Here is a 70,534-nt window from a genome sequence, read left to right as displayed (position 1 = left end):
CTTCCATTATTTTGGACGCTAGTACACAATCGAGCTGGATTTTCGACATGCCCAACACAATTGAGTTTTTTTATGGGTAAGAAATGGACAACAATTGAATCACACTGAATTCTCTCGTGTTTCCGGTAGCCGTGCGATTTTTGAGGCCCAACTTTAATTCTTCCATTCGCCAAAAGAAACAATTATTTTCATGTAAAGTATCGTATGTTAACGGACAATCAATTGTTCTCCATTTAGCTCCTAACATGAGTTTCGCCAAGAAGTCAGCCTACCACACAGTTGGCTAGGGGATTAGATGTAGAGAGCTTTTGACATTTACAAAGATCAAGAGAGCTCCCAACCCACGAGAAAAAGTAATATAGTTAGACTCCTGCTTACAAAAGCAAAATGAGAAATGAACCGAGGGAAGGCCTGATTATCCAGCATTTCTTTCAGTTATAGGGAGTAGCTTCACTGTTTCAGCACGCTGCATGCAAGTGTTGTGTTGCAGGCTCGATGCTGAGCTATGCATATGATTTGTGTGGTGGTTCGGTAGTCCTGTAATATGGCCGGCACTCGTGACGGATGGATTGCAAACGTGACCGGGATCGACACAATTTGAGATGCGTGCATTTTGTTCCCCGTGTACGTTCACATTGAGATATTTCTCCCTTTGTTCAGCTAGCCGGCCGGACTACTGCTGATGATCGAGAACGACGAGCACCGTGCGCATGTATGTCGAATGCAGCATGTCTGTTGGCCAATGGGCCATTGGCGTGACGGGAGTTTTGCTTATCAATCTAGTCAGTGTTACGTCCTCAAAAAAAAATCTAGTTAGTGTTACCTCCGTTCCCAAATATAACCCTTTTTTGAAAGCTAGTTTAGCTTTTTCTTAAAAGCTTATATTTTAAAACGGAGGTAGTAGACTCTTATCAAGAAAGAATCTAGTTGGAAAGGAGTACTTCCGTAATTTTTTATGCCGGAAAAGATCGATGGTTTTTAAAATTGTTAAACGATGTAAAGTTTAACCTAATATTATTGTCGTTGTTAATATTTTCTAAAAGTTTCGCTAAAGTTTACTTAGCTTGACTTAAAACTTATTGGTCGTATGTAAGTATATAGATGGATATGATAATTTCCGCGCCGAAATCGATCATGAATCCATTTTAAGGCATATATCTGATTTTAAAGAATCAATCGGATAAGAATATATGATTTCAAAGTGGTGTTCCAGATACTGTATAGGATATGGTATAACAAATAGCATTTTGTACGCTAGAAATGTTCATCCCATATGGTTCAAAAAGATTGTATATAATTGTCTAAAAAAATGATACGCAAAAAATCCTCTGGAAAATATATAATGACATTTCTATATTGTGTGTAGTACAGTTTCCTTGTGCTACCGAATGCATCTCCTCCTGTCTTCATATTTTGGTGCTTTATTCCATTTAAATTGTATGATACTTTCCCCATTCGGAAATAAGTACATGGATTTTTCTAAGTTTGTATGTATCTACACATAAAAATGCGTCTAAAAGCTTTTAAGGAATGAATATTAAATCAGACAACTAGCATTGCCGATTTTAACATAAAAAAAATCAGACTTGGGCTTACTCCCTTTGTTCATAATTTCTTTTGTTCTGAAATTTGTTAAAGTAAAAAAAAGGTTTTGACTAAATACATAGGAAAATAATATCAACATCTGTAATAAAAATACATAAACATGAAAACATATTTAATAATTGCTCTTAAATTAAGATTAATTCCATATTATAGATGCTGATGTTTTAGGCACATAAATATTTTCTCGAACTTACAAAGCCTGTTTTAGAGGAGGTGGCAATTTGGCTCATAGGAGCAAATGCTCTCATTATATAAAATAATTAAAAAACAATTTTAAAAATGTTAAAAAATTCTGATATAAATTTGTTGGTGTACATCTTGACATTCTATGTTAGTGTACAAATTTTCGTGGAGAAACAACATTTTATATGGCGTGTACAAAAAAGACAAAAAATATCCTGTACGTAGTCGTGTTATAGCATAAAAACTTGTCTTTTTTACAGGAGCCACAATTATTTTTAGTTTTTTTTAAAAACTTGTATACCAATATAAAATGTCTAGATGTACATGTAAAAATTTAGTTTAAATTTTTTTAACACTTTGAAATGTGGATTCACATAATGGGAGCATATGCTCCTATGAGCTAACACTAGTAGAAACAAGGGCTTTGGTTTTTTGCCCCAAATGGCTTTTGCACCGGATTTGGCACGAACCGGTGCTAAAAGGGGTCATTAGCACCGGTTCGTGGTGCGCAGCCGGCCGAGAGACCTTTTGCACCGGTTTGTGTTACGAACCGGTGCAAAAGAGCCATCTTTTGCACCGGTTCGTAACACAAACCGGTGCAAAAGCTTCGTCGCCAGGCATGTGTCAGCCGAGGACCCTTTAGCACCGGTTCGTGTTACGAACCGGTGCAAAAGATAGACCATTTGCACCGGTTCGTAACACGAACCGGTGCTAAAGGTCCGCAGCCCTATTTCAGCTCAGCTACCCGGCCAAACAGCCCACTCCACTTCATTTTTGCTAGGAGAAGGTGTGTGTGTTGAGTGCTACCTTGCATTTCTTTGGCATGCAAACAAGGTGCTCGATGAAATGTCTGAGAGAATGATTTCGCTTGATTTTACACAAAATAAAAATGAGATGAGGTGCCGGAGCGACACTTAAGCTTTCTCCTCTTTCTTTCCCTCCTCGATCAAGGTTTAAGCAACAACTTAACCCTTTCATTTGTACGGTGCTAATTTCCACTATTTATAAATATTATGATGTTTTGTAATTGTTTATTGATAAACTTAATTAATTATTTGATGTAGATGAACCGGCGGCAATGGATGTACGTTGACCGACGTCTACCCGAGTTCAGATCGGGCCTGGAAGAATTTATCCGTGTGGCTCAGGAAAACCCACAGGCGGATGGTTTTATGTGTTGTCCATGTGTTGATTGCCATAACTTGAAGCAATACCCTGAATGGCAAGTCATTCACTCACACCTGCTTTGGAAAGGTTTCATGCCCAGCTATAATTGTTGGACCAAGCATGGAGAAAGAGGGGTTATGATGGAAGACGACGAAGAAGAAGAAGAAGAGGATGATGATATGTACCCTAACTACGGTGATACCGCAACAGGGCATGATGAAGATGAAGATGCAGGAGGAGGTGATCAAGATGAAGAGGCATCAGATGAGCCCGTTGATGATGATCTTCGTCGGGCCATCGCCGATGCACACAGAGATGCAGAAACAGAAAACGAGAAGCGAAAGTTAAAGGGCATGTTAGATGATCACAAAAAGAAGTTATACCCAAATTGCGAAGATGGCAACACAAAGCTCGGTGCCACCACAGGAGTTGCCGCAATGGAAGGCAGAGGCTGGTATATGTGACAAGCCATTTGAGAAGTTACTGAAAATAATGAAGAGGAGGTTTCCAAAGAATAACGAATTGCCCGACAAAGATCGTACGAAGCAAAGAAGGTTCTCTGCCCTCTAGGATTAGAGGTGCGAAGATACATGCATGCATTAATGACTGCATCCTCTACCGCGCTGAGTATGAAAATTTGGAAAAATGTCCGGTATGCACTCGCACTTCGGTATAAGATCAGGCGAGATGACCCTGGTGATGTTGAGGGCGAGCCCCTAGGAAGAGGGTTCCTGCCAAGGTTATGTGGTATGCTCCTATAATACCACGGTTGAAACGTCTGTTCGAAATAAAGAGCATGCCAGGTTGTTGCGATGGCACAAAGAAGACCGTAAGAAAGACGAGATGCTGAGACACCCCGCTGATGGGTCGCAGTGGAGGACAATCGATAGAGAGTTCCCGGATTTTGCAGATGACGCGAGGAACTTAAGGTTTGGTCTAAGTACGAGATGGAATGAATCCTTTTGGGGAGCAAGAGCTGCAGTCATAGCACTTGGCCCGTAACTCTATGTATCTATAACCTTCCGCCTTGGTTGTGCATGAAGCGGAAGTTCATTATGATGCCGTGCTCATCCAAGGCCCAAAGCAACCCGGCAACGACATTGATGTGTACCTACAGCCATTATTTGAAGAACTCTTACAGCTTGTGGAGCAAACCAGGTGTACATGCATGGGATGAGTACAAACAGGAGTCATTTAACCTACGAGCGTTGCTTTTCGTGACCATCAATGATTGGCCTGCTCTTAGTAACCTTTCGGTGACGGACAAACAAGGGATACAATGCATGCACGCACTGTTTAGATGAGACCGAAGGTGCCTATTTGCATAAATGTAAGAAGGTTGTGTACAGGGCATCGTCGATTTCTTCCAAAGAGGCACCCCGTCAGAAAGAAAGGCAATCATTTCGGAGGTGAGGCAGATCGCCGGGTGAAGCCTGAACTCCGTACCGGTGATGCTTTACTTGATATGGTCAAGGACCTAAAAGTAATCTTTGGAAAGGGTCCTGGCGGCCAATCTGTTCCGAATGACGACGTTACCGGACACGCACCCATGTGGAAGAAAAAATCTATATTTTGGGATCTACCCTATTGGAAAGTCCTAGAGGTCCGCTCTTCAATCGACGTGATGCACGTGACGAAGAATCTTTGCGTGAACCTGCTAGGTTTCTTAGGCGTGTATGGGAAGACAAAAGATACACCGAGAAGCACGGGAGGACCAGTATCGTATGAAAGTCCCAAAAGACAAGCAAGAACAGGATTACAAGGATACAGGGAGTCGCTCAAGTCCTGCCAGCTACGCTCTTACCAAAGCAGAGAAGGATATCTTTTTTGAAGTCCTTTACAGTATCAAGGTCCCGTCTGGCTTCTCCTCCAATATAAAGGGAATTATAAATATGGAGAAGAAAACATTCCAACACTGAAGTCGCATGACTGCCACATTATTATGACGCAGTTGCTTCCGGTTGCACTGAGGGGGCTTCTGCCGGAAAATGTTCGAATACCCATTGTGAAGCTATGTGCATTCCTTAATGCGATATCTCAGAAGGTAATCGATCCAGCTAGTCTTCCAAGGTTACGAAGGATGTGGTGCAATGTCTTGTTAGCTTTGAGTTGGTGTTTCCACCATCTTTCTTCAATATTATGACACATCTCCTGGTTCACCTTGTCGAAGAGATTGCCATCCTCGGTCCTGTCTTTCTACACAATATGTTCCCCTTCGAGAGGTTCATGGGGGTCTTAAAGAAATATGTTCATAACCGTGCTAGGCCAGAAGGAAGCATCTCCAAGGGCTATGGAACAGAGGAGGTCATCGAGTTCTGTGTTGACTTCATTCCTGACCTTAAGTCGATTGGTGTTCCTGAATCGCGACATGAGGGGCGACTAAGTGGAAAAGGCACGCTAGGAAGGAAATCAATGATATGTAGGGACGGCATTTCTTTCACTCAAGCACACTACACCGTTCTACAAAGTTCCACCTTGGTGGCCCCGTATATCACTTGATCACAAGAATATTGTGCGCTCGTAACATCAGGGCAGTCGAAGACTGGATTACGCATAAACATATGCGTACATTCGGCGGTTGGCTCCGAGAACATCTCATTAATAACAACGATATTGTAGATCAGTTGTACATGTTGGTCTGGGTCACCATCTTCGACTATAGTGACTTTCCAGGGGTACGAGATAAATGGAAATACCTTCTACACGTTCGCCCAAGATAAAAAGAGCACCAACCAAAACAAGTGGTGTCCGCATTGATGCAACAAACACTAGCGGTGGCAAAAAGGACACATATTATGGTTACATAGAGGAGATATGGGAACTTGACTATGGACCTTCTTTTAAGGTCCCTTTATTTCGGTGCAAATGGTTCAAGCTGGATGGAAAAGGGGTAAAGGTAGACCAGTGTACGGAATGACAACAAGTGGATACCAACAATCTTGGTTACGAGAGACGAACCATTCGTCCTAGCCAATGATGTGGCTCAGGTTTTCTATGTGAAGGACATGTCCTCTAGACCGAAGAAAAGAAAACATAAGGAAACAAGCTCATCCGATGAGCCAAAGCGTCACATAGTTCTTTCAGGGAAAAGAACCATCGTGGGAGTCGAGGACAAGACGGACATGTCAGAAGATTATAATAAGTTTGCTGAAATTCCGCCCTTCACAGTGAACATTGATCCAACCATCGCGTTAAATGCTGAAGATACTCCATGGTTACGGTCGAAGCGATCATAATGTACCTTGAGCTCATCTTGTGAAGCATTTGTTGTGATATGTATCAAGAACATTGGTCGTTTGAACTAAATGCAATTATCCAAGTTTATTATTTTTCTAGATACACATGTTTGCAAATTTATCCTCACCTCTTTGGTTGTTGGGTGTATATATAGTAGCAGCTTCCGAGCGGGACTTGCGGGAAGAGTTACTCGGGCGGTGTGTGCCTCCAGATAATCCCCTCCCCCCAGATGAAACCACCCCAGATAAGGCAAATAACAGATAAAAGGGGTATATAAACTAATCAACCGTCTTTAGCACCGGTTCCAGCCATTAACCGGGATAAAACGACAACGACTTTATTGAAATTTAACAAGATACGGTAACTAAACTTAAACTAAAATAACAACTTCTACTAGTTCTTCCGCGCATCCGCTGCTGCCCTCCTGGATGCCGCCTCATGCCGCAGCTCCTCCTCACGACCAACAATATCCAACTCCTCACTATCCACATCCAACACACGCGGCCGCTTATGCGGTTCCTGGAGACTCGCCTCTCAAATGCTTCTATGGTAGCCGCTAGCGCTGCCTCCTCACACTCCTCTATCTCTGAGAGCTGCGGGTCCACCTCATCCGCTGCTGCCCTCCTGGTTGCCGCCTCTTGCCGCAGCAGCTCCTCCCACTCCTCTATCTCCGCGAGCTGCGGGTCCACTTCCACCGGCGGCGGGTGCGGCTTTGGGGGCATTGTGCAATGGGCTAGGGTTTGGTGATGAGTGAAATGGGAGACACGGGGGCGTACTATTTATAGAGGGCGTTTAGGCGGGAAATCTCCCCGCGTTGCGCGCCGTGGCGGGAAAATATCCCGCGCGGCGTCGTGGCGCAGAAAATGTCCCGCGCGGTGTCGTGGCGGGAACATATCCGCGGCGTCGTGGCGGAAACCCGCGCAGCGTCGTGGCGGGAACTCGATCCCGCGCGAATCAGGGAAAAAGGCGGGAAGAAAGCAAAAAATTTCAGCCAAAATTTGACCCTTTTGCACCGGTTCGTGGTGGAACCGGTGCAAAAGGGTCTTTGCACCGGTTCCAGCCACGAACCGGTGCAAAAGGGTCAAATTATAACTGCCCCCGCGCGCCCCTTCTTCTCCACTTCGCGCGAGGACGAAACAGAGGCGAAACTCTCGGCCAATTTTTCCCGGCCGCGCCGCTCCGCGCGCCGCTTCGCCACCAGCGCCGTGTCGCCGCCGTCGCCGCCGCTGCCATGCGCGCCGTCGCCAGCGCCGCGGCCGCCGCCAGCCCGCCGCCACGCCGCGCTCAGCGCCAGCCGCCCGCCGACCACGCCGGCGCGCTTCGCCGCACTGTTGCTCGGCCTCCTCCTCGCGCGCCGCCGCCGCGCCGGCCTCACCACTCCGCCCGCCAGCGCCGTCGCCGCGCCCGCGCGCCGCCGCCGCCAGCCCGCCGCACGCCGCGCCGCGCGCGCCGCCGCCGCCAGCCCGCCGCGCGCGCGCCCTGCTGCTCGGCCTCCTCGCGCGACGCCGCCGCCGGCCCCACCACTCCGGCCGCGCGCCCGCCGCCGCCTCTCGCGCCGCCCGCCCGCCGCCTCTCGGCGCCGCCGCTCCCACCCCTCACAAGCGCTGGCCAAGGTGAGGCCGCACCCCTGGCCCTCCTTTTTTTCTTTTTTTAGTTAGATTTTAGTAGATTTTAATTACATTTTTGTTAGAATTAGTTAGATTTTGTTAGATTGTTGTTAGGTTTTGTTAGAATTAGTTAGATTTTAGTTTTGTTAGAATTAGTTAGATTTTAGTTTTGTTAGAATTAGTTACATTTTTGTTAGGTTTTATTAGAATATTTGTTAGGTTTTGTTAGATTTTAATTAGTTAGGTTTAAATTTGTTAGTTTTAGTTAGAAAATTTAGTTCGAGATTTTAGTTAGGTTATTTAGTTAGAAAATTTAGTTATTTAGTTAGAAAAAAGTAGTAAGTACTTTATTAGTATGTGTTAGAAAAAAGTAGTAAGTACTTTATTAGTATGTGTTAGAAAAAAGTAGTAAGTACTTTATTAGTATGTGTTAGACAAAATTTAGTTAGTTTCATTCATATTCATTAGTACTTTATTATTATATTTGTTAGTTTGCATACGATGCCGCGGCCTCCGCGTCCTGGAGCTAGGACAGTTTTAGAGGAGATGCAGCAGATGGGGGAAGTCCGGGACTGGGCTCCGCCGGGGTGGCACTGGGAGGTGTTATCTTCTGGGGCGCGCACCTTGGTGCGGAATCCGGGTCCCGTCGTCGACCCGGATATTCTCTGGTGGAGGTCTTATGGGCCACGTTCGTTTCAGAGGGAGCCGGCCCCGCCGGAGGAGGTAGCTCAGCGCATTGAAGCGGAGGACCAGCACGTTCGCCGTTACATGTATGCGTTAGACAACATGTATAGGGGCGGATGGAGCGTTATGCAGGGATCTCATATTAGCTATGCTCCCGTTGTTGTTCCGTGGCTTTGGGGGCACACCCAGCGCGGCTCAGGACCCGGTCGGCGCCCTCTAGGACCCGGTCTGCGCGGTTGAGTGTTTGTAGTAGTGATTGATGTATTATCGATCTATGTATGCATGTAACTGCACTATCTGCTTTCGATCAGCACTATTATTGATCATGTATTGAGCATTATTCTTAATTACTTGTAAGTCTTTGCAGAAACTTGTAAGTCTTTGCAGAATAATCTAGCTTCGTTGTGTTTATAGCATTAGAATAACTTTTAAGTCTTTGCAGAAACTATGGAAAGAGACCTAGAACAAGAATACCTCGTCGAGGAGATTATACCGTGAATGGGTATACTGTCGACAACTCTCCCAAGGACACGGAGAATAACTTGGTATATGTCTTAAGGAAAAACTCATACAAAAGGGCAATACTATTTCCTTACAACTTCGCGTGAGTGTTACTGTCTTCACACATTCAATCTTTTTCGCTTACTCCATGTGTTAAGTGTAATTGATGAGTTATGCATATATATGTGTGTCCGCAGGTTTCACTATATCCTGCTAGTCATTGAACCCGACACCGGGATAGTAGAAGTCATGGACTCGAAGAGTAAACCCCTTGAGGCGTGGGGGGACATGGCTGATATCCTCCTCAAGGCTTGGAAACGGTTCACCAACAAGTCTCCGGGTTTAAAGAATAAAGAACTTCGAATAAAACATGTACCGGTAAGTACTACTGGCTAGGCCGCGCATCTCTTTGATTGTAGTTTCAATACCATTATTATCATCCTTGATTATATATATATTATTTTGATTGAACTTTGTTCTCGTAAAGTGCTTGAGGCAGGAGGATGGGAATAATTTATGCGGGTTCTACGTTTGCGAGTTCATCCGCCAGAATACCCACCATAAGAGGGACATTTTGGAACAAGTTCATGTAAGTAATTAAACAACATTCATGGCTTTATTTTATCGATCACCTTGTGTTTCATTCACATACACACATATATATATACTGACCATCGTACCTTCTTCAAATTATTAGATCGAACGGTTGCGGGATGGTCTTCTAGCAACAGAGCGTGTACGAGCAATTCAAGAAGAACTGGCGGGGTTCTTACTTGAGCAAGTCATAGCTCCAGATGGAGAACACTATGTGGACAACCGCCAATATCAATGTTGATGTAGACATATATATATGCATGAACGTGTGTCACTTTGATCGATATATGTAATACAATGGTTTCCTATATATATATTTGAATTGTCTGCATTAATATTATACCGTGTTTCGAATGGGGCAGAGTCTCTGCCGCGGCAGCGTTTTAGTGCAATTCCCTGCCGCGGCAGAGTACGCAGCGGCGAGGAAGGGCACTAAAATGCTGCCGCGGCCCAACCCTTTTGCACCGGTTCGTATTACGAACCGGTGCAAAAGCTTCCCCGCCGAGCGCCCCACAGCCGGCCACGTGGAGACCCCTTTAGCACCGGTTTGTAAGCCAACCGGTGCAAAAGGGGGGGGCCTTTTGCACCGGATGGTTTGCACCGGTTGCCCATCCGGTGCATATGGCCTTTAAAAACCGGTGCAAAAGAGCAGTTTTCCACTAGTGTAAAGTGCATTTCCCTGTTTTAGAGCAAATCCATGACACAGTGTATTGAAAACGGATTGAGTAGGTCCAAGGCCCGGCAAGCAAATGCAATAGTTGGACTCCCAGTACAAATACAAAAATAATACAACCTCCGCTTTGATGAATAAGTCTTATATGTTTAAAAAAAATGTAAAACAATGTAACACTTAACCTAATATTATTGTTGATAGTATTTTCAAAGATTTTGGCTTCAGTTTACTTGGCTTGACTTAAAAATTGTGGGTCATATGTAGGGTTGTAAATGGATAGGATAATTTCTGCGCCGAAACCGATCCTGATTCCGTTACAAGATATCTATATCTAATTTTAAAGAATTCAGGGGATAAGTATATCCCATTCCGAAGTGGTGGCATGGATATCATATAGAATATGGTATAGCAAAATAGCATGCGGATGTGGATTATTTGAAATTTAATTATACTAATCTGAAATTTTAAAACTAGGTAATAGTTTGAGTTAAATACAAGGCCTATCTTACAAGGTTTGTAAGTTATTGAGTTACCAAATTAGTTTGTCGAGTGTTTAGCTCAATTTTCTTTTGGACCGCTAGACTAATGTTTTACCTATTTAGCTTTTATATATGCTATTGCGCCAATGCTTTAGTCTTAGTGTTAATTGTGTATTTTTTTTCTTAACTACACAAGACAAAAAAATAGTTAAATCACTCCCGCAATTTGCAATAGTTATAATTATCAATCGGTGAGAGCATATATCTTACTATTTTTGTATTCGGTCTGCCGACAATATGTGCTTCGATCCAAATCCGAGAAGAAAATGGGGAAATATGTGCTTCGATCCAAATCCGAGAAGAAAATGGTTTGAGTAAAATGCACGATTTGTTGCTTGGGCGTTGGGTGTGGCCTTGCGCAGGTGTGCCGTACCCACGCAGGCTCTGCTTCAAGACAAAGGCAGTCGCGGCGAATCGAGGCAGGTACACGGTGAGAAAGTCGTAGGAAAGGAGCGACGAGAAATCTGCCGGAGGCCGCCGTCACCGGTTCTTATTTTTTCAGCGAGGCTGCGCGACATGCCGACATCCCGGCACTGGAATACGGCCAGACTCACCTCTCGCGATTCACTGCCGTCGCTTTCAGGTCCAGCCAGGCCGTCACATCTCTTTGGTCTATCCCCGGCCATGTCTGCGTACGCAACGCAACAGATGGAGCCATGGATAGCTCTGACCGATCCGCGGCGGCCGTAGCCGGCACCGCAGAGACGCGCCGCCGACCAGCCACAGCCACAGCCCGAGCCCACGTGTACCCGTGCCGGCAGAAACAGCCGTGCCACGCAACCAGCGGCGGGAGACAGGTAAGCCGCCACGCGCGCAAGGCGCCCGCGGTTTTCGAGAGGCAGATTAGAACGAGATCGCGGCAGGGCAGAGGATCAGGAGACACCGAGACAGCGACTGCCGATAATAAAAATGAGGGCGGAAAAGACCACATTTGGACGAACCCTCTGTTCCTTGTTAAATGGATCTGCGTCTGCCGCTTCCATCGTTCGGCTATGCTGTCAGGGAAAACCAAACCGATCGACCTCACCATTTCGCAGATTAGAGTATTTCCACCTTCAATCCACGTCCGAATTACTTGTTTGGGGGAGGCTCTCGCGCGGTGCCGTCTTTGGGGCGCTGCCGTTCCCGGTCTCGCCCCAATATACACTCAAAAATTTGAAATTCGATTTAAATTTGTTACATTTTGTATAGTTTTGATTGATATTCATCTAAATTCATTTTAAAATCTGTTGGTGGCCACATCGGCCACCGCGGTAGTAATACTCGATATACCGGTAATCAGTTTCGTCAACCTTGCTCTTCCTGTGCAATCGGCAGGCTCGTCCTTCATGGAATGTCTCAGTCTACCATCGTCATTGTCGCCCGTTAGGTCGACGGCGTGCCGGATTCTCCGATCCACGCCGCAACCGCCATGACATCCTCGATGTTCCCCTCTCACGCCTTATGATCATTCAACGAGTCCATCCACACCGCAATGTAGCCCAGCGTATCGAGGGGGGTCGTTGTTGCAGGCGATGGGCCTCTGCTGATAGAGGTGCGCTGCCATACTGCCACCGTCGACCTACATCTCCAGCTTCGGCTCCCACTTCGGTGGCGCAGGATACTGCCATCGAGCTCTAATTGCCACACATCCCGGATCGCGGTGCCTCGAGAGGGGTTGCGCCTCGCCGCTAGCATCGAGAAATCCTCCTACACCTTGCGTTTGATCGACGGTGTGGAGCGCACTGGCCCAAGGAGGAGTTGGACGCGGCCACTGAGAAGCCACCATGCCGGTGGAGACGACGATGGCAACCGTGGCATCTAACCTAGGATCACTACACACGATCCCCTAGAGGTCGGCCTCAAGGGTGCGGCCGCTGGGCGTTCCCACAATAGGTGGCTTGCCGCCACATTCTTCTGCGTCAACAACCCGATGAGGCCAGTAAGATCTTCTTCTCGCCGCACATCAAACAAGTCCACCCACTAGGCTTTGCTGCACGTGCGTACAGGGCTCGCTTCCAAAGCTCGCTTCCTACCCTAGGCGTCGGCCTAGTGTTGACGCCATTGCCAACCATCTTCCACCCGCCATCGCGAGGCAGGCGCATGTCCGTCGGCATAGGGTAGCGTGGTGCGAACGCGCGTATATAAACGAAGTTAGCATGCGAGGGGGTGGGTGGTGCGTATTAACATCGACATGTTTCTCCACGCAGAGACATCTCCCTGACGTGCAGGGAAACTTGCTTGCCATTAACGTGGCTTGACCAGACAGAGGTAGGCGACGAACAGCTGCGTGGCCAACCTTGTGTCAATGATAGGGTCGGCTCACCATGACACGCTCGGGGCTTGGCACAACTCTCCTATCCGGCGCGTCCAAAAAGACTTTAGAGAATTGTTTGGAGGACGCAACTGTAGATACTCTTAAGATCAAGAACTCACTGCTGCCAGTTGCTCCAAACCAGTCCTTTTACAAACTCTAGAAAGAAAACCATTTCATGCTCCATGCAGGAGGGGATTGCTCCATTAAAGTAACTGAGAAAGAACAGATATCAGTAGCGTAAAAACTAAGATTATTGTTGCAGGGTATGTACACTTCAGAATCCAAACCTAGGCCAGAACTAAAATCAAGCTCGCAAATGCCTGTGAGCCTGTCCCCAGGACCAAACGACTGCTAATTAATCGCCTGCACATGCAAGCTCGATCTCGTCTCGTTCGTACATCTCCTGTTTAATTCCACCTTGATGATCGATTGATGACTGCACCCATTGCCGGCCCGTTCTCTGACGTCAACTGGCACGGGTAAACAGCAATGCGTGCCACTAATAGCTAGGAGCCTAGAACCGAAAAGGAAAGAGACGGCTGGGAGTGGAGTGAGAGTGGAGATGCTTCTTCCACTGCTCCGGCGCTGGTATGCGGCCGTGCCGCGATGCGCCGGCGGTGGAGCTCCATCAGCTGCCGAAGCGCTTCTGCCTGCTCGCCGAGCAGGTGCAGCTCGTCCGCCCGTCGTTCATCACCTTCAGGGAATCAAGAAAATTACCACAGTTATTAGCAACTTCGACAAGAGGGCGGACGAGACATGGTTTTCAAAAGAATTCCTACCTACAAGGTTCCTAAAAATCTGAATTTCTTAGAATTCATATCCGAAAGGTTCTGAAAAATATGAATTTCGTATAGAGGTACACATAGATGGTTTCTATGAACCGTGTACAATCTTGTAAAAATATGAGTTGAACATTAAATAAATAATTTTTGATCTTCAAGTAGACATTGAAAAGACAATATTTGATCTTCAATGTTTTTGTCTCTAAGTGTACATTCTTCAAAAAAAAAATCATTTTTTAAGGTTGAATATGAAAAAAAAATGTAGTGATTTGTGTGCACATGGTAGACATCCATACATACTTGCATATTGTACAAATATATTCTAGTGGAAAACGATAAATTTTTCATTTTTTCAAAACTAGGCTACATGTAGCATATGGGCTCTGTTTGAAGTTTCCGCTTAGAGGATAAATAAATATTTTGTTGTCAGTTCAATCAAAAAGATTACTCGATCAGTTAACTAGGAGAATGCACGTGAAGGATTTGGATTTAGGCATAATTAAAGTTGCCCCCTGCCCTAGTTCACAGGGCAGATCCAGCCGATCTCAACATTTCCGGTGAGCACGCCGGCACGCAACAAGATCAATCTCAGCATCACTAGGTAACCATCGACGCTACAGTTTCGAAGGCAAAAAAATGCAGCACCAACGGGTTCTTGTGGACATACGTACCTTGACCTGCATCTGGAGCTCCTTGATGTAGTCGACAGCCAGATCCAACATGTCGGACGTGTTTGTTTGCTGCAGTGATGAAAACAGTTACAGTAGTACGAACAGCGTAGGCCTGGCCGCGTGGCTCGCTAGAGCCAAGCAGCGTGCACGGCGCGCGTGGTCCATCCATGGCGATGGCGCGCGCCAACCAAATGCGGGAAAAAAACTAATCATGCGATTTTGCTACTATTGGGCTAATTTGGTGGATCGCAGAGCCGTCAGGTACGGAATTTGGCGTTTGCTCGTGGTAGTACGGTTCGGGTGAATTTAGTTACCTTCTCCATGTTTGGGACGAGCTCCTGCAGCTTCCGTATGCGGTCGCTGATCTTCGTCCTCCGAACCTGCGTACACGAATACCACGGCGGAGTCAGTGCGATCGGCGGCGAGATAGACGTGGTGGCACGGCATGGATGTACGGAGTATCTGATTTCGAGCTCAGCTCATCATGGCGTTACTGACCCGTTCGGCGATGCTGCGGGGGTGGGTGGCGCACCCGCGCTTGGCGCGGATCTTGCACGGCACGGCGTCCTGGAACTGCAGGAACTTCTCGATGGCCGCCATCTCCGGCGTCGGCTTGCTGCCGGCCGGCAGGCTGTACTGCTGCTTCAGCTGCTGCCTGGGCGCGCCGTTCTTGGCGGCGTCGCGCGGGCGCTTCATGGCGCCGGGGGACAGCGACGGGGACGGTGAGGGGTCGTCCCAGCCGCCGCCGCCGCCGGGGGAGGCGCCCATCGTCGGGTACCCGGGGATGCCGCCGTACCCGCGCGCAGCGGCGCCGTTGCTGCCGGCCTCCTCGCCGTCGCTGCCGCCGCCAAGCTCCTCGCTGGCCATCTCCGAGATCTGCGACATCACCGACCCCTGCCGCGACGAGAAGCTCAGCTGGCCCCTCAGCCGCGCGTCGCCGTTCCCGCTCCCGTACCCGCCGCCGCCGCCCATGCCCGCCCGCAGCATGTTCCCGTATCCTCCTACGGGTAATCAACAGTATTGTCCCATTAATTGCAGGACGAGACGGTTCCAGAAATGGAAAGCTGCTCTTACTCTATCAGTCTATGTATCTGCTCTAGCTCATGATTGCCTGCACAGCGCGCGCGCGAGAACCAAGAAAATTAAGCTCGACGAGTGCTGTGGAAGGAGTTAAGGCTACCAACCGTTGTCCATGTTCAAATGATTGAGGAACCCGGCGGGGGAGCTGCTCTGCCGGACCAGCCCGTTGTTGCCGGCGGCGGCGGGGTCCGTGCCCCCGGTGCGGAACAGGCCCTCCATGGCCGCCAGCTGCTGCTGCGACTGATACATCAGCTGCTGCTGATGCTGCTGCTGTGAGGCCAGGGAGGCGGCCGTGTCAGTCGAGAAGTGGCTGGCCGCCGGCGCGGCAGAGCGTGGCGGGGCGGCGAGGAAGCGGGTGAAGACGGCGTCCGCCGCGTGGTGGTCCGGGCTCCCTGGGCTGTGCCCCGCGCCGGCGCCAGTACTGGGCGGGAGGAAGTCCCCGCACACGTCGCCGAGCAGGGTGCTCGGCGCCGACCTGTACCGCAGCAGCCCGGGCGAGCTCATCTGCGGCGGCGTGCGCACGCCGGCCACCGCCTGCTGCTGGAGTGGCAGGTTCAGGTCCTTGGACAGCAGCGTACCGCCGTACATCAGCCTCGTCGACTCCCTGATCTCCACACACACGCAGCAGCACGGTACTGAAACCCTGTGGCGGTGGTCGGGATATGGAGTGGGAGTGGCACGTACCGAGGTGGAAGAAGGTATGGGCTACTGGTATGCTTCGGAGAGTTTCTTCTAGCTCGAGTATTTTAATGGCGCAAAAGGCGGGAGGCTTTCGATTGGCTCCTCGTAGCAGTTTTGCACTGGGGAGTGAGAAGCTCGGGGGTATTTATAATGGCGGAATTACTGGGACGAAGGAAGTGCCCTCGTGAAGAGGGTACCACGATTTGATCGAGCCTTGCGGGTATCCGTATCTATGCCGCGCGCCGGACATGGCCACCGCTCCCCTCTTTATTTCACTTTCATCACCGGTTAATCAATCGATTCAGAGCCATGGATTAAGCTCAATCGACATCACAAATCCAGGCCCTGCTTTTGAGCACTGGCTCGTCCACCCTACTTGCCCGGTCAACTCAAACTAGCCATAGAACACTTTTTTAGAAATGGAAGTCGTGCATTATTTAAATTAAATCAAATCTGCATTTTTTTTGAAGCAAATCAGTTCTACATTAGATAAAGAGCATATTGGGTACAATCAATAATGGGATAAGTAAACCCATAAACATAGAAGAAAAGGCATGGCCAAAGCTGCATTTACTCAGAAACATTGGACCTACAAATTATACTATATGGGAGCTCTGGTTAAAAGAAAATTACATCATAGCCCTCGACATTTACAAAGGGGATCCTATAAAGATAGTGCAGAACGACATTTGGTCCTCCTCCACCGGTGATGTAGACGAGCTCGACGCCACATCCACCAGCGTCGTTGCTGGGACAACATCACTTGGAGACGGGCATGCGTTCATCGCTGCAACAAAGCAGCAGGAGACCATCTTCCTTGGCACACCGGCTGGAAAGGAGAAGATGGCGGGCCATCGTTTGTCCATCAAAAGCAACGATGAGACGTTGTCAACCATCGAATATTCGGTGTTGACGATCCCTTGTTTTTTTCATGTCACCATAGCCCTCGTTGGTGAAGCATATCAACAAGGACCGCACACCCGATATAATTAGACAATCTCACAAGCATCATGAGACCAACAACAACTTAATTTGCTTGGAGAAGCTCGAGAGAAGAGACATTAGCAAAGATGATGCCAACTAAGCCAAGCAAACACGCATCGACAAAGCCAGCCCTTCGTTCCTTGAAGAATGATGGGAAAAAGAGCTAACAAGCTCCATGGCAACGGTAAACCAAACGTCATCAAGGACTTTTATTTGAGATAATACCACCACATCTATTTACCGAGATAGTATGGACACACACCTCCTCCATTCGATCTGTAAAAAGTTTCGGCGATTTGGCATAAAGTTGTACTAGCCATGAATAAAATCTCTGGCACTAACTATTGATTGGTGGGAGTAGAAAAAACTTATTATACAAAAAAAAATTGAGATGCACTTATCTTACATCAAATGGGAGAGGCACATTCCCTCCCCTCCGCCCACAGTATCCTGAGAAACCATTTTCAGCCCGTTGACAAACGTTATCCGTTCCGCGCACTTAGAATCTAGACCGGCCCAGCCCACAGCAGTCGACTACGTGGATCCTCGAGCGGCCACAAACTCCCATAACGAACACATAAACAAACCGGTCCACGAAACGGAAAACCGTATAAAAAACGAGAGTTCATTCACGGGGGGAGCACATGCGTGCAAGCAATGCAGAGACCTCAGAGCGATCTGCAGTATCTAAGCAGCCTATCGTCTTCCGGCTGCACTGACACCTGAGAATAATGTAATGTCCGAGAGATCGCAGCGATATATAATTTAAAGTGATTAGGTCGCTGCCTCACTGTCCATGGACCCGCAGGGTACCAGAGCAAAAGGATCCCGATCTCCGAACATGTCTTGCTGATCGGAGAGTACTAAATTTGGGCAAACAGGCTGACGAAATAAGTTTTTTTTTTTACCCGAGCAAGAAAAATTGATGGACACGGAGACAACAGGTGCCATTAAGAGGTGTACCCTGCAGTGAACTGTCCTTTTTTTTGTTTGGTAGAACAGATCTCTAAGGACTCGTTTGATTTAGGACTCCTTTGATTTATATGGTAGAAAAAAATAGAAATAGAAAAATATAGGATTGACATGTCATGCCTAATTAAATTTTATAGGTGCATGAAGTGTGTTTGATTGTACCAAAAGATTTTTGATGAGGTATAACCTAATATACCTTTTCTATAGAACTTACACATTTCTATAGGATTACTTGCTATAGGAATCCTATAGGATTACATTTCTAACCTCGACACTAAGGGTCATATACCGATGTACGGCGTTGCTCCGTTCATGATCGTCGCTTCAGCGTTTGGAGGACCGCGATCTATTTACGGAGGTGTCTACACGATTGAAGAAAACGGCGAAGGATTTTATTACCCAACATGGGTGGCTACATAGTCGAAGAATTTTGTCTCCTACAGTCTAGTGATTTGCTATACTCAGACAAAGTACTCATATAATTTCCTTTTTTCGCTGTGTTATTGTCAACCTTTCAACGGTTGTGCATCATTGTTATGCAGAGGCCGAGTGTATTGTTTGAACATGAGTAATAATAAAGCGCCATTTATCGAAAAAAGGAATCCGATAGGAAATGTTCAAATAACCTATGTAGCAATTTTTTCCATAGAATCTAAATCCTCCACAAATCTTATACTCGTCCTATGAATCAAAGGAGCTCTCAGGAGGAGAGGAATACTACATGAAGTTATACGATTGTCATCATTTATTCTATGCGTATCGGAGCGTACGCTCCCTATATATTGAAATACATCCTACACACATATTGAATTTCAAAAAAAATAGACAAAAAATTTACACGTACATCTTCACGTGCTACGCGCTTACAAAGTCGTTTCATAAAAAATCAAATTATCATGTGACCTGTGTCAAAAAGACAAAATCCAGTGCTAAAAATAATTCTTTTCACGAGATAAATTTTATCTTTTTTCATAGATCAAAAAAATATTGGGTTTTCGTGAAACTTGACGAACGCACATATATTATGGAGATGCACTTGTAGAATTTTTTGTCAAAAAAATTCGACACTTTGAAATATGATTTTTTGGTAGAGTGAGCATACGTACCCGGAGCCGAATTGAATTTCCGATAGGAAGTTTTCCTATAGGATTAGGTTGCTTGCACCATGTTTTGAAGAACTTTTTTCACCCACTTAAAACTCATGTTACAATTTCATTGGATAACTAGACATGACATGTTCACCCTACAGTTTTCCTATTTCTGTCTTATAAGAATCTTGCAAATCAAACAGGGGTTAGTGGATATTTGTTTCTTTTGGTTCATCAATGTAAATTTCCCTTCGAATTCTTCAGTGTGAGGCTTTCTAGCAGAATAAGAGCAACTAAGGTAGGTCCCGCAAAAGCGTTCAAACCCTTAAAATATTCGACTTTGAAGGTTTTGGTCCCAGAACATATCCTCTAAAACTGGTCAAACCCTTAAGTTTTTTAAAGGCACTGAAAATGCATGCCCGAGAACCTTGTATTCAGAGTTTTGTAGGAAATTTTGCCGGTGCCCCCTAAACCGGTCAACGGTGCCTTTCTGCAGTGGGACTCACATGCTTTTGCCAGAATTCGAAGAACTTCGGCCGCGCCGGCCAAATTTGCCTAAATCGCATCTCCGTCGCGGCCTTGAAGCTTGTCGTCATCGCGGGCGCGGGAGCCATCTCCGTTGCAGCCCCAGAGTTGTCATCGTCACGGGCGAGAGAGCCATCTCCGTTGCAGCTCGTCTCTAGCGTGACAACGATCCTGGAACTCGCCTTCATCGTTGGCGCGGGAGGGCGCGGCAGCCTGCGGGGTCACGGGACGGTGGCTAGCCCTCGTTCCACTTGCGGCACGGAGCAGAAGGGCATAGGGTGCGGGTGCATAGGCCGGGAGGCGGCAGCGGGTGGGCCACGTGGCGGCGGCTGGGGTTGAAGGTTGGAGGCGACCACACAGGAAAGGAGGACATACAGAAAAAATGTATGAATGAACAAAAAAAATCCATTTTGACAATTTTAATTCACGAAATTTGTTCAGCGGAACCCACGCCGCCTCTTTTTTGCGCTTTTCTGCTACCTTTATACACGTTTTTAAGGGTGACATTAACGAAACCTATCAGAGATGCTCCCTTCATTCGGGATTATAAGGCCGACACATATCCTAGATCGTAAATTTAATCAACATAATAAAGTTTAGATGTTCTACTTTCTAAAGATATTTCTTTTACAATTCATGTTATGCTGGTAAAATAAATGATCTAGATATACGTTCTGGCCCTATAACTTCGAGCATAACTAGTACAGTAGATACTAATCTAACTGTAACTAACTAACTAACTTAATTAATCACCATATGATGACACAATCAGAGGCTGCATCTTCATCGATACGGTCGGCAGATCAAAGCCCATACTCCGTATTCCGATTCCGTCTCAAGGAATCAGAGGGGAAATCGTAAATCCCAACCTTTTCGGCGGGCGCATCAAGACGATCTCGTGACCCATGTGGCTCCACATGAGCGCCATCCTCCTTTGTGCCAAGCTTGCGCTTCACTGTTCCCAATATCCATGGAGAAAAGTCGATTCTTGTTTGCTTGATCCAACGCAGAGACAAAAAAACAGCACCGAGCTTTTGTGGTTAATGGCATAAAGTGCTAGGAAAAGGTGTGGAATATAAGAGAGGATGCTCTTGGGTTTGTTTGTTTGGCACGGCCGGGTGTGTAACGGTGACCACTAGTGCATCAGGAGATTGTTCCTCCGGAGGTTGACCTTGCAATCTGTAAGACACAGGAATAAACCCTGTTTTCATGGGTGTTTCTCTGAGGCTTAGTAGACATGTTGATGTCTAAGTTAATCGATACCATAGCCATGCCCAAGTATATTTATTATGGCATGGTCCATTTCTCTGTCTGGTAATTCATATTTACTTGGAACTAGACATGTCCTTCTATTTTGTTATTGACACAACTTACTCGTAAATATGTATTATGCATTTTTAAATTAGGTAGAAAGTTCTTTGCGATATAGGTGTTAGGCAAGGCCAATAACTTTTAAGAGAACATGTCAGCAAAGGAAAATAGTTCAAAGTGTGTGGTTAAGGGAGTATATGTACAATATATCCATCTAGATTCAAGTTCTGATTTGTGTTTTTTTCTTCGGAGATCTCCTCTGCTGCACTCAATTTTTTTAAAAAGTGTTTAAAATAAGTTCAGGAGGGGTGCCAACGTTTTCCTTTTGGTTTCTCGATCATTATCACATCTATAGCTTTTTATGTAGTGAACACAACCCTTCGGTTCTACTACAGTTGTCTCACAAATATATGTCGTTTTAGATACTCACATGGTCTTCAAGATGTAATTTTTCCACTAATATATATTGTCATTAGTGTATAAAAATTAAGAAAAATATAAGATCTAAAAATACCTCTCAAGATAAATCTGCATGTGCGAATTTTTCAGCTTTTTTTTTTAAATATGAGAAAAATATTATATTCATGATCAAGGTATTGAATGTTTCACTGACCACATGTCCAAAGTGACAGGTTTCGTGACACGGATCGAGAGAGTAATAATACTAAGAACTGCTATGCGTACGATAGAAACTACCTGATTCATTTAGCACTACGGGAAAAACTTTCTTTGCCGTGCAACTATTCGCACGGCAAAGGGTCTTATATGCACGGCAAAGGCTTTGCCGTGCGTTGCCGCACGGCAAAGACCGCACGGTAAAGCAATCGACGGCAAAGGCTTCTTTGCCGTGCGCCTCGCCAATGTTGCACGGCAAAGGTCTTTGCCGTGCGACGCCGCACGGCAAAGGTTGCTTCTTTGCCGTGTGCTAAATATGGTTTATCTAAAAAAAAGCTCCAAATTGATCAGTCTAGGATTCGAACCTAGGATGCAGAGTAGAGAAAGCGTGCAACCTTGCCACTGAGCTAAGCGTTCGTTTGTTGATAACTATATCACGCCACACCTTTTGAGCTGAGAAGAAATCCAGTTTTTACATCTTTGCCGTGCGCTTACACTAGGCAAAGGCTTGCTTTGCCGTGCGTTTGTTAAAAACACTAGGCAAAGACTTGCTTTGCCGTGCGTTTGTTAAAAACACTAGGCAAAGGCGTGCACGGCGATGCCTTTTGTGCTTTGCCGTGTGCCAGCGTCTTTGCTGTGTAGCCTATCTTTGCCGTGCGCTATGTTGGTCCTTTGCCGTGCAACTTTCTTTGCCGTGCGCTCTCTTCCGTCGTTGCCGTGAATCAAATCTTTGCCGTGCGCTCGTGTCTGTGTTTGCCATGGCCAAAATCTTTGCCGTGCGTTTTTCTACGTGCGCACGGCAAAGAAATCTTTGCCGTGCGGAAACACACGGCAAAGATGCAATGCACGGCAACTGCAGTTTTTCCCGTAGTGTAGGATGCAGCACATCCAAGTATACAACCAGCATCACTACATAATACAAAATCGCAGCATGGCTGCTACAGGTTTAGTAGTTGGATAGGGATCGGACGTACACATAAGTTTCGAATAACATTTCAAATACTCAAGTTCGACAGAAGAAGCTAGACCTATATCCGTAAACTGATTTTCCTTACATAATTTGCAAGAATTAATGCATGCAAATTTTATTTCCCGGATCAATTCTCGAGAATAGGCACATCAAGAACCCTGTGCTGTAGATTAAAGTGACGAACCATATCCGAGGATGCTATTCCTCAAGAGCCCAAAGACGTAACAAGGTCCCCCATTGTGAGGGTATGTGTGTACCTGAATAAGATAGCATAATTACCTATCATGATATGGATTTCTTGGAGGACATGAGGTATGTTTGAATGTTTGATCAGCGAGAAGGACATCGCCATGCTACATGGATGGATCGCTAGCTGCGTGCATCATGCATAGATGAAGTGAAGATCACAAGGAACAAATCCTCCGTAGTTATCTGCGAGAATGGCATAATACCGTCCCTCCGTCAGCAGATTACTACAAATAATTGTGGAATGCATGCGTGTAGCCGTGCATGCTCCCAATTTTTTTTCGACCATCTTTTGGAATCTGATGTGTGTTCCGGTTGTTCCCACCGGTGGAAATACTTGCAATAATGCCTTCTGCTCTAAGAATATGAGATTTTGGCTCGTACAAAACGGAAGAATATATCTGCAATTATTACGTAAAAGCGGTATGTGTATATATCTAGGCGTCTAATACCGTTGCTCTGTGATGCTATATTCCACTGAGAATAATCCGTTTAATCGTGATAGCAGATGCAAATTTTGTGTCTCATAAAGTCAGAGTGGAAGGTACAATTAAGAACGTGATTCTAGCAAGACATCTATTCCTCTCGCTACCTAGATCACGTCATGTTGTTCTTTCTCGCGGATAAGCTTCGAATTCTAGGAATTTCCACCGGTTAGGAGGCATTGCGTGTGGCTTGACAAAATGTTGTGTGTACGAGCTATCCTAAGCTCCTAACCATACTGCCAACCCTCCCTTTACGTCTGGTGGAGCAAATTAAAAAAAAAAAAATCATCTCGTGAAATGGAAGTTGGTGTTTAGACCTAAAAAGAAAGGAGGTCTGGGAATTAAAATTTGAGACTTTTCAATATCAGCCCGATTTGTAAATGGTGCTGAAGAGGGTCCTTGGCAGTCTTATGAGAAACAAATACCTAGGTGACGGGGGTAGATTTCATGTGAAACACAAAGCTAGAGATTCTGCCTGCTGGACAGATATATTGTAGGTTAGAGAGCTACAGAAGGAAAGAATAATGATCACTGGTGATGGAAGGAGAACTGACCTCTGGGGAGATGTGCGGTTTGGTCAGATTCATCTGAAGGAGAAATTTCCTAGCTTGTTTGATATATGCAATTACCAGATTATGACAGCTGCTGGAATGGCAGAGAGAAGATGGAGAACAACTTTCAGAAGATGGCTTGATCCTTATTTGCAAAATGAATATAGATTGTTACAGGGTATGTTGGTCTGTACTGCAGTCCTAGGAGGCATTGATAGACAAAAATGGAAATAGTCGAAATCTGGGAAGTTTTCCGTCAAGAGTATGTAGAACCATCCTTCTAATTGTTAGAATATATATCTGTATATTGTAGTTTCCCCATATGTTAGGGGGCTTCCTGCATATTTGCACCTGTACATGTACTATATATTGTGGCCTTTGGCCCCCTGGTAATACAACAAGTATATTGCCCTAACATGGTATCAGAGCAAAGTTGATCCTCTAATTCCCGGTCGACGTTTCTTGTTCCGTCGCTGTCCGTCCTCCGTTCTCAATCTGGCCGGCAGCCGGCTCGATCTCCTTCGCCCGGGCTGCTCTCCTTCAACCCCCGTCCGACTCTGCCCCGCCCCGCCCGCTCGATCTCGCCAGACTCTGCCCCGCCCGCAACGCCAGGCCGCCAGGCCGAATCCACTTCCGCTCCCCGACGCCTTGTCTCCCGCAACGCTAGGCTGATTCCGCTCCCTGACGCCGCGTGAGATCGCCCGTCTGCTGCTTCTCTGGCCCGCTCGCCCGCCCGTGTAAGGCTGCCGATCTCCCAGGCTGCGATCTTCCCAGGCTGGTGCTTCGATCCGTCTGGTGCCAGATCGCCCGCGTGAGGCCAGTGCTGCTTCGCTGCTGCTTCTCTGCCTGCTTCAATCTCCAAGGCCCGCCCGTGTAAGGCTACCGATCTCCCTGTTGAGTTGACTTCCAAAAAAAAAAAAAAGCAAAAAAAAAAAGAGCTATGTTTTCCGCTGATCCCGCCCCTTCTTTGGGCCCACCTTCGGTACTTGGTATTTGTCCGCTGCATCCGTGCATGACTGCTAGCTATTCTTCGTCATCGTTTGCGGCCTCTTCACGCGGCTCTGCCCGCGCTTCACCGACTCCGTCTACGTCGGCTCGCCGCTCTTCACCGACTTTCGCGGCCTCTTCCCGCGGCTCTGGCCGTGCTTCGTCGATTTTGTCTCCCTCGGTCTGCCGCTCTACATCGACTTTTGCGGCCTCTACACGCGGCTCTGCCCGCGCTTCGCCGACTTCGTCTATGTCGGCCTGCCGCTCTACATCGACTTTTGCGGCCTCTTCACGCGGCTCTGCCCGCGCTTCGCCGACTTCCTCTATATCGGCCTGCCGCTCTACATCGACTTTCGCGGCCTCTTCCCACGGTTATGGCCGCGCTTCATCGACTCCGTCTGCGTCGGCATGCCGCTCTACATCGACTTTCGCGGCCTCTTCATGTGGTTATGACCGCGCTTTGCCGACTCTGTCTTCATCGGCGTGTTGCTCTCCGTCACCCCCTTTGGTGGCCTCTGTGCGTGTGGATGATAGCTCCTCGTCGGCACCTGATTGTACTTCGACCTCTCCAGTCGCGCCCCTCTCTGCGCATGAGATAGCGCAGCTTCACTGCCTTCTTGATGCTTGGGATTCCAGTTTACGTCAGCAGCCTCGCGGTCCGAGTCTCCGCCCTCGTCCTCCTTGCACCTACTGTGGCAAGGTTGGCCACACTTCCTCCACCTGCTGGACGCGGGATCCCAGTTTACGTCAGCAGTTCCAGAATCGTCAGCAGGCTGGCTCTTCAGGATCTTCTGCAGTTGCACTCTCTGATCAGGACATTCTCAGGGGTCTTCGTGGTCTGCTTGCTACTCCAGACTCTTCCTCGCCGGGCGCTGCTATTTCTGTGGATCGGCTCTTTCCGCACCGCGCGACCACCACTTTCTACACGATCGGAGTACGTCCCCGTGGTATCTGGATTCTGGAGCTTCCTTTCATATGACCTCTGAGTCTTCTATCCTGTCTGCTCTTCGGTCTCTTATTTCTCATGTCCGTGTTGTCACGGCTGATGGTACCTCTATTCCCGTTTCTAGTACAGGCACCCTTTCTACTCCCTCTTTCTCGGTCCCTGATGTTTCTCATGTTCCTCGCCTTCAGATGAACCTTTTCTCTGCTAGCCAGCTCACCGATTCTGGTTGTCGCGTCATTCTTGACGCTGAGTCTTGTGCGGTTCAGGATCGTCGCACACAAGCCCTGGTTGGAGCTGGCCCTCGTAGCCGTCAGTCTCCGGGGCTTTGGGAGTTAGACTGGCTTCGTGTTCCTTCCGCTGCCACTTCATCTGCCAGTTCTCCTCCGGTTGTTGCCTCTGTCACCGGCTCTTTTCAGCAGTGGCATCATTGTTGAAAGTATAGAGATGGTAAACCTAGAGGGGGGGGGGGGTGAATAGGTTTCTACAAATTTTAATTCTTTCTTTGCAATATTAGGCTTTGCGGAATATAAAGATGAGCCTAATGCAAACTAGGTGAAGCAACCTATATGAGGATACAACTAACTCGAGCACGAAGGCTCTCACGAGCGATTAAATCACAAGTAAGGAGTTCGGTTAGAGATAACCGATAGCACGCGGAGACGAGGATGTATTCCCGTGTTCCCTTGCTTTGCAACAAGGTACGTCACGTTTGGAGGAGTGGAGGTCCCACGAAGGATTCCCCGCGCCACGAAGGCTCACCCTATTCTCCGGAGCCTATCCCACGAAGGAATAGCTCACTCACTTGTGGTAGACTTTGAGGTAGCCTCCAAACCTTCACAATCTTGCCCGGAGCAAATCCACAGCCCGGATGCTTCCGGACTCCTCTTGCCTACCTAGGGTTTCCAAGGAACCCTAGGAAGCAAGCTTCTCAATGAATACAAGGGGGAATGAGATTTGGCTTGGTAGAACAGTAGATCGGGTCCTCCTCTAATGATTCCCCGGAGGGATTTGACTTTGGGTGGAGGAGGAGGGAGATCTGAGGCTTTTGGTGTTTCTAGCAATGGAGTATGAGAGAGAGAGCTCAAGAACAGCTTGTAGTGTAGTGCCTAACTGTTCAGAGGTAGGAGAAGACCTATTTATAGTGTTCTTCTAAATACGGCCGTTGGTCACTTGCCACATCAGCAGATTCTTCGAGAAACCCGGTCAACCGGATCTTGCGCCGGACAGGCCGGTCCACAATCGGCCAGACCGGGCCACGACGGCCGGCGGTTTCCAACCGGAGCTGGGACCGGGACTTGACCGGGCAGGCTTCGGGCTTACTGGATGTGGCCCGGATGTCACAGCGCAGAACCGATTCTTGACCGGCCGCTCGGTCAGGCGCCCGGTCAGACCGGGCCGTGGACCGGAGCAGCCGGTCCGAAACCGGGCTGGTGACCGGACGCGCGCCGGATGGCTTCGTTTCTTTACTGGATGTCGCCCGGATGGCACCGGTTCAGGGTCCGGTTGGCGACCGGGCTGCCCGGTGCCAGGGCCGGTCCGACCGGATCTGTGACCGGCCTGGCTCAGAAAAACTAGCTGATTTTTCGTCGAATTGGGGGGGTCTCCCGTTGCCTTTTGTTCCGTTGCTACACCATCATACCTCTTTGGCTAATACCTGAAAGTCATCTTGTAGGCATGTATTAGTCCAAATACTCTAGCACGGTGTCATAGATACCAAAATAATGGATAAGGGTAAAATACCCTTACAATCTCCCCCTTTTTGGTATACGATGACAAACCGAGCTAGAGTAACACATAGATATTATGATAAGCTCTAAACCTTGATTCCATATAAGATATTACGACAGCTCCCCCATAATGTGTGCACTTGGAGAGTTTGCGTTTGAATGCAAAGTGCACCATTTGTGGAATATGAGAAGCTCCCCCAATATCTTTAGGAAACAAGCATGGTATGGACAAGTATATCAACATATATAAGCATAAAGCATGATTATCCTAACATAGAGTAGCACACATAATAGTCGTCCATACATATCCATACATGAATTATTCAAAGTAGCAAATGGTTCTTGAGAAATCAAAGCAAATACGCACAAGCCATATAAAATCCAAATAAAGCAACTCCCATGGCTTGTGACAACGAAAGAACCCTGTAATTCTAGACTCTACTCTCTTCTCCCCCTTTGGCATCGGAACACCAAAAAGGCGAAGAAAAGAGGAGAGATGCTAGCGTCCCATCAATAGAAGTGGGGCACCGCGGATGGAGAGTTGCCATCACCATCCCCATCGTCATCCTCGTCATCATCATCCTCATCATCATCCTCTTCATCATCATCCTCATTACCGTCATCATCCTCTTCATCATCATCATCAGCAGGAGGTGCATGAGCAAATCTAGGAGTAGGACCACCAAAGTACAGAGAAGGATCAAAGTTCTGGAACATCTCATCAGTGAGAGGAGGCATCTCCCAGTCTTGTGCATGGACAGGCTCCAACTCAGGGCCAGGAGGAGGGATAGGCACATTCCTAGCAGCCATGAACTCATTTTGGCGCCTCCTTGTCTCTTGGTTCAAAGAGAGACTTTGATGTGCAACATCATGTGTAGTTTTGCACATCTGCCATAAGCGAGAGAAGAACCGTGCGACACCACGCTGTGGGCGACGAGAGGAGCTGGAGCTAGCATGGTCATGGCGTGCCTTGGACCGGCGCTCAGAAAGCATCATTTCCGGAACATCCGGGTTATCACCTTGGGCAGGGATTTTGAATGCTTCCATCCTGACCCGCTCACCTAAAACATTGAGAGGTGCGGGCACAACCTTGTTGATGAGCAGCTGAACGTACTGGGCAAGGTTAGGAGTCAACCTCTCGCGAACACAGCGCCGTAACTCGCAGTAGATGAGATCACAGCCATCAATAGGTTGCCGGTGCTCAGGGAGACAGTAGTACATCAAGTTCAGATGATATGCACGGCATTCACTTGTATCGCCGGACTTGCTGATGAGAGTCTCACGGAAGAGCTTGGCAAGTAAGAGGTAGGAGTAGTACATCCCGGAGATGGTGGGAGGTCCAGGTGTGGGTTCCGGCGGATAGCAACCAGCAATGTCCCCACGGTTGAACTTCTGCTGAGAAGATCTGGGGAAGCCAGAAGTGCGCCCTCCACCAATCCCCAAGGCTTCACAATCAAGATAGTTGCAAGTGTATTGCTGTTTGCCCGTCATCCAAGTCATAGTCCGAGCTGCATCATCATGGAAAAAGACTGTGCAGTGGAACTGTCTCACCAAGGTTGGACAATAGCACCCATCAGTAGGTGTCAAGCACATAAGATCATACAACCCCATCCGCCTCAAGGTCGCAACCACAAAGCGGAACTTGGTGGCTTCATACATTCCAATGACATCCTTGATGGCCTTGGGCATAACAATGGTGCCTTTCTTCATGTACTCGCGGGAGTCATAGAATTCTTCCCACATGACTTGCTGTGTGTTGGTCCAGAAGAATTGATCTCCCCCTGTGTAAGTGGGTTCCTCAAAGCGATAGGGGTTGGACTCTCTGAGTCTTCTCCATGCCCCAATATGCACACTACCAGTATGGAAATCTGGCAGTACCTCATCGCCATCCTGTGCTGCCTCTTTATCTTTCCTCTTATTGGCAGATTTCTTGATTCGGCCTCCAGTTGAGCTGCCACCCCTAGTCAGAGGAGCACGACCAGTAGAGCGCCGGGGTGGAACCCCGGAGCTCCTCCCTCTCTTGGCAACATGGCCAGGGTTCGCTTCAGTCCATTCATCACCCGAAGACATTGTCCTCTTGGCCCAAGTGAGCAAGAGGAACTCGTGAAGAAGGCTTGAGGACCAAATCCCCACGATCTCCCAAACTAGCTTGAGAGGGACCAAATGCTTTGGTGAAGATGCTTGCGAGATCCCGATCTATGTTTGTGTGAAGTTTGGGGAGAATCTAGTGGTGGGAAGTGCCTAGGATGTGGTGGAGATGGTGGAGGCGGCGGCCATGGAGGTTTGAGAGGTGGGGGATAATGAGGAAGAAGATCCCCAAGGGGTATCCTCTTCAAAACATAACAGCCCGCACGGCCGGTCGGGAACCCGGTCGACCGGGCCAGTGACCGGACGACCCGGCGCACAGGCCGGTCCGACCGGGCCAGTGACCGGCCAGAGACAATTTTCCCAAAAATGTGTCATTTTGCCTCGTTTTGCCCCTATTCTTTGTGTAAATGTGTGTGAGTGCTCATATGATGACATGTACAAATAGATAGATAGATGATGATGAGATGAGTATAGACATGGGATTGGAAAAACACAAAGTTCTCTAGGCATACCCATTGGAGTGAAAATGCAAACAAGATACAAATAGCTACAATGGGCATGATTCGAAGTATATCAAGAATCATAAGAGCATTTTGAAATAGTTTTTGCAATAAGATCATTTGGCCTTATATAGTCAAATCAAGTTGTAATGAAGGCTCAATGAGGGGCGGGGGATTACTCCCCCTATGTGAAAGCGCAAATGTCATGAGACCTCGAAGAGACATGCTTGGGTCCATATAATGACATTGGGTCTATTTATGTTGCACACATAGGTATGCATCATACCAAGACATGGTAAGATGACTATCCCCATATGTGCTATACCTCTAAGCTAGATAGCAAGATAAATGCAAGAATATAGTGCAAGAAGTTAATCAATCCAAGTTTTTAGGATCAAGAATACCAAGTTCTCCTCTCAAGTTAACAAAGCGGGCTTCATCCAAAGGCTTAGTGAAAATATCCGCCAATTGGTAGGTTGTTCCCACATGAGTGAGATCAATATCCTTATTGGCAACATGATCACGTAGGAAGTGATGGCGAATGTCAATATGTTTGGTGCGACAATGTTGAACCGGATTGTTGGCGATCTTTATTGCACTTTCATTGTCACAAAGAAGAGGCACCGTACCAAGAGACACACCATAGTCTTTCAAGGTTTGCTTCATCCATAACAATTGAGTGCAACAAGATGCCGCGGATATGTATTCGGCTTCGGCGGTGGATAGGGCGGTGGAGTTTTGTTTCTTGGATGACCAACTCACCAATGACCGGCCAATAAATTGGCAAGCCCCGGAGGTAGACTTCCGATCAACCTTATCACCGGCCCAATCGGAATCCGAATAGCCAATGAGTTCAAAGGTTGACCCCTTTGGATACCATAGCCCGAGAGTAGGAGTGAGAACAAGGTATCTTAGTATCCGTTTGACCGCCATTAAATGGCTCTCCTTGGGAGCGGATTGAAAACGAGCACACATCCCTACACTTAGCATGATATCCGGCCTAGAGGCACAAAGATAGAGCAAGGATCCTATCATGGAGCGGTATACCTTTATGTCCACATCCTTCTCACCGTCACATGAACCAAGTTGCCCCTTTACGGGCATGGGTGTCTTCATTGGACTTGCATTGGTCATGTTGAATTTCTTGAGCATGTCCTTCACATACTTTTCTTGAGAGATGAAGGTGCCTTTTGCAAGTTGCCTCACTTGGAAGCCAAGAAAGAACTTCAACTCTCCCATCATGGACATCTCAAATTTCCTAGTCATCAATAGCTCAAAAGCTTTGTTATGATTGGGGTTAGTTCCACCAAAAATAATATCATCAACATATATTTGACATATAAAGAGGCCACCCCCTTTAACCCGCTTGGTGAAAAGGGTGGAATCGACCGTACCCATGCAAAACCCATCATGTAGTAAGAAATCCCTAAGGAACTCATACCAAGCACGTGGAGCTTGCTTGAGACCGTAGAGTGCCTTATGGAGTAAATACACGTGGTTGGGTCGGCATGGGTCTTCGAAACCCGGGGGTTGAGCCACATATGCGGTTTCTTTTAGGGGACCATTCAAAAATGCACTTTTCACATCCATTTGGTATAATTTGAAATTGTGGAAAGATGCAAATGCAAGCAAAAGACGAATAGCTTCAAGACGGGCCACGGCGCAAAGGTATCCTCAAAATCCATACCTTCTATTTGGGCAAACCCTTGCGCCACTAACCTTGCTTTGTTTCGTATAACAATGCCATTCTCATCTTGCTTGTTCTTGAATACCCATTTGGTCCCAATGACATTGATGTGATGATCCTTGGGTCTCTCAACTAGAGACCATACTTCATTACGAGTGAAACACTCCAATTCTTCTTGCATGGCAATTACCCAATCCGGATCGACCAAGGCTTCATGTACCTTAAGTGGTTCAAAACTAGACACAAAAGCATGATGTTGACAATAAGTGATAAGTAATGCATGGTGTCTACGAGTTACCACTCCTCTTGAGATGCTACCAAGGACTTGATCCACTTTCATGTCACTTGCCCTTGTAGCGGCCTTGATCTTCCGAATGGTTCCTTCATGATCAATGAATTCATCTCTTGCTAGTACTTGATCATGAGGGACCACTTGAGCTTGATCATGAGTTGAGGATGTTTCTTGATCGTCATCATGATCTTGCTCCATGGAATGAGGGTCTTCTTCTTGTTCTTCGGATTGAGACTCATCTTGAGTGGAGGGTGGTTCTTGAGTTGCACTTGATGGTTCGGCTTGAGTTGAGCTAGGCTCTACTTGTGGCGTGCTTGAGACATCTACTCCATCATCTTGATCATCATTATGAACCTCCATGGGCCGGATGTGTCCAATGCCCATATGCTTGATGGCACTAGATGGATCAACATCATTACCTGCAACACATGGAACAACTTGCTCCACTTGGGAGCCATTATCCTCCAAGAACACCACGTCACAAGATACTTCAATAGTCCCGGAGGACCGGTTGTAGTATCTATAGGCGTGAGAGTTCTCCGCATATCCAACAAATATACCCTCTATGGTTCTAGTTTCAAATTTACCGAGCTTTCCTTTGTTGTTCTTAACAAGGCATTTGCATCCAAAGACACGAATATACATGACATTAGGCTTGTTACCGGTAAGGAGCTCGTATGGGGTTTTGTTGTGGAGGGGACGGAGGAAGAGCCGGTTGGAGTAGTGGACGGCCGTAGAGATGGCTTCTCCCCAAAAGTTGTGGGGTGAGTTGAATTCACTCAAACATGGTTCTTGCCATCTCAATGATAGTCCGGTTCTTCCTTTCAACAACACCGTTTTGTTGAGGGGTGTATGGCGCCGAAAACTCATGCTTGATGCCCTCATCATCCACAAACTCTTGCATAGTGTAGTTCTTGAACTCGGTGCCATTGTCGGTCCTAATTGCCTTGATCTCGGATTCATACATACGTTGAGCTTTCTTGGCAAAGGTGATGAACTCTCTATGGGTCTCGTCCTTAGACTTAAGGAGAAAGACCCAAGAGTATCTTGAGTAATCATCAACAATGACAAGTCCATACTTGCTTCCACCAAGAGTATCATAGTGTGATGGCCCAAAGAGGTCCAAATGAAGGAGCTCCAAAGGCCTAGATGTGGTAACAATACTCTTGATGGGATGCTTCTTCTTGAGTTGCTTTCCGGCTACACATGCACTACAAACACGATCTTTCTCAAAAGAAACACCGGTTAGTCCCACAATATGCTCACCCTTTAGGAGTTGTTTAAGATTCCTCATGTTAACATGACCAAGGCGGCGATGCCACAACCATCCTTCGTCATGCTTGGCCGCCATTAGACATGTGGAGAAGGAGGGGCTCTCTTTCGAGAGGTCAACCACATAAAGGTTGTTCTCCACAAATCCAACAAGGACCAATTTGAGATTGTCACTCCTAAAGACTTGCACATAATATTTAGTGAAATATGAATTGTAACCGGCATCGGCAAGATGATATATAGAAAGTAAGTTATAGCCAAGGTGTTCAACAAGCATAACCGTCTCAAGGCACACGTCCTTAGAGATTGCTACCTTGCCATACCCAAGTACCTTTCCCTTTGAGTTGTCACCAAAGGTAATGCTTGACTTCTTGTGGATATCTTCAATGAATTGATCAAGCACACCTTTTCCTCCGGTCATATGATTGGTGCATCCACTATCAAACACCCATTTTGGACCACCTGAGGAATACCCCTACAGATCAAGTAGAGGATTTAGGAACCCATCGATTAATGGGTTCCTTTGCAATGGCAACAATATCTTTTGGTACCCAAATTGAGTACTCTCTATAAGCATAGCCATTAGGAGGGCCAACATAGTTAGCATAGACATCACCATAATAATCAACAAATAATGCATAGTGATCGTTTGGCCCCGTGTGGGCACCACTAGTGGCTTTGCCCTTTGAGGCTTTGCCATTGTTAGTGACCTTCTTGTTCTTATCTTGAGCGGGTTTCTCCTTCTTGTAGTTGTTCTTCTTGTGAGACTTGGGAGTATATCCAAGTCCATACTTTTGATTGTTTGACCTTTGCTTACTCAAGAGGTCATCCAATCCCATCTTGTTCTTGGCGGTGGTGAACTTTGCAAGTTCCTTTGTTAGCCTAACATTTTCCTCAAGAATAGATGCTTGCTCACAAGAAGATTCATTAGGATGATAGTCAAGACCATATTTGGTCACCAAGGACTCAAGATATGCATTGGTCTCAACATGCAAAGAAAGTTCCTCTTGTAAACGAACATGTTCCTCAACAAGTTTAGCATGCTCACTAGTAAAGGAAATGGAGGAACAAGCAAGCTTTTCAACATCAATGGGATCCTTCATTGATCCAAGAGCCTTTTTGTAGGATTCTTGAAGTAGATCATGATTCTCTCCAAGTTTCTTGAGCTCATCCTTGACAAGCTTGTTAGCTCTTTCAAGGTGGTCAAGATCCCTAGTGAGAGAAGCATGAGCAACTTCAAGTTCCTCCTTTGAAGCATTGAGCTCTTGGGTCAATAATTGAGCCCTATCAATAGTTTCTAGGTCCTTAACTTTATCAAGTTCATAAGTTTCAATTTGTTGCTTAAGGCCTTGAGATATGCACCTTTCGGTTTTTAGCTCTTGTCTTAGGAGATTGAATCTCCGTTCCTTCTCATTCAATTGATATTCTAATTCCTCAATGGACTCATCCTTTTCTTTGAGTGAGTCCATCAAGAAATCAAACTTGACAAGAGCTTCACCACGAAGGGTGCATCTAACATCATAGAGTTCCTTAAGCATAGTTAATTCTTCTTGATCTTCGTTTTCATCATCAAGAACACTAGATAGGGAAGGTGGAGGTTCCATTACCTTGGTTTCCCTTGCCATAAGACAAGATCCAATGATTGGAGAGGAGGGAGAGTCATCGGAGTCATCATCTTGAGTTGTTCTTGCCATGAAGGAAGAGCCAACATCATTCTCCGTGGAGTAATCTTTGGAGTAGTCATATGTGAAGAGTGACCCGGGCTTAGAGTATGCTAAACCGGCCACTCCGGCCTCCTTCTCCTCATCTCCTCTTCTTCATCGGACAAGTACTCGGCCCCAACAAAAGCTCTTCCCTTGTTCTTCTTGTACCGATCGTTGATTGGGTTCGGCTTCAATCTTGGCTTGACCCCTTTGATGAACTTTGGCTTGTCTACCCTTTTCTCATAAGGGCACTCATTTGCAAAGTGGTTATCTTCATCACAATTGTAGCAAGTTCTCTTCTTCTTCTTGTCATTGAGGAGCATTGGGAACTTTGCCTTGTACTTCTTGGCAAAGAAAGCAAAGTCGGTAGCAATGTCACTAGTTGAAGTCATCTCTTCATCTTCTTCAATCTCATAGTCTTCTTTGCTTTCATGGTCGGCTCTAGCTTTGAGAGCAAGGTTGTGTGACGCTTCATGGTTGTGTGAGGCTTCATCAACACGGTTCATTGCCTTGAGCCTCTTCCCGGCTTTGGCCATGCTTTCATTGGCGGCCACATAGGAGACTAGATCATCGGAGTTGAGATCGGCACTCTTGGTCATGATTTGCAAGTTGAGTCCAAGGTTGGTGTCTTCTTGTTTGACGGCAATCATAGCAATGACCTTGGATTTTATGAAGGCTTCGTTCATCTCAAATCCGTCATTGTACTTCTCAACACCAAGTCCCTTGACCCTTACTTTCAGAGCACCAAGCCTAGCATAGGCATCAAATATGGATTCTCCATCTCGAATCATGAATTGGTAGGCCTCTTGCTTTGCGGTCTCATAGAGAGCTGATTGGATCAAATCGGTTCCCTCTTGTAGTACTACGATTCGATCCCACAACTCTTTAGCGGAGACAATGTCATCGACTTGATCAAGAAGCTTGCGGTTGATGCCACTTCTAATCTTGTCACGTGCGGATGCATTGAGTTGACGGTTGTAGAACTCGGTGGATGTCAACCGAGTGGGATCTTGTGGCTCCGGATATCCATGAACAATGAGCTCCCATAGCTCCACACTGCAGCTGCGAATATGAGATTCCATAGCAGATTTCCAATGTGGAAAGTGAGTTCCATCGTAATGGGGAACGGTCCCACTATGGTTTATATGAGGCATGGGTGAAGTGTTTCTAGGATAGTTATAGTTAACATCATGGTAGGACTCCTTAGTGACCGAAGCCCCACTAGAAGTTCCACCCGCAGTTAGGTTCTTAAGCATGGCAGTCATTTCTGCCATTTGGTTTTGTAGCTCATCCTCCTTTTTCTTCTTCTCGGCCTCATATGCCAAGAATCTAGATTTCATCTCTTTAACCGAAAGGTTAGAGTCTTCATCTAGACCCTCGAAGAGTTTATCCATCTCACTCTTAAGGCGGTGAAGCCCTTAATAAGAGTCCAGGCTCTGATACCAATTGAAAGTATAGAGATGGTAAACCTAGAGGGGGGGGGGTGAATAGGTTTCTACAAATTTTAATTCTTTCTTTGCAATATTAGGCTTTGCGGAATATAAAGATGAGCCTAATGCAAACTAGGTGAAGCAACCTATATGAGGATACAACTAACTCGAGCACGAAGGCTCTCACGAGCGATTAAATCACAAGTAAGGAGTTCGGTTAGAGATAACCGATAGCACGCGGAGACGAGGATGTATTCCCGTGTTCCCTTGCTTTGCAACAATGTACGTCACGTTTGGAGGAGTGGAGGTCCCACGAAGGATTCCCCGCGCCACGAAGGCTCACCCTATTCTCCGGAGCCTATCCCACGAAGGAATAGCTCACTCACTTGTGGTAGACTTTGAGGTAGCCTCCGAACCTTCACAATCTTGCCCGGAGCAAATCCACAGCCCGGATGCTTCCGGACTCCTCTTGCCTACCTAGGGTTTCCAAGGAACCCTAGGAAGCAAGCTTCTCAATGAATACAAGGGGGAATGAGATTTGGCTTGGTAGAACAGTAGATCGGGTCCTCCTCTAATGATTCCCCGGAGGGATTTGAGTTTGGGTGGAGGAGGAGGGAGATCTGAGGCTTTTGGTGTTTCTAGCAATGGAGTATGAGAGAGAGAGCTCAAGAACAGCTTGTAGTGTAGTGCCTAACTGTTCAGAGGTAGGAGAAGACCTATTTATAGTGTTCTTCTAAATACGGCCGTTGGTCACTTGCCACATCAGCCGATGCTTCGAGAAACCCGGGCCGCCGGATCTTGCGCCGGACAGGCCGGTCCGCAGCCCGGTCGATCGGCCACAGACCTCGGGCCGGCCGGTTTCCAACCGGAGCTGGGACCGGGACTTGACCGGGCAGGCTTCTGGGCTTACTGGATGTGGCCCGGATGTCACAGGCGCAGAAACCGGTTGCTGACCGGGCCGCTCGGTCGAGCGCCGGTCGACCGGGCCGTGGACCGAGCAGCCGGTCCGAAACCGGGCTGGTGATCGGACGCGCGCGGATGGCTTCGTTTCTTTATCGGATGTCGCCCGGATGGCACCGGTTCAGTGGTCCGGTTGGCGACCGGGCTGCCCGGTGCCGGGGCCGGTCCGACCGGATCTCGTGGATCGGCTGGCTCGTAAAAACTAGCTGATTTTTCGTCGAATTGGGGGGGTCTCCCGTTGCCTTTTGTTCCGTTGCTACACCATCATACCTCTTTGGCTAATACCTGAAAGTCATCTTGTAGGCATGTATTAGTCCAAATACTCTAGCACGGTGTCATAGATACCAAAATAATGGATAAGGGTAAAATACCCTTACAATTGTCTTGGTCACCTTTGTGACTCTCGCCTGTCGTCTTTGGTTCATCGTGTCCTTCTGGGGTCTGTCTCTGGAGATGGGTCGTTACACTGTCAGGGTTGTAGGTTAGGCAAACAGATTCAGCTTCCCTATCCTACTAGTGTGTCTGTCTCTCAGCGACCGTTCGATTTAGTCCATTCAGATGTTTGGGGTCCGGCTCCCTTCGCTTCGAAAGGGGGCCATCGATACTATATCTTATTCATCGATGATTTTTCACGGTACACCTGGGTGTTTTTCATGCACTCTCGCAGTGAGGTGCTCTCTATTTATCAGCGTTTTGCGGCCATGGTCCGCACTCAGTATTCCTCACCCATTCGCGTGTTCCGTGCTGATTCTGCTGGTGAGTATATCTCTCAGCACCTTCGTGGTGTCCTTGCTGAGGAGGGCACCCTCGCTCAGTTTTCTTGTCCCGGCGCGCATGCTCAAAATGGCGTCGCCGAGCGTAAGTATCGTCATCTTCTTGAGACCACCCGTGCTATGATGATTGCCTCTTCTCTTCCGCCACATTTCTGGGCTGAGGCTGTCGCTACGTCAGCCCACCTTATTAACATTCAGCCTTCCGCTGCTCTACAGGGTGGCATTCCTCTCGAGCGTCTCTCTGGTGTTTCTCCAGACTACTCGACTCTCCGTTCATTTGGTTGCGTCTGCTATGTCCTTCTGCCTCCTCGCGAACGCACCAAACTGACCGCTCAGTCTGTTGAGTGTGTTTTTCTCGATTCTGATGATGAGCATAAGGGCTATCGCTGTTGGGACCCCGTTGGTCGTCGGATGCGCATCTCTCGTGACGTCACATTTGATGAGACGCGTCCCTTCTATCCTCGCCCCACCTCGGGTACTTACCCGGTGGATGATATCTCTTTTCTTCTTTTCCCGGATGCACCCCCTGCCGTCCCTCCTCCCCTCCCTCCTACTTCGATGCGCCCTTCGACACCATCCTCTCGTTCGTCTAGTCCACCTAGTACTCCTCGTTCTCCGGCTTCGACTTCTTCCGATTCTGTCCCTTCTTCCTCTTCTTCTGATGACTTGTCTTCTGCAGATGACCTTCCCCCTTCTCGGCCTGTTCGTCAGCGTCGTGCTCCAGTTCGTTACTCTCCTAGTCAGTATGGTCTCTCTGTCGTTTCCGAGCCGACTTCTTATCAGGATGCCGAGCGTCATCCTGAATGGCAGCTTGCCATGGCTGAGGAGATCGCTGCGCTTGAGCGCACTGGCACTTGGGATCTTGTTTCTCCCCCTTCTGGTGTTCGTCCCATCACGTGTAAGTGGGTCTATAAAATTAAGACTCGCTCTGATGGATCTCTTGAGCGCTATAAAGCGCGTCTTGTGGCTCGTGGTTTTCAGCAGGAGCACGGCCGTGACTATGATGAGACTTTTGCCCCTGTGGCTCATATGACTACTGTGCGTACCCTTCTTGATGTTGCCTCCGTTCGCCGCTGGTCCGTCTCCCAGCTTGATGTTCGTAATGCTTTTCTTAATGGCGAGTTGAGTGAGGAGGTTTACATGCAGCCTCCTCCCGGGTATTCTCGTTCCCGATGGGATGGTTTGTCGTCTTCGACGTTCTCTCTATGGTCTCAAACAGGCCCCTCGTGCCTGGTTTGAGCGCTTTGCCTCTGTGGTGACCGCTGCTGGTTTCTCTCCTAGTCTTCATGATCCGGACTTTTCGTTCACACTTCTCCTCGTGGACGCACCCTTCTCCTTCTCTATGTTGATGATATGATCATTACGGTGATGATCCCGAGTATATTGCCTATGTAAAGGCTCGTCTTCGTGATCGGTTTCTCATGACTGATCTTGGTCCTCTTCGCTATTTTCTTGGGATTGAGGTTTCCTCCACTTCGATGGCTTTTCTATCTCTCGGGAGAAGTACATTCAGATCTTCTTGCTCGTGCTGCTCTTGGGGATGAGCGCACGGTTGATACTCCTATGGAGCTTAATGTTAAGCTTCGTCCCATCGATGGTGATCCTCTTCCTGATCCCACACGTTATCGTCATCTTGTTGGGAGTCTTGTTTATCTTGCTGTCACTCGTCCTGATATTTCTTATCCTGTTCATATTCTGAGTCAGTTTGTTTCAGCTCCTACCACTGTTCACTACAGTCATCTCCTCCGTGTTCTTCGTTACCTTCGTGGCACGATCACTCGTCGCCTTTTCTTTCCTCGTTCTAGCTCTCTCCAGCTCCAGTGCTACTCAGATGCTACGTGGGCGAGTGATCCTACGGATCGTCGTTCACTTTCTGCTTACTGTGTGTTTCTTGGTGGTTCGCTTGTTGCTTGGAAGACGAAGAAACAGGTAGCGGTTTCTCGTTCGAGTGTTGAGGCTGAGCTGCGGGCTATGGCCTTGTTGATTGCTGAGGTGACCTGGTTACGGTGGTTGCTTGCAGATTGTGGGGTCTCTCGTTACGACACCCACTCCACTTTTGTCCGACAAGACAGTGCTATCAGTATTGCACGTGATCCGGTCAAGCATGAGCTGACCAAGCATATTGGTGTTGATGCTTTTTATACACGTGCTCAGGTGCAAGATGAGGTTGTTGCGGTTCATTATGTGCCTTCAGATTTGCAGTTGGCGGATTTCTTTACAAAGGCACAAACTCGAGCGCAGCATGACTTTTTACTCTCCAAACTCAGTGTTGTGGATCCACCATGAGTTTGCGCGGGGGGGGGGGGGGGTGTTAGAATATATATCTGTATATTGTAGTTTCCCCATATGTTAGGGGGCTTCCTGCATATTTGCACCTGTACATGTACTATATATTGTGGCCTTTGGCCCCCTGGTAATACAACAAGTATATTGCCCTAACACTAATAACGGTATTGATAGATCTTTTAAACATCTTTGGAAAGCAAAAGATCCCTTTGAAAATTAAGGTGTGGCTTTGGCTGATCTGGCACAATGCAATTGCTTCGAAAGATAATATGTCCAACGGAGGCTCGGTTGGAAACACAAAATGCCAATTCTATAATGAAGAAGAGACCATCCATCATATGCTCATTACTTGTTCATCTGACAAATATGTCTGGAGTGTTGTTGCGAGATCAGTGGGTGCGAATAACCGACCTGAAACTTTCTCCTAGTTCTTCTAGCGGATTCCTCCGGTACGTCCCTGTGTGCAGAAATATACAGATTACAGTTTTGATTGCAATATGTTGCGCTATCTGGAAGTTACGAAATAGAGCCTGTTTTGATAAGAAAATAATTAACTCCCCAGTTGAATTTTTTTGCTTTGCTTGTGCGTTCGTTAAATATTGGACAGGTTTACACCCTAACTCTAAGCAGGAGATGCTACTTGCGGCAAACAGCGGCAGACAGAACCAACTTGAAGCTATAGATGTTCCCATGACTGAAGCAAATGATGTTAATGCGACTGACAGTCCTGGAACAGAGTAATCTGGGCTCCTACTCAAATTTGAAGCGGGTAAAATGTTGGAAGCTTCTGAAACTTGTGGGAAAAAGTGGTTGCTTTTGTTGCAGCACTACTCGTGGTTCATGATCTGAAACCAAACGGCAAAAGAACAAGGAACAACCCAGCCTACTCTGGCGTTTCGGCACAGCAGCAATCGAGGAAACGCCGCAACGGAGGAACATAGGCATCACTCAGACAAAATACACCATTGCGCAGGATGCAGTAACTGATTGAAAGAATGCATGAAATCGCCGATCGCTATGCAGGCGATCTGTTACACACCGCTCCCTCTGATCTAGGCAGGGATACGAGATGGGAATAGACAGAGCGATGTCAGTGCGCCCCCCTGAACAAGGTCGATCACCGCGGTCACCACCGCCGCGATTGGAATTATAGCTGGTGACGACTGACGAGTGGCGTGGCGGCGAACGGACTCCTCATTGCACGCCCGGGCCATGGTTCTGGTCGTACTCCTCGAGGTGCAGCCGAGCGAAGGCCTGCATGAAGCTGGGGACGGCGGGGCAGACAAGCAGCGCGGCGCCCATGGCCTGGAACCTGGGGCTCAGCCCGCGGATCATCAGCAGCGCCAGGACGCGGTCCTCCACGGGCTCGCCCCGCTCGGCGAGGGCCTCGGCCAGCGCCTGGAGGCGCCAGCAGTAGTCATCGATGGACAAGTCCCCCTGCGCGCCGTAGCGGAGCTCCTCGCCCGCGTCCAAGGCGACGTGCTCGTCCTCGTAGTCGAAGAAGTCGCGCAGCTGGGCCCAGACCTCGCGGGCCGTGCCGTGGGCGGTCATGACCTCGTCCAGGAGCTCGTCGCAGATGGTGGCGTAGATCCACAGGACGACGGTGACGTCCACGCGCGTCCACTCCTCATCGTCGTCCTCTTCTCCGTGTCCTGGGTGGCGGTGCTCATCAACGTGGTCGGTTGCGTCGAACTGGGCGAGAACGGCGAGCATGGAGGTCTTCCACTCGGCGTACTTGTCACCGTCGTAGTCTAGCTTGACGGGGACGTGGGTGAGGATGTCGACGTTGCGGATGGAGAAGGGCCCCGACGAGGAAGAAGGGACGGCGCCCGTGGGAAGCCCAGACGAAGCGGCGGTGGGCATCGTGCCGAGGACGTCAGAGGCAGCGGAGGTGTCGCTCATGGCGAACAAGGTCGTCAGCCCGTCAGGGAGGAAAGATTGCTATGACCCTAAACTGAACTATATATGCAGATTTAGTTGATTCCTTGATCGCGATGTATTTATGCAGGAGGTTCATGAGAGGTTGAGAGGAAGCAGGGACACAGATGCAGTGATGCACAAGATTTGACTAGCATGCAGATACAGCGGAGGAGGCGGTTGAAGGTTGTTGAGAACCTCAGATCGATCCGCTGGCCTCGGCGTGATCGATCTGGATATTTTTGCAGCGGCCAGGTACATGTCCATAGTTGTCCAGTGCTGCTGTCTGCCAAGAAGATCACTGATGGAATAATTCAAATAGGTGAATGGACCGAGAGATGGATGATTCTGACTATACTCCGTCTTTACTTGAAAGTTGTTCTTTCATGAGTGTGAAATACCTTGCTCTCAGTGACTTCAACCAAATTTATCGAGCAAGGGATAAGAACAAAAGAAACATCAATCGCAGCCGTTTGAATAGGTTTCCATCGGAGCTCAAAGCCGTGAGCTCAAAAAGATACACCTTCAAAATAGACGCTTCATATGGACAAATGAACGGGACGACCCCACTATGTGCAAGCCAGACTCCTTCTTTTGCAACTCAGAGTGAGTCCACTTCGAGTCCCACGTCCTCAATGCTCTATCGTCCGCCCACTCCGACCATTGTCACCTCCTTCTCGATGATAGTGGTAATCACGCACATCTTTGGGGATATCTGAAGGTCCATCCTTGCCTTTTACAGGTGTCGTCAATCATGTATTCTAGAAACCTCTACTGCTTAAAAGCTCTGTGTCATGATATTTAAAGAAACTAACTTAGATACAAACATGATACGCATATTTTCAATTGATCTTGGTGCTAGAAATTAATCTGTGGAGACATGTAATTTCATTCCTTTTAGTTACTCTCTGATGTAGAAGACTTGTTTTAATCAAGGTTTTTTAAGACACACTCATTGAAAAAGGAAAAAAACTAAGAAAGCTTCTTTGCAATATATAGTTCAGGTATAGTGCAAATAAATAGTAGTATTTAGTTTCATTACTACATGGTTTAATCTCTTAATTGTAATAAAAACGTGGTGGTTAAGGTAATATTTCAAGAGAATAAGTTCTAATTGTAGCAAACTAAATAAGTTTAGTATAAAATAAAGATAACTATCTAAACTTAGCATAAATTGTCCACCTTTTTCCTTGCTCATAGTTTCTACATAATCCAAGCTATCCATATGAACTTGGCATAATATGTTTCAACTAAATCCCAGATATCTCTCCCTTTGACCCCGTCACGACAACACCCCTTCCCTGCGTGAAGCGTCCTCCTCACCTTTTAATTACTCTCACATGGACATGATCGACTAACCGAGAAAGAGTTGGACCGGTGGCGTGAAAAAGGAAGTTTTGCAGTATAAATTTAAAACTTTATTGCAAAACCAATTATTTCGTCTAGTTGTCCCAAATTAATTGACTTGGTTTTGTCTAGACAGATATTTATATGCATGTATATGTAAATAAAGTTAAGTTAATTAATTTGGGATGGAGTGAGTACTGATATTTAAGCACATGCTGCTAATTAACCAAAGAAGCTGCTCTCCAAGTAGTATCACGATGTATCATGTGGTGACGACATGGGCAGTCGCTAGCGCTTGTGGCCGGAAATACCATGGCATGCATGGATGCCATCGGCAAACAGAATCGCGCCTTGCAGGTAGCGCGGTGAGGGCATCTCTAAGAGCTTCGAGCTTAGAGCATCTCCAGTCGCGTCCCCCAAAGCGTCCCCCAAAGGGATTTGGGGCGCGCCGGACAAAAAAAGCGTTCCAGCCGCGTTCCCCAAAGCCCATTTTTGTCCGGCGCGACCCGATACGGTGTCCGGCGCCCCGAGTCCGTCCCCGTCCCACAGGGGACGCTCCGGGGACGCCGGACACAACGAAAAGCGAGGCGGGCTCCCACATGTCGGCGACTATTTGCATAAACCGTTGGTTCGCGCCTCTTTTCTCGTCGCTCCTTCCTTCCCGCGCCTCCCACCCCACCGCCGCCGCTGGATTTCCCGGCCGTTTGGGCGTCTGATCTCTGCTGAGAGTCGGCACCGTTGTCGCGGCTGGGGCTCCCGCCGGTCGTGCCGCCGCCGCCGCGTCGCCAGCGCGTCCCAGAACGCGCCGTCAAATCCGCCCACCTCCGCGCACAGAAGGTGCTCGACGACTTGCCAGGTAGGCGCGATTGGCCGCTGTTTGTTGCGTCGTCTGCCTCGGCGCAATTTTAACCATTGATTTTGCTTTAGCCATGGAAAGCGACGATGAGATGGTTGCCCTGCTGCTGGAGGACGAGCAAGCGTTCGACGACGACCTGCGGGAGCATTTGCTGATCATCGCGTCCCTCCAGGACATGCTTGACGCTGAGGCGGAGAAGAGGAAGAGGCCGCGCCGCAGAGGATCAAGGCCGGGAAGAAGGAAGTCGAAGCCCCGGCAGAGGATGGAGGGGCATGCCATGCTGCACAACGACTACTTCGCCGATGGGGCAACACATGCCGACAATTTTCGGCGCCGGTACAGGATGAGCAAGGGCCTGTTCATGAATATCCTCCACGGCGTTCGAGAGTTCGACCCCTACTTCAAGCTCAAGGTCGACGCTGTAGGCGTTCTCGGGTTCTCGTCCATTCAGAAGTGCACCGCCGCCATGAGGATGCTTGCATACGGAGCACCTGCCGATACACAGGACGACTACCTTCGCATGAGTGAGTCTACTGCCATTGAGTGCATGTACAAGTTTTGCCGAGCTGTGGTGGGAAAGTTTGGCACATACTACTTGAGAGGGCCAACTGAGGAAGAGACTGCAAGGATCATGGCACAAAATGCTACCAGAGGATTTCCTGGAATGCTTGGAAGCATCGATTGCATGCACTGGGCATGGAAGAACTGCCCGTTTGCTTGGCAAGGTATATACAAAGGGCGTCGTGGATATTGCAGTGTGGTGCTTGAAGCTGTGGCAGATTATGACCTGTGGATTTGGCATTCTTTCTTTGGCATGGCGGGATCACACAATGACATCAACGTGTTGCAGCGGTCTCCGGTGTTCAGCAGACTAGTGGAAGGGCATGCTCCACCATGCAACTATGAGATCAATGGCCACCAATATACCAAAGGCTATTATCTAGCCGATGGTATATATCCAAAATGGGCCACTTTTGTCAAAACAATCTCGAATCCATCAGGTCTGAAGAATTCTCACTTTGCTACACGACAGGAGGCTTGCAGGAAGGATGTCGAGCGGGCATTTGGTGTGCCTCAAGCACAATTTGCCATTGTCCGGTACCCTGCTCTAAGCTGGTCTCATGACCAAATGTGGGAGGTAATGCAGGCTTGTGTGATCATGCACAACATGATCATCGAGGATGACCGCAAGAATCATGTTAGGTCACATGTTGGTCCCTATGAGTGTCAAGGCCCTCTCGCGGAGGTTGATCATGAGTTGCCTGCAGATTTTGCTGATTTTCTCGCCATGCACGCAGAGATCCGTGACAGCAATGTGCATGAGCAACTTCAAGCTGATCTCGTTGAGCATTTGTGGAGGATCAAAGGAAATACCGTGGCACCTTGATGTAGCATCTAGCCCTATTTATTATATTTGATTACTTGTTTTATTGTTTGTTGTAATTTAATTTGAAAACAATCCTCGCAAACATTTTTATTCATATGCTACATTTGATATAAATGGTTTATGTGTTTAAAAAATTATTTTAAATGTTTGGGGGCGGCGTTTGGGGGACGCGGCTGGGGAGCGGCGTCCCCCAAACGCGGCACGAACAAAACACGTCCCCCAAACGCTCAATCCGGCGCGGTTTAGGGGACGCTTTGGGGGACGCGGCTGGAGATGCTCTTATATGGTTAAAATAGGGAACAGGTAGCTGCTAGTCATGGCCGCTATACAGAAAAAATTTAAAAAATTTAAAACATAACAAATTTGATGGAAAAAGTAAATTCATTGATAGTTCGGCCATATTTGGCCGATATTTATACAAATTTAAAAACATAGATTTAAAAAAATAGCTATTGTCGCCGCCATTGCCGCGCCCTAGCCCTAGGTGGCGGTACATTGCCGCTGCGTAGTCCTCGCCGTCGTCGGGCTCCTCCTCCTTCGACTGCGAGAGGTAGAAGCTGCAGCCCTAGCGGGCGTCGCCGCGCCTCCCGCGCGACCTGCTGGACGGGCCAGCTTCATCGTCGTCATTGTCGAGGTTGATGACAAGGCCGAGGCGACGGCGGCGCTCCTCCTTGCGGCGGTAGTCTGCCGCGCTCCACGCCTCGGCGAACGCATCTGTCGTCGCGAAAGGACTCCAGCTGGGCTTGGCGCAGCCCAGGGAATTCCTCCAGGTCGTCCTCCGCTTGACGATGGAGGCCGCCGCCTTGTACTCCGGCGGTGACGTCCACTCGCGTTGGCGCGGCGGAGTGGCCTCGCGGATGACGAGGGCGCCACCGCGACCGCCATGGCGGCGGCTGCGAGATGGATCAGCCTCCACCGGCTCGTCCACCTGGCGACGGTTTGTTGTAGGACGAGTACCTCGACGATGACCCGCGCACCAAGGACCCGCGCGAGGAGGAGGAGGAGCGTGACAACGAGGTGGACGATCGACGTGCCGCCCACCGGCCGTTGTTGCCCTGCAGCGGTGGGCTGTTCCCGTCGTCGATGTAGTGGAGGACCCACGCGAGGTTCTTCCATGGCGCGCTCCACCACCGCCGCCGTCCAGTGATATTGTAGTTGGAAGGTGGGTCGCCGTTGCCGTCGTAGGCGACGAGGCGATCCTCGAGCTGCCGGACGAAGAAGACGTCCCAGGCGTCATCGTTGTCCGACGACCATTGCGGGTCGTTCCGCTCCTCCGTCGTGAGGTGGTCCCAGAAGTGGTTGTAGATGGCGATGGTCAGCTCGATCCCCGTCGGCACGGGGGGACCGGCAGGCCGCCGCGACTGAGCGCCCCCCTCCCCTCCCTCGGCCAGCGCATGTCCGGTGGGACGAAGCAGCGTACGTCCCAGAGGGCGCGTGCCTCGGTTACATGCAGTGACCAGCGGCCGAAGCCGTTGGCGGCGACGCCTGCCCTCTCTCGGTCTTGGTGGTCCATGCCGGCTAGGGGCGCTGGAGGACGACGTAGTGGAGGTTTGGAGGTTTCGAGGAGAGGTGAGGTGGAATGCGCGGCAAGGAGGCGTGCGGAGGTTTATATAGCGTCGAGGAAGCCCGTTGGCGGCCATTAACGTCGCCGCTGAAGAAGAGCAGGCGCATTAACCCGACGCGACTCGATGCGGAAGGCGAGCAGGTGAGCAGCCTTTGACCGCCGTTGAAGACGAGCAGGCGGCGTTGAAGAAGAGCATGCGCATTAACGCCGACGCGACTCGACGTGGAAAGCGAGCAGGCTTTGACAGGCACGGCCGAATTAACCATATTAACCGAACGCGTAGCCGGACAGGCATGGTGCGTCACAGGATCTTCCTGGAGGCTTCCTCCTTCCTGCCGGGGGCATTCTATGGCTGCCGCCAGAGTCGAGTCCCATTGGACTCTCTGCGCCGCGGCCATCACCTCCTGTGAAGCCACTTCCACCACATTCACGCGCGCTAAGTGCGACAGCTCCTCCGCCGACGACATGCGCCTGCTCCTCCGCCACCTCCGCGCGCATCATCTCCTCCACCGCGACCGCTGCTAGGTCGGCGTGGTAGCGGGCCCTATCCCTCGCCGTTGCTGCCACCGCCTCGTCCCTCGCTGCAATGGCCTCCTCCAACTCGCAACTCGCGGTTCTCTCGGTCGATCCGCGTGTGGTCCCGTCCCATCCACGGGACCGCTGCCGGGTCGGAGCGCACGTACACCCGCCTCATGCCGAGCGCATCGCCGCGAGGTTGTGCCTCCGCCACCAGAGCCTGACGGCGACCGGCATCCTCATGGAGGCTCTCAAACGACGCGAGCAGCGCTCGCTGCTCGGCGCTTGCACCCTCGCCCTCCTCATCGTCCTCATCGTCGACGGTGTGGATGACGGCATCGGCGGTCGGGGCCGCCGCCATCACCACCCTCGTCGTCGCGAGTTCGTCCCTCGCCTCCGCGAGCTCCATCTGGAGGTCGACTATGGTCGCCACCACCGCTACACCTTGGCTGGCGCAAATTCCTGTCCGCCGCCGCGTCCGCCTCCAACAGCTCGGCCTGGCGATCGTACGCGGCCGACTGCTCCTCTGGGAACGCCTCCGTCTGCTCCTCCACGAACGCCTCCGTCGTGTGGATGCGGCGAGGTTCGGATCATCCTAGTAGGCACGGCGGGTTATCTCAACAAGGCGAGCCCAGGTGCGGTCGTGCTCAGCCATCGATGATTTCTATGGTTATTGGGTTGAAGTGTGCCCTTTTCGCCCGCCAACGTCGACCATATATAGCTACGGCAGGCAGGAAGCGCCGATTGCGCGCGAAACAGCGACGAAACACGCCAATCTATTAGCCATGCGCGAGGAACCAAGGAAGCACTAATCGTCAACGGTAGGCCTAGATGGAACGTTAAACCGCTATTACAGACCTTAACGCTGTCTGCCCGCTGATCATACCCCGACTCAAAACGGTCATCACGGTCCTGTACAACCGATTTAATGTCCGCACACTGACGAAATCGGTCGTGCCCGATCACTTTTTATGTCTGTTTTAGATCGACCCGTTGGAGATGCCCCGAGGCTCGTCAGGTTGTAGATGCCCTGAGGCTCGTCAGCTGCGGACGCGCAAATGGGGGCTCAGTTAACTCTGGATCATAATCTCTATTCTTACTTTGAAACCAACAAAAAAAGTCACAGCCATTCAAGCGCACGGTGTGCGTGTCGATTGAACAGCCTAGCTATACTACACGATCGAATTGGCGAATTGCGCAGCTCTACTTTCCTTTTCATTTTTCGAGATCTGAGCAACTCTACTTGATTTCCCTTAATCATGATGCGCACATGTATTACAGTAGATCTAAGAGGAGGAGGCAGAGAGTAGTCAACGCACGCACGCCCTGATCAATCGACCACCGCCGCCGGATCGGCGTCGTCGTTGTCGGAGGCGAGGACCGGCGGATGGTCCTGTTTGTATTCCTCCATGTGCACCCTAGCGAAGGCGAGCATGAAGCTGGGGACGGCGGGCTGGACAAGCAGCGAGGCGGCCGTGACCCGGAACCTGGGGTTGAGCCCGCGGAGCATCAGCTGCGTCAGGACGCGGTCCTCCACGGGCTCGCCCTGCTCGGCGAGGGCGGCGGCCAGGGCCTTGATCCGCCAGCAGTAGTCGTCGACGGATGCGTCCCCCTGCTCGGCGTAGCGGAGCTCCTCACGGACGTCGAAGTCCTGCTCCTGCTCCTGCTCGTCGTCGTCGTCCATGGCGAACGAGATCTGGGTCTGGCAGGAAGGGAAGATTTGCTCTGATGCCGAGTTGAATTTTGCTTGATCCGTTTATCACGGTGTGTATGAGGACTACACGTCTGTTTATAGAGGAGGTTGATTTGATGAGAGGGAGCGGAGGAGGCGGCTGTAGGTTGTTGAGAAGTTGAGATCCGCTGGTTGACTCAGGTGCCTCCCAGAGGCGCGGTGCGTTGGGCGTGATCCATCCGGAATTTTCGAGATATTTTATAATTTGTCATACAGTACTTTTTTAATCCTCTAGTAGTATTTACCATGTGATTATCACATGTCAGTGAGAATGATACATGGTGATCACGTGACAAATAATAGACATGTAAAGAAGAGTGCGGCAATTATAACAGATGGTGGTCATGTGTCAAATAATAGAGATGTAAATAAAGTATGAAGTATGGCAAATTATAAAATGCACACGATTTTTCATAGCGGCAAGGTACACGTCCGTCGCGGTCCAGCACAAGATCGATCATTCAGATAGTTAAACGAAACAAGAGATCGATTATTCTGACTATACTTTGACAGTAAATATAGACATATAGTAGGGAGAAGATGACCATAGCCCGAGAACCTACACCATGATTTCTCAGCTCCAGAGGTTTTACAATCTTGATCTGCGATCAGTATTTCCTGCTATCTGCATGGCATCATAATGGCCACAGCCATGGTACTCTCGGCCAAACTCCGCGATCGCTATATCAAACCACCAGCTGCTTCTTCATGCATCTAAACGGTGATCGGCATCCTGACAACCCAGCAACGGTATTCTTACTGCTTTAACACCTCAACATTGCAAAGAAGCGCAATCCAAACTACAAACGGCAATGTCCACAATCTATTCAGAACTACATTAGTGAGTACATTTTAGGTAGCTGACATCACTCCTGAAAAGCTTTCCATCATTTGTTTTTCTTCAATGGACTGATACATCTCCGGTCTGTTTTCAGGTGAAAACATGTGAAACCATAGACACAACACCCAAGAGTGCAGATACAATGAATCTGAAGTAGATGCAAGGTCAAGAGTGACACAACCCGGAACGTTCAGGTTAGGGCACCGAATTGGTACCAGATGATGCATTGGTGCTAAAATGCTATAAATAAATCAAGTTATTCCAGGCACATCTGAACGTTAGCAATACAGCGGAGGAGGCAATTGCAGGTTCTTAAGAAGTTGAGATCCGCTGGTTGGCTCAGGTGCATACGAGCGACGTGATCCGTATTCCAGGTGCACAAACGCTGCTGTCTGCCAAGAAGATCACTGCTGGACAAACAAGATGGATCGTTCAGATAGGAAAACGGAACAAGAGATTGATGATTCTGAATATATTTTGAAAGTAAATGTGTTTTTGGAGGAAGATAATACATATAGCCCACAAGACTTACTATGTGATTTCTGAGCTCCAGGGGTTTTACAATCTTGATCTGGGATTAGTGTTTCCTGGTATATGCAGCGCATCGTAGTGACCACAGCCATGATAAAGAACTTGGATAGGGTCTTCCTTCCCGTACTCTTGGCCATACTCCGCGATCGCTATCAACCCACCAGCTGCTTCTTCGCGCATGTAAACAGTGATGGGCATCCTGACAACCCAGTAGTGCTACTCTTACTGCTTTGTTACTTCAATATTGTCACAAATGGTGAAATTTAAAAATCTAAACTACAAAAGGCAATGCCTACGATCTAATCGGAACTAGTACATTAATAGATTTTAGCTGACATGACTGCTGAGCAGCTTTCGATTATTTGTTTTCTTCACGATGGAGTGATACATCTCCGGCCTCTGTTTTCAGGTGGAAATATTAAAACACAGAGACTCTGGCGTGCAAGAGGGACACATCCCAGACAGTTCACGTTAGGGCTCCAAACTGATACCGGATGATGCATTCATGCTAAAAAGCTAAAACCAAAATCAATCTATTCAACAAGTCCATACAGTGCAAAGTGCTCCATTAGGATATTGCACTAGGGTACATTTCAACTAACTAGCAAACAGTTGCAAAATATTCAGAGATCATGGCTATCATGTAAATGCTTATCTCACGAGAAAATAGTCCAATTACTCACTGAAGAACGTGTGAAGCCATGAGCAATTCTGGCTCACCTCCCCACACATGTGGCTTCCTAATCTGAGAGACGTATGTATCAAAATGCCCCTCAATAAACCTGCAAATTGATGTTACAACAGAGGATAAGCACTTGCTCAGCCTTATTTTACATGACGAACAACAGCATGATGAGGAAGAGGAACTAACCATTCAGTCTCAGCCCGTCTCTTTATGAATTCATCAGCAACCTAATAATGTAAAAGTTTATATACAAAGTTCAGACTAACCACAAGATGAATTTGTTTTAGTCCTTAGAGCACTACTCATCAAAAGTATGAACATTATAAATATACCAATGTTCTTAAATCATCCGCCAGTTTTCTCTGAATATCCTCATCCGGTATGGGTTTCCCTGATCTAATGCATGCACCGTGAGCCACTGAACGGAACAAGCATCTCCCATCTCCAGGAATACCTGTGGATCACATTGAAACAGTCATAAGTGTCCAGATATGCATTGAGCACGTGCATATAATATAAGTACTGGAGAAACAAAGTGTTCCATGCCCTCACCAGTGACAGAGTACTCCGTGTGAACTTTCTTCCCATGAGCATAACTAGTGGACAAATCAGAAGTGTGTGAATCCACAGGACCCTCAGCATTTGCGATCCCAGAAATTGCAGAACTTAAGTGAAGTGCAGTGCATGCACCTCCTGTTTTTTGTGCTAAACTTCTCGAATTCCAGCTAACACTAGAAAACCTGTGACATGAGGTCGTATCAAGCTTTACATTTAGGATATGATCTCTCACTGATAATCCACGTCCAGCTCGTCGATCCAAGCAGGCAAAGCATGCCACATTCTGCAAACCAGATGATGCTATGTTCTTCTTAGGAGTAAAACTAACTAAACCTGCGTTTGCACGATAAGTGACTGCTTGTGAACGAGAATACTTCAGTAAGGTCATGCTCTGTGACAGCCCTCCTTGTAACTGACTAGGCTGAGAATACATGCTATAAGTACAGCGGTGCAAACATGCAGTAGGAGTGTAGTGCAGCATCTGCTTCAAGTAGCACCAAATGAAACTGTAAGAATTAGTGGAACTTGAGACCATCGATTCATCTGAGAAAAAACTAATACAACACACTGAAGTAGAAGATCCTAGGCCTGAAAGCTGTGGCAATTCTTCATTTAAACAGCAGCATCATTTAAGGAGATTAAATTACGTTACAAAACTGATATACTACTCCCTCCTGTCAGAGAATTTGTACTAAGTCACCGACACTTATTTTGGATCGGAGGGAGTAGATGATACAACCAGGAAATATGCGCGTTAGCAAAATAAAGGTTGCGAGTACACAAGCTGATGACAGAACATCTAATTCCTCCTCTAATGTTGAGCTTTGACAAAACAAGAGGAAGAAAGGACCCTCTCTGAATATATCAAATAACTAGTTCGAACATAGTGGCCACACACTTGCCAGGCTAACTAAAAACTGCATACCAAATTTACGGTGTCCATGTGAACTTCCCAGTATATGCTACAACTGAACAATCCAAATTAAACATCAGAGGAAACGGAAGATTTGCACCTTCAGACTTCGGTATTCAGATCGAGCAAATCCGGCAGCGAAGATATACGCCACAGGAAACAGTCTCCAGAAGAGATGAGCAGAGAAAAATTGAGGCGGCCAAAGGTGCGAGGATGGGGCGGGAACGTGGGTGGTGCGGGAAGGGGCGGTGGAAGCGGGAGAAGCTCAGGTTCCGCCGAGGGAGAGGCGACAGGCGGAGGCCGGAGGGGATTGGAGCCGACGGAGACAACGAGGGCCCCGATGAGCCCGTGAGCCACGTTTTTCCCACCAGCACACGAAATTCGGCCTAGTCGCCTCCGGTTCCTCGTTTTCGTCCGGATGGCCCTTCATCCATCCGGCATCCCCGGTCCCCCGAGGAGCTATCAGGAAGTCCAGACGAGTGAAAAACGGGGAAGGATCCGATCTGTCGGCGACTGGACACACGAACCCCACCACCACCTCGCTCAAAATCCCCCCACCCCTCGTGTCTCTCTCGCCGCCGGCACCACCCCGTCGGCTTGTTGCCCAGATTCCGCCGTCCCTCCTTCCCACCTGCCTATATTCCGCCATCTTTCGACGACGGCCTATCTATCTGCTCCTCCGCCTGCCTGTTTTTCGACGACGGCCCACTCCTCGTCGTTCGCGTCTCGGCTAGCCTCGACCACGCGCCGTCAGGTGTTCGTCTATTTGCCTCGTCGGCCATGGACTCGGACGAAGAGGAGGAGCAGATGTTCGTCGAGCTTATGCGAGAAGAGATGGCAGCCGCCGCCCAAGACGAGGAGCTCATGATGATCCTCGGTTGCTTATCAAGCATGTACGCTGGGGTGGCAACTGGTCGACGTGGTGGGTCGGCACCAGGTCGCCAGAAGTGCAAGCCGAGACAACGAATGGAGGGCTACTGCATGTTGTACGCCGACTACTTCGCCGATAATCCATTGCACGGTGAGACAATTTTCAGGCGTCGTTTCAAGATGAGCAGAAAGGTTATTTCTGCAAATTGTGTATGCCATCCGAGACTTTGACCCCTACTTCAGATGCAAGGCGGATTGCACTGGCTTGGTTGGATTTTCGTCACTGCAGAAGTGCAAAGTGGCTATGAGGATGCTGGCGTATGGAGCTCCCGGTGATGGTGCAGATGACTATCTTCGGATGGCGGTGTCCACCGCCCTTGATTATTTCTACCGGTTCTGCAGGGCCGTCATAGCAGTGTTCGGGGACTTTTACTTGAGATCACCCACTGTCGAAGACACTTAGAGGATCCTTGCAACAAATGAAACTAGAGGTTTTCCAGGGATGATTGGAAGCATTGACTGCATGCATTGGAAATAAAAGAACTGTCCGTTTGCGTGGCAGGGAATGTACAAGAGTCACAAAAAAGGCTGCACTGTGGTACTTGAAGCAGTGGCTACCCATGATCTCTGGATTTGGCACTCTTTCTTTGGTATGTCTGGATCCAACAATGACATCAACGTCCTAAACTGCTCCCCGATCTTTTTCAAGCTTGTTGAGGGTCATACTCCCCCGGTGAACTATGTGATCAATGGTTGGCACTACAACAAAGGATACTACCTTGCAGACGGTATCTATCCAAAGTGGGCAACATTTGTGAAGAATATCTTGAGACCCGGCGCCCCCAAACATTCCGAGTTTGTCAAGAAACAAGAAGCTTGCCGAAAAGACATCGAGCGTGCATTTGGTGTCCTCCAGCAGAGATTTGCTGTCGTCCGGTTCCCCGCTATGACTTGGTCCAAAGATCAGATGTGGGAGGTGATGAACTACTGTGTGTGCTTGATGCGTGTGGTTGACACGTCCGTTGGGAACCCCAAGAGGAAGGTGTGATGCGCACAGCGGCAAGTTTCCCTCAGTAAGAAACCAAGGTTTAATCGAACCAGTAGGAGTCAAGAAGCACGTTGAAGGTTGATGGCGGCGGGATGTAGTGCGGCGCAACACCAGAGATTCCGGCGCCAACGTGGAACCTGCACAACACAACCAAAGTACTTTGCCCCAACGAAACAGTGAGGTTGTCAATCTCACCAGCTTTGTAACAAAGGATTAACCGTATTGTGTGGAAGATGATTGTTTGCAGAAAACAGTAGAACAAGTATTGCAGTAGATTGTATTTCAGTATAGAGAATTGGATCGGGGTCCACAGTTCACTAGAGGTGTCTCTCCCATAAGATAAATAGCATGTTGGGTGAACAAATTACAGTTGGGCAATTGACAAATAAAGAGGGCATGACCATGCACATACATATTATGATGAGTATTGTGAGATTTAATTGGGCATTACGACAAAGTACATAGACCGCTATCCAGCATGCATCTATGCCTAAAAAGTTCACCTTCAGGTTATCATCCGAACCCCCTCCAGTATTAAGTTGCTAACAACAGACAATTGCATTAAGTATTGCGCGTAATGTAATCAGTAACTACATCATTGAACATAGCACCAATGTTTTATCCCTAGTGGCAACAGCACATCCATAATCTTAGAGATTTCTGTCACTTCCCCAGATTCACGGAGACATGAACCCACTATCGAGCATAAATACTCCCTCTTGGAGTTACAAGCATCTACTTGGCCAGAGCATCTACTAGTAACGGAGAGCATGCAAGATCATAAACAACACATAGACATAACTTTGATAATCAACATAACAAGTATTCTCTATTCATCGGATCCCAACAAACGCAACATATAGAATTACAGATAGATGATCTTGATCATGTTAGGCAGCTCACAAGATCCGACAATTAAGCACAATGGGGAGAAGACAACCATCTAGCTACTGCTATGGACCCATAGTACAGGGGTAGACTACTCACACATCACTCCGGAGGCGACCATGGCGGCGTAGAGTCCTCCGGGAGATGATTCCCCTCTCCGGCAGGGTGCCGGAGGCGATCTCCTGAATCCCCCGAGATGGGATTGGCGGCGGCGGCGTCTCTGGAAGGTTTTCCGTATCGTGGCTCTCGGTACTGGGGGTTTCGCGACGGAGGCTTTAAGTAGGCGGAAGGGCAGGTCAAGAGGCGGCACGAGGGGCCTACACCACAGGGCCGCACGGCCAGGGCAGGGGCCGCGCCGCCCTAGGGTGTCGCCACCTCGTGGCCCCACTTCGTCTCCTCTTCGGTCTTCTGGAAGCTTCGTGGCAAAATAGGACCCTGGGCGTTGATTTCGTCCAATTCCGAGAATATTTCGTTACTAGGATTTCTGAAACCAAAAACAGCAGAAACAAGAATCGGCACTTCGGCATCTTGTTAATAGGTTAGTTCCAGAAAATGCACGAATATGACATAAAGTGTGCATAAAACATGTAGATAACATCAATAATGTGGCATGGAACATAAGAAATTATCGATACGTCGGAGACGTATCAGCATCCCCAAGCTTAGTTCTGCTCGTCCCGAGCAGGTAAAACGATAACAAAGATAATTTCTGGAGTGACATGCCATCATAACCTTGATCATACTATTTGTAAAGCATATGTAGTGAATGCAGCGATCAAAACAATGTATATGACATGAGTAAACAAGTGAATCATATAGCAAAGACTTTTCATGAATAGTACTTCAAGACAAGCATCAATAAGTCTTGCATAAGAGTTAACTCATAAAGCAATAATTCATAGTAAAAGCATTGAAGCAACACAAAGGAAGATTAAGTTTCAGCGGTTGCTTTCAACTTATAACATGTATATCTCATGGATATTGTCAACATAGAGTAATATAATAAGTGCAATATGCAAGTATGTAGGAATCAATGCACAGTTCACATAAGTGTTTGCTTCTTGAGGTGGAGAGAAATAGGTGAACTGACTCAACAATAAAAGTAAAAGAATAGTCCTCCATAGAGGAAAAGCATCGATTGCTATATTTGTGCTAGAGCTTTGATTTTGAAAACATGAAACAATTTTGTCAACGGTAGTAATAAAGCGTATGTATCATGTAAATTATATCTTACAAGTTGCAAGCCTCATGCATAGTATAATAATAGTGCCCGCACCTTGTCCTAATTAGCTTGGACTACCGGATCATCACAATGCACATGTTTTAACCAAGTGTCACAAAGGGGTACCTCTATGCCGCCTATACAAAGGTCTAAGGAGAAAGCTCGCATTGGATTTCTCGCTATTGATTATTCTCAACTTAGACATCCATACCGGGACAACATAGACAACAGATAATGGACTCCTCTTTTATGCATAAGCATGTAACAACAATTAATAATTTTCTCATATGAGATTGAGGATATATGTCCAAAACTGAAACTTCCACCATGGATCATGGCTTTAGTTAGCGGCCCAATGTTCTTCTCTAACAATATGCATGCTTAACCATAGGGTGGTAGATCTCTCTTACTTCAGACAAGACGAACATGCATAGCAACTCACATGAAATTCAACAAAGAGTAGTTGATGGCATCCCCAGTGAACATGGTTATCGCACAACAAGCAACTTAATAAGAGATAAAGTGCATAAGTACATATTCAATACCACAATAGTTTTTAAGCTATTTGTCCCATGAGCTATATATTGCAAAGGTGAATGATGGGATTTTAAAGGTAGCACTCAAGCAATTTACTTTGGAATGGCGGAAAATACCATGTAGTAGGTAGGTATGGTGGACACAAATGGCATAGTGGTTGGCTCAAGTATTTTGGATGCATGAGAGGTATTCCCTCTCGATACAAGGTTTAGGCTAGCAAGGCTTATTTGAAACAAACACAAGGATGAACCGGTGCAGCAAAACTCACATAAAAGACATATTGTAAACATTATAAGACTCTACACCGTCTTCCTTGTTGTTCAAACTCAATACTAGAAATTATCTAGACCTTAGAGAGACCAAATATGCAAACCAAATTTTAGCATGTTCTATGTATTTCTTCATTAATGGGTGCAAAGTATATGATGCAAGAGCTTAAACATGAGCACAACAATTGCCAATTATCACATTACCCAAGACATTTATAGCAATTACTACATGTATCATTTTCCAATTCCAACCATATAACAATTTAACGAAGAAGAAACTTCGCCATGAATACTATGAGTAGAGCCTAAGGACATACTTGTCCATATGCTACAGCGGAGCGTGTCTCTCTCCCATACAGTGAATGCTAGGATCCATTTTATTCAAACAAAACAAAAAACAAAAACAAACCGACGCTCCAAGAAAAGCACATAAGATGTGATGGAATAAAAATATAGTTTCAGGGGAGGAACCTGATAATGTTGTCGATGAAGAAGGGGATGCCTTGGGCATCCCCAAGCTTAGACGCTTGAGTCTTCTTAGAATATGCAGGGGTGAACCACCGGGGCATCCCCAAGCTTAGAGCTTTCACTCTCCTTGATCATGTTGCATCATACTACTCTCTTGATCCTTGAAAACTTCCTCCACACCAAACTTAGAACAACTCATTAGAGGGTTAGTGACAATAAAAATTAACATGTTCAGAGGTGAGACAATCATTCTTAACACTTCTGGACATTGCATAAAGCTACTGGACATTAATGGATCAAAGAAATTCATCCAACATAGCAAAAGAGGCAATGCGAAATAAAAGGCAGAATCTGTCAAAACAGAACAGTTCGTATTGAAGAATTTTATCGAGGCACCAGACTTGCTCAAATGAAAATGCTCAAATCGAATGAAAGTTGCGTACATATCTGAGGATTACTCACGTAAATTGGTATAATTTTCTGAGTTACCTACAGAGAAAACAGCCCAGATTCGTGACAGCAAAGAAATCTGTTTCTGCGCAGTAATCCAAATCTAGTATGAACTTTACTATCAACGACTTTACTTGGCACAACAAAACACTAAACTAAGATAAGGAGAGGTTGCTACAGTAGTAAACAACTTCGAAGACACAAAATAAAAACAAAGTACTGTAGTAAAAACCATGGGTTGTCTCCCATAAGCGCTTTTCTTTAACGCCTTTCAGCTAGGCGCAGAAAGTGTGTATCAAGTATTATCGAAGGGTGGTGCATCTTCAGCGGGGTGTGGAGTTTTCTCAACTATGCATTTTATCTTTTCTATGTGAGTTTCAGAGGCTCCCTTTTCATTAGTCTTGGGCTTGCTACTCTCATCAAACAAATCTTCAGGAACAATCCAATCAAATTTTTTTCTAGTGCCTCACACATTCCCAAGAGCTTGCAAGGTATTGATGTTTTAATATCCCCCTCATAATTAACTTCATTAGTGTACTTTTGTCTATCCTTTTCCATCTTCTCAAGGGTACTGGCAAAATTGGTATAAGAGCCTAGCATATTATATTTAGTGAAGACTTTTCTAGCCTCTCTCGCTATTCCCCCAAATTCTTTAAGAAGGGTTTCTAATACAAAATCTTTCTTTTCTCCTTCTTCCATATCACTGAGTGTAAGAAACATATGTTGAATCACAGGATTAAGATTAACAAATCTAGCTTCTAACGCGTGTACTAGAGAAGCAACAGCAATTTCATAAGTAGGAGCAAGTTCTACCAAGTGTCTATCTTCAAAATCTTCAACCGTACTAATATGAGTGAAAAAATCTTCTATATTATCTTTCCCAAGGATAGACCCTCGGCCTACCGGTACATCTTTAAGAACAAACTTAGGAGGAAACATGGTGAAATAAGTAAAGCAAATACAAGTAACTAATTTTTTTGTGTTTTTGATATAGCAAACAAGATAGCAAATAAAGTAAAACTAGCAACTAATTTTTTTGTATTTTGATTTAGTGCAACAAACAAAGTAGTAAATAAAACTAAGCAAGACAAAAACAAAGTAAAGAGATTGGGAAGTGGAGACTCCCCTTGCAGCGTGTCTTGATCTCCCCGGCAACGGCGCCAGAAATTTGCTTGATGCGTGTGGTTGACACGTCCGTTGGGAACCCCAAGAGGAAGGTGTGATGCGCACAGCGGCAAGTTTCCTCGCAAGAAACCAAGGTTTAATCGAACCAGTAGGAGTCAAGAAGCACGTTGAAGGTTGATGGCGGCGGGATGTAGTGCGGCGCAACACCAGAGATTCCGGCGCCAACGTGGAACCTGCACAACACAACCAAAGTACTTTGCCCCAACGAAACAGTGAGGTTGTCAATCTCACCGGCTTGCTGTAACAAAGGATTAACCGTATTGTGTGGAAGATGATTGTTTGCAGAAAACAGTAGAACAAGTATTGCAGTAGATTGTATTTCAGTATAGAGAATTGGACCGGGGTCCACAGTTCACTAGAGGTGTCTCTCCCATAAGATAAACGACATGTTGGGTGAACAAATTACAGTTGGGCAATTGACAAATAAAGAGGGCATGACCATGCACATACATATTATGATGAGTATTGTGAGATTTAATTGGGCATTACGACAAAGTACATAGACCGCTATCCAAAGATGCATCTATGCCTAAAAAGTCCACCTTCGGGTTATCATCCGACCCCCCTCCCATAATAAGTTGCTAACAACAGACAATGGCAATACGTATTGCGCGTAATCGAATCAGTAACTACATCCTTGTACATATCACCAATGTTTTTTCCCTAGTGGCAACAGCACATCCATAATCTTAGAGATTTCTCGTCACTTCCCAGTTCACGGAGACATGAACCCACTATCGAGCATAAATACTCCCTCTTGGAGTTACAAGCATCTACTTGGCCAGAGCATCTACTAGTAACGGAGAGCATGCAAGATCATAAACAACACATAGACATAACTTTGATAATCAACATAACAAGTATTCTCTATTCATCGGATCCCAACAAACGCAACATATAGAATTACAGATAGATGATCTTGATCATGTTAGGCAGCTCACAAGATCCGACAATTAAGCACAATGGGGAGAAGACAACCATCTAGCTACTGCTATGGACCCATAGTACAGGGGTAGACTACTCACACATCACTCCGGAGGCGACCATGGCGGCGTAGAGTCCTCCGGGAGATGATTCCCCTCTCCGGCAGGGTGCCGGAGGCGATCTCCTGAATCCCCCGAGATGGGATTGGCGGCGGCGGCGTCTCTGGAAGGTTTTCCGTATCGTGGCTCTCGGTACTGGGGGTTTCGCGACGGAGGCTTTAAGTAGGCGGAAGGGCAGGTCAAGAGGCGGCACGAGGGGCCCACACCACAGGGCCGCGCGGCCAGGGCAGGGGCCGCGCCGCCCTAGGGTGTCGCCACCTCGTGGCCCCACTTCGTCTCCTCTTCGGTCTTCTGGAAGCTTCGTGGCAAAATAGGACCCTGGGCGTTGATTTCGTCCAATTCCGAGAATATTTCGTTACTAGGATTTCTGAAACCAAAAACAGCAGAAAACAAAGAATCGGCACTTCGGCATCTTGTTAATAGGTTAGTTCCAGAAAATGCACGCATATGACATAAAGTGTGCATAAAACATGTAGATAACATCAATAATGTGGCATGGAACATAAGAAATTATCGATACGTCGGAGACGTATCAGTGCTTACACAATATGATTATTGAAAATGAGCGAAAACATCCGGTTCCTCTGGCTGAGAAAGAAGCACCATATGACAGAGAGGGTCCTCTTGCACAACCTAATCACTAGGTGCCGACATCATGGGCCGCCTTCATTGCTATGCGCCAGGAGATTCAAGACTCTACAATGCATCAACAGCTGCAAGATGATCTGGTGGAGCACATATGGACGCTCCGAGGCAACGCCGACACCAACACCGACGCCAACTAGTCTGTCTTTATTAATTTGTTTCAAAACTTGTGAAATTGTGTGCTTCATTTGTTTCAGCACTTGTTAAACATTGTACTGATTTTCGCCGAATTTCTTTCAGCAATTTTCGGCGAACTTGTTAATTTTATGTCGAATTTATTTGAAATATGTCAAATGGTCGAGGTTGGGGGTGTCCTGCCGGGGGGACGGCTGGAACTCTGGCGCTCCCCAGGCCAAATTTTCCTCCAATCCGGAGGAAAATTTCGCCGGATTTGGGCGTGGGGAGCGCCAACGAGTGGAGATGCTCTAAGGCTCTTGTAGGTTTTCTTAGAAGGGGCTAGTTTAGTTAGAGCAGCTTCACATATCATGTGCCTTCCCTAAAAAAAATCATTTGCTCTCGCCTGCGAGATTACCTTCGCATTGGCAACAAGGATTTAGGGAGAACCCGATGTTAAAGTCGTGGTGAGTGGGTGGTATGAGGTTATCATCTCCATGTCCTCCCCCTGAATCAAGGTTGAACCATTTAGACTGCTTCATGGGGTTGGCCTAACTGCTTGGTCGCGGTGGGAGATTTTGATAGGGATATGAGTGACAAGGTATCAACTTGTCAATGCCTATGGATTATAGGCTAGGGTTTAGTTGGAAGTAGAGGGTAAGTAGATCTCGAAGGTTTCAGCCGAAAAGTACTCGACGATTATGAAAACTAGGGTTTGTAGACAATGATTCGATCCTTTCTTCGTCCCTTGACTCCCCCTTTATATAGGAGGTGGAGTCGAGGGATTCGTGCTATACAAGTTACGGAGTCCGGGACGGTTTCTAACTCATCCCGCCAGATTACAAATAACACTTCCTATTACAACTCTTGACTTTCCTTGATATATCTTGGGCTCCCGAATCTTCTTATTCTTCGGGTAGTGGGCCTTCAGTAAACCCCGGGTACTATCTTCGGCAGGCCCATTTGGGATGCCTATGTCAAGAGCCCGAGATTTTGCTTGAATCGTAGAATCGGGAAAATCTCCTTTGTTTTATTTTTATTCGAAAGCTTCAACTTTTTTATATTTCTTCACATAAAATTCTATATTGTACAGGGATAATGGTAGTTGGGGCTAGTTCATCGACGGATCGTGTACTAGTTAAGCTGCTCTAGTGGCAATCCGCAAAAACCTACTTCAAGATCACGTCCCTGGACATGATCTCGGGATCTTGGTGTAAACTTCGACGAGTGCCGCTTAAGGTCTTACCATTCGTCGAGTCCCAGTCAAATTTTTCGGTACCTAACGTGTCCGTTAGGATTTTTCTTCGTATCTGTTGATACGGATAAAGGTAGCGAGCGCGATCTTTGGCGATGCCACGCCCGTGAAACGGATCTGGGGTCTTACCTTCGCAAATTTGCGGCATTCAGAAATTGATCGCAACTTCGGCGTTCTGAGAATATATTGTCGAGTGCTTTTCCGGCTGTTGGAATGGCACATTTTATCGAGTCAATTTTGACTTATATTGTTCTCCCGATGGGAGTATATGTAGAGTTAATTATAACTCGAAATATACTCTCTTGCTTTTCTATCTTTTATTTTTGAACTTCATCGGGTACGCGAACAGCGTTCCCGATGGGAGTAGCCCCCGAGGCTACAACCAAGAACTTGTGCTTGGTTGTAGGCTCGACATTTTAGTCCACCTTGTCGCTATATTGTCATTATTTCCCAATATGATCTCTCTCTTCTTTTTTTTACCTCCCGGGTGCGCGAACAGCGCTCCCGATGGGAGTAGCCCCCGAGGCTACAGCCAAGGACTTGTGCTTGGTTGTAGGCTCCCGCAATTTCTATATTGTCATACTCGAAATTTTACTTTTTGTCGAAGTAGCCCCCGAGCATTTGGGCAAAAACTTGTATTTGATCAAAGGCTCCCGAAGTATTTAATAATTCTCCCTGTCGCCAATCTTCTTTTATTTTCCTTGTCGACATGCTTCCCTTAACCAAATTTACTTCAACCCTGTTGAATATTCGTGATTTTTCTGCCCTGTGGGTCCATTGCTTCCACCACGTTGACACGTCGTGCAAGTGGGTGAGGAACAAAATCGACAAGACCAGCAGCGATCTGTTTACCTCGATCCATTGTGTTGCTTGCGGTTGACGATGTCGAAGATCTTGAGCGTGCCATCGAGATCAGAGGCGGGAGATGGAGGAGTCTTCATCTATGATGGAGGAGATAGTTCACCAAGGACCAGTGGATCCAATGGATGTTGAGGTTTTGTTGAAGAGATTGAACATGCAAGGGGAGAAACTAGATGGAGTCAAGATCGGAAAAGGAGGTTGAACAGTCTAAATGAGGATGTGAAGTGGTTGGGCAGCCGACAAAGGTTTCAAGGGCTCAAGCGCCAACTTGGAGCAATGGCGGCAGTCATGGGCGGAGGGAGCATCCAAGTAATGAGTGTACACAGTTGTCCAAAATGGGGATAAGCGGGAATTAAATTCGCTCATAGTCTAGCACCAAACATGTATTGAGATAAGTAGGGATTTGAAGTTTGGAGAGCCTTTAGAGAGATAGGCGGGATTAGTGGGATGAGATGGGACACGGGATTGCTTGAAAATCCCACCCCACTTGGAATTTTACTCCTATCCTGCAGCAGCTTATCCGGTCACACCACACGCCGATAGGAACTGAACAAACACCTTTCTCGCACACGGCACACGCACCAGATCATCTTCATCCTGTGCTGACGGCGACATGGCCTCCGACTCCGATCCAACTGCACAAACCCAGCAGCTCGCGTGCCATGATTCCCCACTTGGACTTGATGATGCTACTACACCACTTCTACTACCACTAGCTCGGACAGCAAGCAGCAGAGAGCGAATTCCTCTAGTCAACGCCGGCCGCAATGGCGGCATCCCATCTCCTCCTGCTGGCGCCCGCGCTCCTCCTCCTCCTCTTCCTCCTGCCGCCGCCGCCGCCGCCGCCCCAGGCCGCCGCGCAGGCCCGCGTCTTCTCCGTCGCCGACTACGGCGCGGCCGGCGACGGGTCGCGCTACGACACGGCGGCGATCCAGGCCGCCATCGACGCTTGCGGGGCGGCGGGGGGCGGCCGCGTGCTCCTCTCGGCGCCCGGGGACTACCTGACGGCGACCGTCCACCTCCGCTCGCGGGTGGTGCTCGAGGTGGCCCCCGGCGCGCGGCTGCTGGGCGGGACCAGGCAGCGGGACTACCCGCCCGAGTCCAGCCGCTGGTACGTCGTGCTGGCCGAGAACACCACCGGCGCGGGCGTCACCGGCGGCGGCGAGATCAACGGCCAGGGCGGCGCCTTCGTGATCACGCCCAACGCGCAGAAGAACATCATGGTGAGCTGGAACGTCACGGGGGACTGCCAGGGCGACGAGTGCCGGCCCCGGCTCGTCGGCTTTCTCGACTCCAAGGACGTTACGATCCATGACATTACTCTCAACCAGCCAGCCTACTGGTGGTGAGCAAATCCCTCACCATTCTCTGATCTTACTCAGAACTGATTGAAGTGTAGTGTACTCATGTGAATTTACCTGACCTGTCGACAAAAAGATTATAGTTAGGAATGATTAGCAAATTACTTGATGGTTGATATGCTTGCATTCTCTGCAGTCTGCATCTTGTCAGGTGTGACAACTCGGTGATCCGCAATGTGTCTATATACGGCGATTTTGACACCCCCAACAATGACGGGATTGACATCGAGGGTTCAAACAACACGATCATCGCCGATTGCCACATAGACACCGGAGATGATGCGATCTGCCCCAAGTCTGGCACAGGGCCAGTTTACAATTTGACTGCGACAAACTGCTGGATCCGGACTAAATCTTCTGCCATCAAATTTGGAAGTGCAAGCTTTTTCAACTATGAGAGGCTGGTCTTTGACAACATAACTATAGTTGATTCGCATCGGGGACTTGGAATTCAGATCCGTGATGGAGGTAATGATTTTGCTTGCAATTGTCAGCGAACCATCATACTATTTTAGGTGATAACACTGAACATCTTATTGTTCGAAAAGCTACTGTGCTTATGCTTACAACTTACTGGCCTTGCGGAAGCGGCCGTGTTTTGAAAAACTTCAGGGGCTCATTTTTTTAGGCAACCCATGTTGTAGTTTTAGTTTCTCTTCAGTTGCAACAAATTTTACTTAGCGGTGACCCTGCCTTGTATATTCAGATATTCCCTTAATTTGTAGAAGCATCTTCTGATTTAGAGTTGCATAATTTTGCAGGCAACGTTAGTGATGTGATGTTTTCGAACATCAAAATGCGCACCAGATACTACGATCCTTCATGGTGGGGGAGGGCAGAACCGATCTACATCACTACCTGCCCAAGGCACGCTGGTTACAAAGACGGCACCATTTCAGATGTTCGTTTCATCAACATCTCATCGGTCTCCGAAAACGGGGTTTTCCTGGCTGGATCGAGCCATGGCCTGCTTCGCAACCTAAAGTTCAAGAATGTTGACCTAACCTACAAGAGATGGACAAACTACACTGGGGGCCTGTATGATTATAGGCCTGGGTGCCAGGAGATGGTGAAGCACAAGACCGGTGGTATGATGCTGGAGTACATCTCTGGCCTGGAGATCGACAATGTCAATATGAGATGGTCCAAAGGAAACCTGAAAGGCTGGGATGTTAATCCGCTCCTCTTCCGGCCATCGACTGTTGATGGGCTGTCATTCCATGACTGGAAGTCGCTAGATGTTCAATAGCACACCAACTGAATCTGAAATTTTGTATGTGTATCTGTATCACAAATTCACACGATGAATAATTGGCGATTCTTTTGTGAAATGTTTAATAAAAGATCAACAAGAAACGGTATATTGACTTCTGTTGTGCATATGGGTGAGAGTCTGTGCCATATTTGTTTTCTTAACTCTGCATTCAAGCCATAGAGTCATGTGGGTTAGCCTAAAGCCCTTTGTTGTTGTTAATCTTAGACCCAGACCTGATGATTCCAGAAATGTTTAAGATACAGTGAAGAAGCCTCACATTCCATGGTACAGTATATATCTGAAGAACCGGGGTACAGTTAGCATCACTTGTTCAACTGAAGGTTTCAGTTGAAGTGGATGAGTAATGCTGTCTGGTGTATTGTGAGAGTTGGAAAGGGCTGATGAATGGTTTGTGTTTTGTCCTCCGTTTTGATACTCCAGTATCAGTTCTCTGACTTCTCTCCTTTTATCAGGGGCAAGGTGAAGGAGGAAGAGCCATCGTTTTCAATGTAGTCTTCTTCCATTTATTAATTTGGAGATTTCAACGTAGAAGTACAACAAATATGTGACATCCATATTTAATTTTCGTAGGGGAAATGTGCAGAACTTGAAAAGGTACAAGTACAGCAATAATATCTAAATGAACAGCCAAACTAAGATCTAGGAAAATAGCAGACAGAGCCTGCTCACATCTCCCTTTTTAACTTTTTATATAAAATCGTTTGAAATGTTCACTTCTCCCTTAGGAAAAAACTCATATCTGCTTGGAGAGGGAATTCTGTTTTTCTAGGAGAGAGAGAACATTTTGTGGCACCGTATATTCTTTTTTTACAAATTTGAGGGACTGGAGTGTCGATCATTCCAATCTCCGGCCCACTAAGATCACCCGCTTCTACAGCAAATCCGGCCCACTTAGACCACTGAGTGCAACGTCCAGACCCCACTACCTCAGCGTCGTCTCCGCAGAGCAGCCCCCAAATCGGCGACCTCTCTCCCCCTCCGATCTCCAATCCTCCACCTCACCAACCGAGCACGATGCGGGCGATCTCGTCGGCGGCGGGAGGCATGCTACGGGCGCGTCTGCGCGCGGCGGCACGCGTCCGCGGCGGGCACGGCGACGGCGCGGGCCGGTGGACGACGCCGGGGCACGAGGTGCGGCCCAAGGGGTACCCGATGAACCGCACGCCGCCGCCGCCGGGGGAGTCGCGCAAGTGGGAGGACTGGGAGCTGCCCTGCTACGTCACCTCCTTCCTCACCGTCGTCATCCTCGGCGTCGGGCTCAACGCCAAGCCCGATCTCACCATCGAGACCTGGGCGCACCAGAGGGCGCTCGAGCGCCTCCAGCAGCAGGAGCTCGCCGCGTCCGCGTCCGCCGACGCCCTCGCCGAGTGATCCGCGCGCGCGCGCGCCCCAGGTCTCCTCGAATCCATCCTAGGTTGCTTCTGTTTTGCTTCCAATAAGAATGATTGAGATGTGTACGAATCTGATATGGATGCAAGATGCGGGTTAAGCACTGTAATTTTGTTTTCCCTTTCGTTGTGGAATTTATCTGATGATGGCGAATGCCCTAACATTTTGAAATGCTTTGCGATGTCCTAAACATTTGAAATACTCTGTCTTGATATTATCTTCATCAACCGACAGTACTACAATTTTCATGAAATTAATGACTCTTGTCTCTCTTCCAAAAAAATTATGCTGCAATGTTCAGTATATCACTTTTACTAACCTCAAATGTAGCTTCTTGCTAGAACTTAGAGGTGGCGCCTGCCTTTTGGGGGTTTGGCTGTTACATGTATGCTTGTCGATATGGCATACTCTCTTAAACACCTAATATCATCTTGGTACATGATGCAGTGGTAAGTCAATATAAGAGTGTAATGCACATTGTGTTACTTAAGTAACTACTAAGTGAATGTTAGTATTGGCCACTTGGTTATGGAACATACAGAAACATGGAGGTTAATAGATATAGGTTGAGTCTAACACAATCTGTAAGTTGCGCCTTTTATTTTTTGTTTATAGAAAATATACGAGCAGAATCAATAGAAGGCTAGTAAATCTTACTCAAACGTACGTTTCAAATTGCAATGCATCATGTAGCTTCTCCCTGGAACTTTGAAATGGTGCTTGCCTTTTTGGGGTTACCTGTTACATATATGCTTGCTGATATGGCGTACTCTCTTCTTAAACACATGCTTCATTGATGATGATTTTAAGCATATCATTTTGGTACACAATTTAGTGCTAAATCAGCGTATGAGTGTAATGCTATAGGCGACATAGTTATAGATGAAAAAAGAAATCTAGGATACTAGATATAGGTAGAGTCTAACACTTGCTGTAAGCTGGGCCTTAATTTGCTTTGTGCAGAAAACATAAATACAAGTACTTCCTCTGTCCCACGAAGGTTGTCTGAGATTCTTCAGAATTTAGATGTATCTAAATGCTATTTGGTGTACATCCAAATTTTGATAAATCTCAGACAACTTTCATGGGACGGAGGGAGTAAAATCGATATGAGGGAATTGACATGCTGCTTCAACATATATTGCAAATTGAGATGAATCATATGGTCTAACTGTAGACAAAAAAATAGGTAGCACTAGTGCGCACACTTAAATTCTGATGATCCTGTGAAGGATGATTCATCCTCCCTGTGATGGATTTCATGGTTGTTGCCTTGTTGGTATAATTAGTATAGTGCTATTAGTAGGGTGTCGAAAATTAAGTGAAGTCAGGACTCCAGAGGGATGACTTTGCACTGTATCTGTCTATCTGATGCTGTTTATTTTTGTTTTTTGTTCATAGAGCTAGTGATTGAATTGCCTTTTCTCAAGTAGCTTATCAAACTCAGCGGAATCGCACACTGGCACTATCATTACCAATAGGGTACAATTAACTCCTGAGTCGAGCAGTTTGTTTTGGCACGCCACAAAATAACGGTGTCCTGTAGCAAATTTTCCCTATATATAAATATTAAAGCACCATATATCTCTCTGAAATAAAGATTTTCTAGCAGTATATTCAGGAGACTTTGTCTTGACCGCTGTAGTGCTTTGGCCTTTCTGTGCATTACTTTTTAATGCACGTTAGCTTTTGACGGAAAGGAAATGAGAGTTCATTGGAGTGAGGGCGTCAGAGGGCACAAGCTCAAGGGTAACTAGGTACGGTGAGTTCACTCTCGTGAACACGGTTGGACTCACATTATGGCAAGACTGATTTATTCATTTTTCCTGAAATAACAGAATATCTTTTATACGATCAACTACTGGGCATGTTATGTAGTTATCCTGATTCATATAGATCTAGTCGAACTCACAATTTGAGTTCAACTCCCAAACAAATAGGAAGTCCCAATATGACCTTACCTACTAAATATGATCTTCAATGATCTGATCTCCTAATGTCTGTCCTGCCTAATGCGTAAGCATCAGTTTTGGAGACCTTGCCTGACAAATGTGAGTTCAGATCCCAAACAAATAAGACGTCCTAACATGACCTTACCTAACTGTGAT

At 47.5% G+C, this 70,534-nt stretch overlaps 5 protein-coding genes across 7 annotated transcripts; 2 read left to right on the top strand and 3 right to left on the bottom strand.

Moving 5' to 3' along the window:
• Window positions 1-13,257: 13,257 nt before the first annotated feature.
• On the bottom strand, window positions 13,258-16,486 carry LOC127302086 (transcription factor bHLH130). The gene is made up of 5 exons (XM_051332434.2): window positions 15,724-16,486; window positions 15,038-15,540; window positions 14,854-14,919; window positions 14,540-14,608; window positions 13,258-13,780 (listed from the first exon to the last, which is right to left on the bottom strand). The coding sequence occupies exons 1-5, from the start codon at window positions 16,205-16,207 to the stop codon at window positions 13,715-13,717; spliced, it is 1,188 nt and encodes a 395-aa protein (XP_051188394.1). The 5' UTR covers window positions 16,208-16,486; the 3' UTR covers window positions 13,258-13,714.
• Window positions 16,487-41,892: 25,406 nt separating this feature from the next.
• On the bottom strand, window positions 41,893-42,600 carry LOC127304142 (uncharacterized). Its single transcript, XM_051334845.1, has one exon. The coding sequence runs from the start codon at window positions 42,598-42,600 to the stop codon at window positions 41,893-41,895; it is 708 nt and encodes a 235-aa protein (XP_051190805.1).
• An 8,278-nt stretch (window positions 42,601-50,878) lies between these two features.
• Window positions 50,879-53,919, bottom strand: LOC127302085 (OVARIAN TUMOR DOMAIN-containing deubiquitinating enzyme 4). 3 transcript variants are annotated; one of them, XM_051332432.1, is made up of 7 exons: window positions 53,646-53,919; window positions 52,627-53,138; window positions 52,407-52,528; window positions 52,261-52,301; window positions 52,073-52,171; window positions 51,391-51,588; window positions 50,879-51,265 (listed from the first exon to the last, which is right to left on the bottom strand). In XM_051332432.1, exons 2-6 carry the CDS (start codon window positions 53,111-53,113, stop codon window positions 51,417-51,419), a joined length of 921 nt encoding a protein of 306 aa, XP_051188392.1. In that variant the 5' UTR covers window positions 53,114-53,138; window positions 53,646-53,919; the 3' UTR covers window positions 50,879-51,265; window positions 51,391-51,416. The 3 variants fall into 3 exon arrangements, with proteins under 3 accessions (XP_051188392.1, XP_051188390.1, XP_051188389.1); XM_051332430.1 differs by having other exon boundaries at window positions 50,879-51,268; window positions 52,627-53,113; XM_051332429.2 differs by having other exon boundaries at window positions 52,627-53,113.
• Window positions 53,920-64,938: 11,019 nt separating this feature from the next.
• LOC127302084 (probable polygalacturonase) lies at window positions 64,939-67,128 on the top strand. The gene is made up of 3 exons (XM_051332428.2): window positions 64,939-65,745; window positions 65,898-66,229; window positions 66,523-67,128. Exons 1-3 carry the CDS (start codon window positions 65,168-65,170, stop codon window positions 67,008-67,010), a joined length of 1,398 nt encoding a protein of 465 aa, XP_051188388.1. The 5' UTR covers window positions 64,939-65,167; the 3' UTR covers window positions 67,011-67,128.
• Window positions 67,129-67,931: 803 nt separating this feature from the next.
• LOC127302082 (uncharacterized) lies at window positions 67,932-68,649 on the top strand. Its single transcript, XM_051332427.2, has one exon. It carries the CDS (start codon window positions 68,052-68,054, stop codon window positions 68,406-68,408), a length of 357 nt encoding a protein of 118 aa, XP_051188387.1. The 5' UTR covers window positions 67,932-68,051; the 3' UTR covers window positions 68,409-68,649.
• Window positions 68,650-70,534: the final 1,885 nt, after the last annotated feature.

The sequence above is a fragment of the Lolium perenne genome, chromosome 5 (assembly GCF_019359855.2).
Source record: "Lolium perenne isolate Kyuss_39 chromosome 5, Kyuss_2.0, whole genome shotgun sequence".
Lineage (NCBI taxonomy): Eukaryota > Viridiplantae > Streptophyta > Magnoliopsida > Poales > Poaceae > Lolium > Lolium perenne.
The sequence above is the reverse complement of the archived record's forward strand: the minus strand, read 5'-3'. Positions and strand labels throughout refer to the sequence as shown.

What these genes read in the sequence shown, in the direction of transcription:
- LOC127302086 (XM_051332434.2), bottom strand. Translation starts at nt 16,207, where the DNA reads ATGTACGGCGGTACGCTGCTGTCCAAGGACCTGAACCTGCCACTCCAG. An exon ending in TCATTTGAACATGGACAACG is followed by an intron (nt 15,541 to 15,723) that starts GTTGGTAGCCTT and finishes GATTACCCGTAG; the next exon opens with GAGGATACGGGAACATGCTG. An exon ending in AGCTCCAGATGCAGGTCAAG is followed by an intron (nt 13,781 to 14,539) that starts GTACGTATGTCC and finishes GATTCCCTGAAG; the next exon opens with GTGATGAACGACGGGCGGAC.
- LOC127304142 (XM_051334845.1), bottom strand. Translation starts at nt 42,600, where the DNA reads ATGAGCGACACCTCCGCTGCCTCTGACGTCCTCGGCACGATGCCCACC.
- LOC127302084 (XM_051332428.2), top strand. Translation starts at nt 65,168, where the DNA reads ATGGCGGCATCCCATCTCCTCCTGCTGGCGCCCGCGCTCCTCCTCCTC. An exon ending in AACCAGCCAGCCTACTGGTG is followed by an intron (nt 65,746 to 65,897) that starts GTGAGCAAATCC and finishes CATTCTCTGCAG; the next exon opens with TCTGCATCTTGTCAGGTGTG. An exon ending in AATTCAGATCCGTGATGGAG is followed by an intron (nt 66,230 to 66,522) that starts GTAATGATTTTG and finishes ATAATTTTGCAG; the next exon opens with GCAACGTTAGTGATGTGATG.
- LOC127302082 (XM_051332427.2), top strand. Translation starts at nt 68,052, where the DNA reads ATGCGGGCGATCTCGTCGGCGGCGGGAGGCATGCTACGGGCGCGTCTG.
- LOC127302085 (XM_051332432.1), bottom strand. Translation starts at nt 53,113, where the DNA reads ATGCTGCACTACACTCCTACTGCATGTTTGCACCGCTGTACTTATAGC. An exon ending in AGACGGGCTGAGACTGAATG is followed by an intron (nt 52,172 to 52,260) that starts GTTAGTTCCTCT and finishes ATCAATTTGCAG; the next exon opens with GTTTATTGAGGGGCATTTTG. An exon ending in ATGGCTTCACACGTTCTTCA is followed by an intron (nt 51,589 to 52,072) that starts GTGAGTAATTGG and finishes CTGGGTTGTCAG; the next exon opens with GATGCCCATCACTGTTTACA.